The 72,089-nt window shown below is 38.0% G+C and overlaps 3 protein-coding genes across 4 annotated transcripts in view; 2 read left to right on the top strand and 1 right to left on the bottom strand.

Moving 5' to 3' along the window:
* The window catches only part of LOC140138230 (nose resistant to fluoxetine protein 6-like), a 22,549-nt gene extending 14,555 nt beyond the window's left edge, over nucleotides 1-7,994 (top strand). Inside the window, exons 7-8 of the mRNA XM_072160144.1 lie at nucleotides 876-975; nucleotides 7,835-7,994. Coding sequence (XP_072016245.1) covers nucleotides 876-975; nucleotides 7,835-7,994 — 260 coding nt within the window. The remainder of the gene's footprint in view (nucleotides 1-875; nucleotides 976-7,834) is intronic.
* Nucleotides 7,995-13,021: 5,027 nt separating this feature from the next.
* LOC140137537 (nose resistant to fluoxetine protein 6-like) lies at nucleotides 13,022-23,520 on the top strand. Its single transcript, XM_072159250.1, has 5 exons — nucleotides 13,022-13,094; nucleotides 14,191-14,326; nucleotides 16,914-17,100; nucleotides 19,559-19,701; nucleotides 23,219-23,520. Exons 1-5 carry the CDS (start codon nucleotides 13,036-13,038, stop codon nucleotides 23,432-23,434), a joined length of 741 nt encoding a protein of 246 aa, XP_072015351.1. The 5' UTR covers nucleotides 13,022-13,035; the 3' UTR covers nucleotides 23,435-23,520.
* An 8,824-nt stretch (nucleotides 23,521-32,344) lies between these two features.
* Nucleotides 32,345-69,896, bottom strand: LOC140137526 (sodium-coupled monocarboxylate transporter 1-like). 2 transcript variants are annotated; one of them, XM_072159242.1, is made up of 17 exons: nucleotides 69,772-69,865; nucleotides 69,229-69,365; nucleotides 67,198-67,412; nucleotides 55,150-55,284; nucleotides 51,191-51,256; nucleotides 50,471-50,522; nucleotides 49,357-49,424; nucleotides 41,451-41,605; nucleotides 40,413-40,553; nucleotides 40,001-40,130; nucleotides 39,336-39,424; nucleotides 37,740-37,852; nucleotides 36,952-37,019; nucleotides 36,578-36,664; nucleotides 35,642-35,841; nucleotides 35,223-35,323; nucleotides 32,345-34,533 (listed from the first exon to the last, which is right to left on the bottom strand). In XM_072159242.1, exons 3-17 carry the CDS (start codon nucleotides 67,402-67,404, stop codon nucleotides 34,262-34,264), a joined length of 1,884 nt encoding a protein of 627 aa, XP_072015343.1. In that variant the 5' UTR covers nucleotides 67,405-67,412; nucleotides 69,229-69,365; nucleotides 69,772-69,865; the 3' UTR covers nucleotides 32,345-34,261. The 2 variants fall into 2 exon arrangements, with proteins under 2 accessions (XP_072015343.1, XP_072015342.1); XM_072159241.1 differs by lacking the exon at nucleotides 69,229-69,365 and having other exon boundaries at nucleotides 69,772-69,896.
* Between the last annotated feature and the right edge of the window lie 2,193 nt (nucleotides 69,897-72,089).

Here is a 72,089-nt window from a genome sequence, read left to right as displayed (position 1 = left end):
GGCAGTAGCTTATCAAAAAATGTTTTTTAATGTTATGAAAACGTTTTACCCTTAATATACCCTTTATATAACCCGACATTTGAACGTTTTCTGACAACCTTTTATATTTTGCGAATGATATCGAAAATGTTTTGTGTTTGAAGGGATTGTAATGATGATGACGAGGACGACCCCCCGGGGGGGAGGGGCACTCCCACTTTGGAGGTGACGCGTATGTAGGGTCGCTGTTAACCCCCCCTTTTTAGCTTCGCTGTCACCCAAACACCCCATACTTTTTTTTACGAACACATGCTCTGTCACCCGAAGACCCTCTATTTTTCCATTTGATCTGTCACCCAAAGACCCTTACAAGTTCAATTTGAACAGCAACTTTCATTTATCACTGATTTTGTTACTTATTTTAAAAACAACAAAGAAATTTGAAGCAATTTAGAACTAGAAATTCGATGTTCGAGGTTTCTGTGGCGGTGTTTCGGCTCTCACCAAAAATTCAATTAAAAAGGTCATGTTCTCACCCAATGACCTCATATTTTTTACATTTTGCTCTCACCGAATGCCAACAATCATGCTCTCATCCAATGACCCCATATTTTTTTACATTTTGCTCTCACCGAATGCCCCTTCTGCGAAGTATCCATTTCATATTGGAGTCCCCCACCTCTCCGGGGGACGACCATGACGATGACGACGATATAAGTGGTAGTGGTGCTGGTGCAGGTGGTGGTAGGGTGAACAAAGGAGGAGTTGATGGTGTTTGATGAGGGACGATTTTGTTATTAGACATGTTAACTTACAATCCACGAAATAAATCAAATGAATGATAAAATAATAGTAAAACCATAACTCACTGACTATGTTGACTAATCTGTTCGCAGATAACCCACACGCACTGACATCAGTTTACGAACGATTCAGCGGTCAAGTTCTGGTTAGTGATAGTGCTACTCTCGCCGTCGATTCCTTCTTCGTTCTGAGGTTTGTTTGTTAAAGAGAATTACGGGGTTTTAAGAGGTTTTTTGTTTGTTACAAAGCACGTTATGGGGGTACTACACCCCTGTGGTAAATTTGTGACTATTTTTGCATTTTTCTCAAAAAATAATAACACGCTGGTAACAAAAGTTATGTATATTATTGGGGTAAGGAATCCAATTACTACACTGAAATGTCAGTGACTCAAAACAAGCGGTTCAGTATATATGATAGAAAATGAGCTACATCCTAGCGGTACCTCATTTCTTATCATAAATAACGAACCGCTTGTCTTCTTTGCCCTATAATATACATAACTTTTGTTACCACTGTGTTATTAGTTTTTGAGAAAAATGCAAAAATAGACACTAAATTTAACGAGGGTGTAGTACCCCTTATAAAGCAAGTTTACAATCAGACTTTTGATATAATTATGTTGGGTCAAGAGAACCTAGGATGTTGTGAATTCAACAAGCCCAATCGGCATTGGAACTTCCGGTTTTTTTTTTCAGTTTTTGGACCTCTGACATATCGCGGAAATTGCTGTAATTATTATTAATTTATTTATTATTGTAATAATTTTTTTCATTAAAATATTAAAGTAATTAATTTACAAAATAACCATGTTTTTTTTGGATTTGTTTTTATTTTAGTAAAACATTTTAAATTTATATTTTTTACGAATTTTCCCGATAGATGATGGTTGAAGTTCATGCAGTGGTCAAAATTCTAAACTGCTCAAATGCTGTTGGAAAGGTCACCACATTATTTCTCATGTCATAACGATCCAGAAAAAGTATACTTATACCTATCTGTGACATTCCCTTCTATAATTATAAGCAGAAAGGTCAAAGGTCACCATTTGACCTCCACAGGGGTAAATACCTGATAATTTTTTTATGACAGTCTATTCGTTTTTAAGAACAATTTGAAATACAAATTCCTTTAAAAAGGAATGGGGCGTCCAATGGGAGCTTTGATGTGATGTGCTAAAATCCGGGGGAGGGGGCACTCCCACTTTGAAGGTGACGCGTGTATGTAGGGCTGTTAAGACCCCCCTTTTTCACCATCGCTGTCACCCAAAGACCCCATTACCAGCACATGCTGTGTCACCCATATTTTTCCTTTAGATCTATCACCCGAAGACCTAGACCCATATATTTCCACCTGAACAGCAACGAGCCTCGTCTATCACTGATTTTGTTAATTCCTTTGAAATAACAAAGCCATTTGAAGTCATTTAGAACTAGAAATTCAATTTTCGAGGCTTCTTTAGGCTCTCACACAAAGACCCCATTAAAAAGTCATATTCTCACCCAATCCCCCCCCCCTCCATAATTTAGATCCAAACGGATCTACTCTCTCACCCAATGACCCCATATTTTGGTCTCACCGAATGCCAAAGATCATGCTCTCACCCTTGCAATGACCCTGCTCCCACCGGATGGCCCTTAGTGCACATTCCTACACCTGTATCCATTTCATATTTTTTGCATATTTAATTCTTAAGGATTGTTTTCCAAGTGGACATATGATAACTGTCGGTTGTAATACCTGACAATAATGCATATCTGGTTATTGATTCAACGGAACGTCGCCGCGGATATAAGGTTTTAAGACCATTTGAACTTGTTTATCATGTTTAAGCGACACACAAGTCACAGCGTATTTGGTGTTTTTTTAAGTTTAATTTTGTTTTTCAAACAAAGATGACAAGCCTACGCACGGGATTTTGTACAGGTAGGCCTAAATGTTTTAAATAACACAACAAATGTTAATTGCATCTACCGCGCTAGATTTTCCAGGGATAAGACACCATCATCCTTTTTTTTTTTTTTAATAAGACACCATGTTTATCGGTGGAATTCCTGGCTCCTTGATCGACAAAGCAGCTTTTTTGGATCAATGCCGCATCAAATCGTGCCGCTCATCACCTGGATCATACTCTGCGATCGTAATAGAGCCATCTCTTGAAGCGTTTTTAGAAAATCGAAAGGCATTTTTATTAATTTCGTATTTCAAGCGTTAATTCCCGCTGTATATAGAACTACTTTACTTGCATTCAATGCATATCAGTAAACGGTAATAAAATCAAAATCAAAACCAAGCAAGTTGTGTTTTTATTTCTAAGCTGGGCATACCTTTAAGCAAACAGTTGCGAAGTAAATCCAGCAAGACCGAAATTAGAATCCTTTTGCAAAGTCAAGCCAAATAAGGGGCCCCTCCGTAGCGGGTGCCCCAAAAAGAATAGTTTGCCGTAGCTAGGATGTTCCGGTAACATGGTGACAAAGGTTGGAGGTTAAATCGTGACCTTTGACCTTTTTGATTATAACTCCAGAAGAGTATGTCACAGATAAGTAAAAGTATAAATTTTCTGGACCGTTATGACAAGCAAACTTACGACAAACATATTTTTGAAATTAGTGGTCTTGAGAAGTAAAATCCATCAAAAAACAAATTATGGACACCAGAACAAGCTTCTGTGTAAAAATTACGTTTGGCAGCCGGACTATATGCAATAAACCAACCGAAACGGGATAACAATTGAATACATGAATACAAAACCCACCCAAGTCTATGGGAAGTGATTTTGAGAGAAAAACCTGTATCATTTTAATTCCTTCAGTTATATTTACCTGGTCAATATGGTAAGTTTTACTTGCAAATGAGTGGGTTAAACTGTATTAAGTATGACGATTAGCATTTCAGGGACTTCGTGGGGTTCATTTTAAATTCTGGACTTGGGTGGTTTTTTGAATCATATACAAAGACAACAATGTTGGAATGAGATTACCACTTGTAAGATAATACAAAATAAAGCACACAGGTATGTATAATGTTGATAAGCATTCTGCCATGTAATATAAACCACACACTTTCCTTTATTAAACCCAAAGTCACGCTCCAGCAATGAATGTGTTACAAGCGGACATTTATACATACTAGATTTTAATCAATGTGTTACAAGACTCAAATCATGGACTTGGGTGGTTCTTTCATACATGCTATTTTTCACATGCTCAATAGACACAGAGGATGAATTGTGAGTTGTTTTTCATACATATGACAGGCCTATGTTTAGCAACAATTTCCCATGCTTAACTCAATTTGGCCACAGTATGGACTTGGGTGGGTTTTATATTCATATTTTCAATTGAGATGGCAGCCATGTTGGAGGACAGTTCTAAGCTAGCTCTCTAGATCGATTCCACAACCATTCATATCTATCACCTGTTTTATTGTATTACCATGCCTTATTTGAATGAGGACGACTATTACCTATGCCATAGACTACGTACGTACTTGTAATTAAAATAGAATGAAATTATTATATAAAAAAATGAAAATCTTAAGCATTTTATAATCTTTAATAATCATGGTTTCAGTGGCATGTTAGTGACGTATTTAACTTTGAATAAACTCGAGAAGGAGCTGGACATTTGAACTGGGCAGTCTTCTACTTTCACAGATTTTGGAGGTTAGTGTGTTAGTTTGGGCAGTGTAATCTTGTGTAACCAAATGGACTGAGAGTGTTAACTGTAAAATATTAAGTTGTGCAATACCTGAAGCTATTTCACTTAAGAACAAAACAGTAAATGGTCGCATGTCTCTGGGATAATTGGTTAATGAGTTAAAGGTTAAAATAGACAAAAGGTCAATATGACCTTTTCTATCGAGGTCAAATATCAAAATTCTGGGATTCAAGCAAAGGACAAATTATTTAGCTCGATACAAGGAATGAAATTATAATGAAAGACAGAGATAAAAAGACTAAATCGCGTCTGACGTCAGGGCAAAGGCGCGTCGTGATTGGTTGCCGACTCGCGCAGTACGGCATTTTTTGTCTAGTTGTCAGAATTTCAGACGCGATCTAGTCTTTTTTTTATCTCTGTCCTTCATTATAGTACAATTTCTGCACTTATATGGTAATAGAATTGAGATCAGAGGTCAAACACCATGACCGTGTGGTATACAGTCTATGATTTAATATTGACCCTCCAGCATTAACATTGTGATTCCTTGGCGATTCAGAACTCTCTTTTCTTCCTCCTAGGATCGAGCTAAATACTGCGAGACTCTTTTCCGCTCCGATCAGAGAATTTTGAAATTCGACCACTGTGCTGATCTTTCCATATTTTACCATCTAACTCAGATCATAAACGTTCAAACAATTTCTTGCAGATTAATTCGCTTAGCAAATTTGTATCTCTTCTGGTACACCAGTCCAGAATGAAATTATAAGACTATGGAGCAGTGTAATACACATAAAAACGCATACATGAGGCAGAGGCTCCAAAGATTTTTAATAGAGGGAGCATCAATATGGGGGCTTCTCCGAGACGCGGATTTTGACAATCATTGATTTTACATTTTGTACGAATTATGAATTGCACCTTAAAATTATGAATTTTAGCTTAACATTTTGAATGTTACCCTAAAAGTATAGATTTGACCCTAAATAAATGAATTGTCCTTAAGGGGTACTACACCCCTGTCAAAGTAATTTTGTGAGTATTTTTGCATTTTTCTCAAATATAATAATACACTGGTAACAAAAGTTATGTATATTATTGGGGCAAGGAATCCAATTACTACACTGAAATTTCAGTGACTCAAGACAAGCGGTTCAGATTATGATAGGAAATGAGGTACATCCTAGCTGGTCTTGGGTCACTGAAATTCCAGTGTAGTAATTGGATTCCTTGCCCCTATAATATACATAACTTTTGTTACCACTGTGTTATTAGTTTTTGAGAAAAATGCAAAAATAGACACACATTTTTCGAGGGGTGTAGTACCCCTTAAATAAAATATATGAATTGGAGGGCCTAGGGTACTTTGGATCCCAACCAAAAATATTGTGTGTGTGGGGGGGCGGGTCCACTGTGAAATGGCCATTTAGCATTTTATATATGTTCATTATGATCCTGGGTTGGTTCACGGAGTCGTCAAAATTTCATATTATGACCCTTGCAAGGGTTCTGTTTGAGCACACTTATAACATGTATAGGCCTAAGTGCCAAGGCTCGAATTTGCCAGAAGAGACGGAGTTGCAAAGGTATTACCAGCAACTTTTAACTACAGCTCCACATGCTCAGTGTCAACTTGTAACTTTCAGCTTTGTTTATATTCATCTTACCAAAAGGCCAATTAGGCCGAAACAAAATTTGAATGATTTTGCATTTTGGGGCAAGTTGCGATTATACATTCAGGCAAGTTGTGAATCACAGAAGTTTGTGATGTGCAATCTGTGGGGTGACGGGCAAGTGGATTAACCCCAATGGTGCTATAGGCCAAATCATCGGCCTCTAAGAACTATTTTGAGTGGTTACCATGGTTACACAGATGCCTAGCTATAATCATTATATATTTGCGCCACTTGATATGGTAGGAATGTCCTTGTGGGCATTATTAAGTTATAAAAGCTCTATTTTGATTGGTTGACGAAGGCGATTGTAATGTAATTATCCAATTAGAGGCACTATAAGAAAGAAAGTAGTGCCCTGTGAAGCAAAGCTGTTCATATGGTCTGCTACTTTTCATTTTTACTATTACACATGCAGGCTGACCCCTGTCTATATGATGATAATCATGCTCTGGACTACAATGGGACAACACTTCACAAATGGACCATACTATTGGATGATGAACTTCGACTTGCTCAATTGCCGAAAATATTGGTGGACGAATCTTCTTTACATTAATAATCTATATCCATATTATCTGTACGAGGAAGTAAGTGTTGTGATTTACTTATATCAATAATTATACCAATGAATATGAGAAAAAAAGGAATCGGATATTTTTTCAGGTATATCAAATATGTTGCGGAGGGAGCGTAGCGCATTGTGTTCACTCAAAGTAAAATTATCAACATGTCTGTTCATTTTGAGATCCTTCTTGCTGCTGCTAAGATCAAACCGCTTGCATCATCCTGGAAACCGCTTGCATCAAACCGCTTGCATCATCCTGGAAACGGTATATTGACGATATACATTTCGAAGAGTTCAAAACCCACATGAATTCCTTCCACAACACCATCAAATTTACTTTTGAATCATCCACAGAGGTGCCATTCTCAGATACTCTCTTATCACTGAAGAACAATCACATTCATACCACCTTAACTCTTCCCACGCTGTAGATAGTCCCGGATGTACCAAATGTCCCTCACAGAAGTGCTCTGTATGCCCCTTCATCACAGAATCCAATATTCCAAGTAGTTTGACCTTATCAACAACCACAAGATTCTGACTAGAAATAGAGACTTCCACGTTAGGAGCAGGTTTTGTAGCAAAATAGACTTGCATGACCTGACATTCTTTAGGATTGAGCATCATTTAGGGGTTCATTCATATATTGTCATGACTAAACGGTTGTTATGCCCGAGGGCATAAACAACCGTTTAGTCATGAAAATATATGAATGAACCCCGTTCATACATATCAGAACATTTTGTGATTCTTATTTCATCAAAATAATGACAAAAGATAACAAGGAACATCATAAAAACGATGAATTTCCTTCGTTTTCTTTACCCCGAGAACGCACATCGACCAATCACGCGCGCCGTTATATATATAGCGCGTATGTATGAACTGATTATCAACAGTCCATTGGTGCAACGAGTCCAGGCTTTTCTGGATCTTACTAGGTTTCCCATGGCCCCTGCTTTCACCCATGGTCAGGTCGTCAACATATTTCCGCACGTGGATGTCTGATTTCTTGTCGTTCTCTTGGGCACTATTTAATGATACTCAGAAAAATTATTGGGGCCAAGATTGTACCTTGTGGAACCCCTCCCAATAAAGTTTCTCATTCAGACAGACTATTTTTTTATACTTGACTCTTTATTGCCTACCAGAAATAAGTCAGCCACCCACTGCACAATAGATGGTGACACATCCATGCTCAGGAGATTTGAAATGCTGTGGTCGATGACATCAAAGGCTTTTGAGAAATCTGTTAGTACCAATGCACTGATTGTACCAGATTTCTCAGTCTCCGAGACCAACTGGTCGTAAACATCTATCAAGCAGTGGGTAGTCGACATACCTTTCTTGTTGCCATATTGTAATTGAGGGGGAGGGTCTTTACCCGGAAGGTATGCAGGCCATTCATCACATTTGAGAGGTTGTTGAACTTGGGAAAAACTTGTCAGCTGTTTGCTGATAGCATTAGAACAACAACATGATCAACAGGGTCTACACCCGGCACATGGATGGTGGGGTTTGATTTGGTCATGTTAGCAAATGATCTTATTTCTTTGTGCCATTTACCAGGTTCAATCTTTTGCAGATATTTGACTTTATTTACATTATGAGTGCGTTTAGCTTTCTTGGTTTCATATATGACTTGGTTCCGCAGTTGATTAAAAATCTGTTTGTCCCGCGGCCCCCGAGGCAAATGCCTTCTGCCTTCTCTGAATAAGATTCTTGACTCTGTCCGTCATCCAGGGCTTATCAGTGGAGTGCAGTCGGACAGTCTTTGTTGGAAAAGACGAGTCAATACCCTCATTCAGAGTATGATAGAAGGCATCAGCCTTGGATTGGACATCAGGAGCATTATCCTAACCAGGATTGTTTTTGAATCCATCTACGAAACTGACACATTTTAGAATCAGTACTGTTATTGGTTGAACAGTCTTGTATTTCAATGTGTTCAATGGTTTGGAATGATTTGGTACTAAGCTGATGCATTGATGGTCACTACGGCCAATGGGAGCAAAGTGAATTGGCTCGCAATAAAGACTCTCCACATTGGTCATGATAAGATCAAGGATGGCATTACCTCTGGAGGGTTTAGTGGCAATCTGCTTCAGCTGATTACCCGAGCATAGGGACTTCGAGCATAGGGACTTGATGTTAGATCGATTAAAGTCACCTAGAATCATGATGGCAGCTTGCGATATTGCACAGTATTCAATTGTTTGCACAGTATTTTTGTGGAAGCTGAGAGTACATCAGACCTATCGAATATGCATTCTGAATACGAGGAATGTCCTTCTGATATCAAATAATTTGATTTTTTCTAAATTCGCGATATAATACAAATTTTATGCAAAATTATCAAAATTTGATATTTTTAAAACTTTATAAATCTAATTATATGTACTTAAAGTGCATGTAGCTGCGATGAAAAGCCTTCACATTGAAGATATACACTTTTCCCAAAGTGATGGTAATACCATGGTGCTGGTGATGATGATTTTAATATGAAGATGGTGATGATGCTAATTAGAAACTAATCAATATGTGTTCACCGTATCTTTACTTCATCTTTCAGTGTATGCTCTGGACGTGGTACTTGGCAAATGATATGCAGTTCTATATCATAAGTCCATTGATTATCTATTTCTTATACAGGTTGGTAACAGAATGGTCGACTGCAGATCCGTCGAGAAAAAGCTATTTCAATGGGAAATGAACTTTGCTGCTTGGATGATGTCACGATGAGGTTAGCATTTATTCCGTATTGAAAAGCGTGTTCCGACGGATCTGCACTCGACAGCCCTGCAAACATCTATGATAATATACAAATAAAAAACAAACCAAGCTTCTTTGGGAAGAGGGGAGGGGGTCATTTCAGAGTTTGTTTATATTGTTCTTGTATAAAAATGAATATTTGAAAGATAAGTATAATTATTTGAAATTACTTGGTACTCTAGATCGGTAAACATGAATATGTTTTAATTTTTCATATATTTTCTTTAGTTGCTTTGAAGATGGCACTCGCTAGCGTTCTGAAAGCTCAACCCTCTCAAAAGAACTTCTCTATCAAGGTTTTCCAGGGAAAGACTCATAAATATAATTGTTCGTTATTATCTATTATAATTAATATATTGGGCCTACCGTAAAACCCCGTCTACAAGCATTATAGTGTTATGAAAGCTAAATTAATGCGATATGCGATACGTGCGTAAATATGCCAATATAATAGATTGGTCTTACAGTAATACTTGTTTATGCTTGGATCTGTAATTTACGAGGGTCATTCAAAAAGTTCTACCTCCATTGCCATGTCTCTGTTATCTTAAGTGCCAGGAAGTAGAAATTACTCATGATTATACTCGTAAATCTTGGCTACAAAATGACAAAAATGCATACACTTTATAAATCATACTAATAATTGCTACTTATTTGGCAATATTCTTGTTGATTACAAAGTTCTGTTGCACTCAACATAGTCAATGTCGGAATACTGATATATCCTGAATCAAACTTGTCCTGTGAAGAAGGCTACTCTTCAGCGAGATCCACTATACACGGAAGGATGAACACTTTTGTGTATTCCAAATCTTCTTCGTTACTGCTGGATTAATAGCACATTATTGTCTACATGCAAAATGACTGGTTTACATGTACCTTGCTTCGAAGGCACATTGACTACCAACACATTAGAAAGCCTACAACTTTCTTGATCCAAATAGTAAAACTGAAAAATCCCAGCTATCGATAACTCAAAACAATACATTGAGTCATATAGGAGTTCCCAAGAATAGATATCTGTTATTGAATAACAGTTTTGTGTGATTACTTGAAAGGGGGTTCCCATCTCTCATATCCCATATGAAATATGCCTAGCTTTAAATTGTAAACAAAGTTAAATGATCAAATTAAAATTACTCGGGACACATCACAATAGTTTGATTGACAGATGTCGTCAGACGCAAACCAATCTTTTTAATTTTATTTTCGGTTATAGTGTGTATTAGATTGATAATTATCTAAAAGTGAAACAAAAGAAAAAAAACATGCCAGGGTAATAGTGTAGTTTGGAATTGATTTTTCACCATTGCCAATATAAAAAAAAGGGACGTATAATTATACAAAGAAGGACACTAATCTCAGTGGGCACAGGTTAGGGTTTCGACGTTGATACAACGTCAGGTGTGCCCACTGACTTGGTATAGCGCTGAGTGTGCCCACTTGGGTAATCGCAAAGAGTTATAAGCACACGTTGACTAATCAAGCCGGGGTCTATTACAGTATTATGGCTTTCGGAGGCGCCGGACGATGTCTCGTTTGTTGTTCCGCAGGAACTGTTGGTTCACTTACACCCTACCCTCCTGAACAGTACCTTTAAATATTTCTAGCATTTGAAAAGTTAGGAATCATAACACCCTAGGTCAGTGAAGAGACTATCTAAAATATTACTCAGTTTCTTGCACAGAGATGTATATGTTATTAGCTATTTGAAAAAGTGTACTGTGTGTGTGCAGTGTTAGTTGTGAAGAGTTGCTGACCTTGCATCCAAGAAATGAAACTATTGGAGCCAGTGATTGGCTCAGTTTTCTAACTAGTTTAAAACTGCTGGTTTCTTTGAAATATTGTTGAAGAAATGTATTAATGTATTGAAAAGCACTACATAAGTACACAATGAATCATTTCTGCTTGTGTGAAACGATTAACATGGGTATAATTTGGCTGATTTTATCGAACTACTTCAGGTGTTGTAACATAATACTGCAGGAGTGAACCGTCTTTGCCGGCGATGCACTGGGCGTAATAATTGTAACTTACTAGTATAACAAACAAGTGTGTTAAATCTATATGTCAGCTAGTGAACCTAGCCCAATTCATTGAACTTGATGACCTTACAGGCAAAACTCACTTACGCCTTAGTGTGTCAAGTTATTTTGAAGTGAAGACAGCAATACATTGAAAATACTCCAGTTAAAAAAAACCCATAAAGCTCTCCAGTAGTTCTCATGACCTAGACCAAGGTACCAAGTGAAATAATTTTGTTGTTTATTAATTTTAATGTATTATTTACAAAATGCAATACTGACTGAAGATCTAATAATATGTTGTACAAAATAATGATATCATATTTATAACATAACTTGCATAAGGACAATGTGATAGTTGCAAATAAAATGTGAACATTTTGCACATGATTAGATAGATGCCTTTCTATCACTATGGCTATAGATATTGCACTCATAGAGCATTTGTTGGGCTATTGTTTACATAGATAGCATACATTTAAATACATTTGCAAACCTGAAAGGTGAGAATCTGTTCACCTGTCTTTTGTCAATTTAATAGGAGAGCAAGTTGAAAACTGGGCTCAATTGGGAGTGCAAACTGCGTGTTATACCATGTGTGCATAGTTTTACATGAGTAAATGTAAAAAGAAACCAACAATTTTGTAACTACTTAGAAAACTGAGCCAATCACTGGTTCCAATAGTTTCATTTCTCGGAATAATAATCAGTGACTCTCCACAACTAATGCTGCACACACACAGCAGCAAATGAAACAAAATATTTATTTCATGTGATTTTAAAAATACTCATCATCATCATCAGTCGACTACAAGCTTTCTCCAATTATTGCGATCTATTAGAAATACTACTACCTGTAAATATAATATATATAGTTAGTTAGCGCCCTCCACTGACGCTTTGCATGAAAGTGTTCTTGTATAGTACTGGGTGGACTGGAGTAATGTATATTATATTACAAAATGATTGAACTTCACTGCCATGAGTCAAGAAAGAGAAGATTTATTTATTTTCAATACCAGTAGGCCATTAGCGGAACGTTGTCCTTTTTAAGGACTCTTCTTGTTTTTGTCTTATTGATGTTAAATGCCTTTGAAATTTCAGCTCAAAGCTCCACTCCACGGCACCCCGTCACTACGCCACTCAATGATCTATAATAGTTTGGCGAATTTGTAAGGCTATTAAATTTTTCAGTTTACATTATTTTGGAAAACGGTTTTTTGCTTTTGCGATGCGAAAAATAAGGTTGTTCGCACCCAAATAAAACATCAAATTTTGTTTTTGTTTACTTCAAGGGTGTCAAATTAAGTTAATTAGTTTCAAAAGCACTGAAAGCTCCCTGCGAGCTCAATATTTTCACACCAACACAACACACTAATGTTGACATAAGACTTCTGTTCTTTACCTTTGACATAAGACTTCTGTTCTATAATCTGTCTGAAGATCATACGCCTGTACTCTTGAATCTGGAGAATTAATTATTAATTTTACAAAATAAAAAAATCCGACTTACTTTCAGATATTCCAAGATTGGATATGCTATTATAGGTGCTCTTATGACTGCATGTTTTACCAGTCTTGCTGTTGCGTACATGAAATATTATGATCTTGAAAAGTAAGTGAAGAAGGGTGGCCTTAACCATGGTATTATGGAAAATGTTGGGCCTCATAACTGCTAAATTGTTGGTCTAAAGTATATAAAAGTATACATAATTAGAATGGCAAGGATTTGGTGAATCCATCTGTGAGGTCAAATTTGGGCCAAAAAAATGTTTATATTATTATTTTTTTAATTTAGTGGTATTTTAATAAATTTAATTAAATTAAAATTAACCATAACTGAACCAGATCTCACTAAATCTTACTTTTAAATTCACTGCTGGTGCATTGCACGTGATGCGATTGACGCAATCAGCCTAAGTCATATATACCCAGGGAATCGCTGGCCAGGCCAGCGTCACCCGTGTGGCTACAGGTCGGTGATCTTCTGCGTTGGCATGCGAGGTGTCCGAGGTTCGAATCCCAGGGGTACCAAGTGACTTCTTTGTTCATCTTCTCTCCTTTTCGTTTCTTCTTTCCTTCCAATAGCAAAAAACACCTTGTGCACAGTTAGGGTTAAACCCTTACAATTCCCGGCGATTACGAGCTGATCAAACTGGAAACCCTTCGTGGATCCTCTAAGTCATGCTATAATTAAAGACAGAGCTAAAAACAATTTATCGCGTCTGATGTCACTGTCAATTACGATCCTTCCTTGATTGGTTTACACAGGTTAATCGGCGCGTAAAAGGAAGACCGATCTATCTGGTGCTGATCGGAGAAAAGGAATAGCAGCAAATGGCGAATATTACGTACTTTTACAAGGCAAAAAGCAGCTTTTCTAGGCATTGTTGACATGGTGCCTTCGCCAAAGAAAGTTTCCTACTATAAAGACCTAACCTTTGAGATGGTTTGCATGTCGAAAGGTGCAAAATTAACAATAAGACGCCCGGTTATAAATCCGCGTTCAGCAAGTCATCATCACGACACTTGTAAACAAACCGTGCTCGAGTTTGATTGACAAATGACGTCAGACGCGATAAATTGTCTTTATCTTTGTCTTTCATTATAGTGCAGTTTTGTGTATGTTCAACTGGTTGGGGGGCACATTATTTCTCCCGCTTAGTCTAGCCACAACATAACAATAACAATGTAACATTTTTGCTAAACAGGAATCCAAAAAAACTTAACGAACTTAAAGCATTGACATACATCAAACCCTGGTCTCGAATCAACAGTTACCTTGTCGGCATGATTGTAGGTTATGTCTTATATGAGATGCCAAGGAAACGATGGAAAATATCAAAGGTGAGGATGAGGGCCAATGACTCAACGAGCTGAGCCCCCCCCTCCGTGGGGAAAGGGGTCAGGTATCCTGGATCTTGGTTGGGCTGAGAACGTGAGCTTAAACATATTACCTCAACCTTCTGAGAACTACTAACACTGTGTACTTTCATTCTGGACAAACTTAAGTCCACGATTTTTGCAAACTTCAAAGAAAATTAACATTGTGTGGCAAATATGATTTTGAATGTCCAAATCAATATCCATTTAAAAGGAGCACCTCCTTATGGTTATGATCTCTATGACTAGGGTTTGGAGGGTAGGATAGGAATTGATTTAGGATTAGGGTTTGCATGTTAAGGGTATGTTATGGTTGGGGTTGGGATTAGGGTTAGGTTAGGGTTAGGATTAGTGCTAGGATTAGGGTTAGTATTATGGCCCAGGTGTAGGGTTTAGGGTTGGGGTACCGTATGAGAGGACTGGAGTCTGCAATTATCTCGGACAAAATAGTTGTTTTTCAACAAACAAAATTGTCATTGGTGTGTTGGTGTGTGGGGTGTGTGTGTACATGTTAATATGGCTATGTGAATTATAAGCTTGTGAAGAATGTCATTTCTTTATAGTACAAGAACAAATAGATCATGCCCCAGGCTTAAGCATACCAATGCAATGTGTTATAGATCTACATGTTCTGACTTAATTTGACTTTTCATTGCAAAATTGCAGCCATTTTAGATTATCGCAGTATTTTTTTTTAAATTGCAACTTCCTACGTACAAAATGACGTTCAATTGACTCGCGCCATTACGTGTCGGGTAAAGCCGTTTAGAAGATAAACTCATTATGCAACTATAATTTAGGCTATCACTACTACTAATGATATGGCTATAATTTGTAGCTGTCCATTTCCACCACCCCCTCGGCCAGGATACCGGGGGTGGGGTGGGGGCTGGGACTTATGCCAGGGCTAAAATGTTAAAACTCCGCGGCTAACTCTCGGCCAATTCCATTGAATAGGTCATAATTACTCACATCACCAGTATCATAATACATTCAAAGTCCATCATGAAATCTAACCGGCTTTCAGAGTACCCGGATACATGTAATTTCCAAGTTCAAGCTAGTCCCCGGCAGTCATGCATGTATTAATTAGCAATTAGCATAAGGGCGCAGTGAAAAGGATGCCAGTCTTTCTCTATAGACTATCATTAAAATCTTTAAAAAATTCTCGATCTCTCCCATCTGTGGCGCACTTGCAGGATTTAATATTACTAATCATGACCAATCCAAATTTAGCCAAAATTATGCAAATTTCTGCTCGTTTTAATGCTTACATTAGCTTTCTATGATTTTTTCTGAGAATTGAAATTAAGGGCGCATAATCATGTAATATTATTTGGTGGTGTGAAATAAAAAACGTTAGTTTTTAAGTTCAGGTCCATTTAATTGATTAACATGTTGCATTCTTTCGTTGTAATTAGAACATGCCAACCTCATAGAAAACTATAAAGTCCCAAAGGACACCAAATTACCTCAAGTTGTCGTATAGTTTTCACCGGAACTCATCACCATTGCACTTTTGTCGCATTAATTTGGGTGTCATACGCCCGTATGCTAAGTAAAGATTTGTTCCAAGTCTACCATGTTATAATAATGTTAACTTTTTAGACTGCAGCAATTCTGTCCTAAAACATTGTACCTGTATGGATTAAATGATTGGGAAATTCAAAATCATATTTGCCACACAATGTGAATTTTCTTTGAAGTTTACCAAAATAGCGGATTTAATTTTGTCCAGAAATGAAAGTATACAGTGTTTACCGTCTTCCATTTCTAAGCGATCTTTAAGCAAAGTCATTGCTCATTGTTCATTTACAACCGAATGACAAAAAAGGTGAAAATATTAACTTTTTGCACAAGATTTGCAATTTAGAGAGAATTTGACATTGCTCATTGAAATGAAACTAGTACAGTGGAAACTCATTAATACAAGCTCTGATAATACAAAAAACCTGATAAGACAAGCTTGATTTTCAGGTCCCTGGCACTGAATCCATATGTAATATGTGATGGACAAGACAAAATCCTGATAAGACAAACTAACTTTTGTGCCCCCACAAATTTCGTATTAAAGAGTTTCCACTGTATATGGACAATATAAGTGTGCTCTCTCATTTAATGGCATAACATTTGGAAATATTGTAAGGATCAATCGGGATTTTGACTTATAAAACCTACATCTTGGTCATAAATTGTGCGTGAATAGGTCGTTTTCAACAGATTTACCACATTTGCCTTGCAATAAACATTGAATTGTGTCATCTGTTGACTTAATGAAAAAATGTATTTTTAGCAGCAAGTATTAGCTTTCATTCGACATTAAAACATTTCTGATTGACATGATGAAGGAAACTATCGGGGTTTTGATAAAACCAATCGCAGATTATTTTGTAGCCAAACCTTTCGATATGATTGGTTAATTACGCAATATACTCACCTGAGTGACCTATGACAGCCTCTAAATATTAAGCCCAATCCTGTTCAGTCCTACACCCATTCTTACCATGCTGCTGACTAATATTAACCAATTGTTTTCATCTTGTAAATTCAGTTGGGTGCTCTGCTAGGATGGTGTTATGCTATAGCAACAGGCCTTGGAACAGTATATGGTCTGTACAGAACACCTCAGGGGCATTCCCAAACCAAACCTGAAGCAGTATTTTACGGAACTGTGTCTAGAACATTATGGGCCTCGGCTGTGTCATGGGTTGTGTTCGCTTGTGTAATTGGAAAAGGAGGTAGGTAAAACAGATGAGAATAAGGCCCGGAGAATAAGGTAGGAATATGAAAGTGACGTACCTGTGCATGTGCTTGCCGCAGTACGACTTTTGGTTCTGGGAGGGGGGGGGTTCGGACAGGGTTATGCCGCTGAGAATTTGAAAGTGGACTCATCAATAAGCTGCAGCTCAATCAGAATAAAGCGGATTTTTTCATCAGTGCGACCAGTAGAGCTCTCAGTAAGCTTCCCGTCATTGAGCTGAACTTGGGCAACCACTCTATCAAACCACCTGCCAATGTTAAAGAACTTACGTGTTGTTTTTGATGGAGCTCTAAATATTAGCAATCTTTGTAAAACTCTCATATATACGCTCCAATAAAAGAGCCGGGGATTGCTGTTTTCGGGCCCCAGCTCTGGAACAAGCTCATTGTTTATGTTAGAGAAGCGGCATCTGCGGCTACTGAAGACATACCTTTTTCCTAACGTGTAATTTATTGTTGTTGATTTTATTTTGTCTTCCATATATATGTGACGTGTCATGTCAAAAGGAGACACTTTTGGGCAGGTTATGAATTTTGAGGTTTTTACATATCTTAAATATAGAGATATTTTGCTCCACAACGCCGTTTTCCCAAATGAATTTGGACATTCCAAAGCAAAGATATTGAGTTTGGAAGTTATGGTATTATAAAATTGGATATTGAGATATCGGCCTTTAAAAATATTATTGACAATGTTGAGAGTGGGAATTAACTTGAAAAATGTCTCAAAAATACAAGATGCCAGTTACATTCCGGTCTGAAACTATCAGACAATATTTTTAACATTAATAACATCACAAATTAGCAACAAACCCAAATTGTGAAAAAATCACCCACCAGCAGATTTTTGGCTATTTCTCCATTTACGATCCTGCCCAAAAGTGTCTCCTTTTGACATGACACGTCACATATTTTGTTTTGGAGCAAAAGCAATGTGTTATTTGTAGAGCGCTATGGAAATGTAAAATTTATTCCAAGATTATAATTTGGGCATTTCCTGGGCCAGTACGCGCAAAGCGCACAAAATTGTGCAATGTTACCATATATTGGCCCAAAAAAGGAGGATAAAAGGGGGGTCATTTGGTGTAGCTTCCATCCATTATGATAACATGGGTGCAAGTTTTTTGAAAATGGGGTCATTATGCGGCAGATTTGAAAAAAGGGGACAGGCACCATTAGTGAAATTGCACAAAGTAGGTAAACTGATTTTGCAATTTGCAAATGTTCCCCCGTACAAATCCAAGAACACCTCGGCACAAAAGATCCCCTACACACCCCAATGACGTTCCGCACCACACCGTAGCACCATATCAAATTGACTGATCAACTCTCACACTCCTCATCCGATTCCGGCTGGAACTTGATGCTGGTGGCGTCAATTTGAGAAAGTACCACGGTGCAGCACGAAACGCCACTGAGGCATGCGCCTAAGACCTCCATACCGAAGTATTCCTGGACATGCACAGAAGAAACATTTCCAAATTGTGAGTTATGAACAATCCCGATGAAGTTATTTATGAATACTGACAGGTTAATTTAAGATGTAGTGATTAAGGAGCTCGGATTTGAAATATTTGAAAATTTGAACGTTCCTAACGTCAGCAGGGAGGTTGTTCCAGGAGTTGTATACACGGTTAAAAATGTCTGCTTAAAAATATTGGTATTGCACTTATTTGGGATAATTGTAGGCGAGTCAGAAGATCTTAAAGAAATGGATCCAGTGCCACGGAAATTCACTCTATCTTGTAATGAGATAAAAGACATGCCATGTAAACCCTTGAAGAGCAGGATGTTATCTTTAAACTTGCGTCGGTCCTCAAGACTAGAAAGGTTGAGTTCTGTAAGACGCTCTTCATAGGGGGCAGAACTTTGAAGGATGAATCTGGCAGCACGCCTTTGAACTCTTTCAATGGCAGTAATGAGACCCTTAGTAGATGGATTCCAAATTTCTGACCCGTATTCCAAAATAGGTCTGACATGGGCCAAATAAAGAATTTTTACGAGTAAGGGGGTCTTTCACTTGCAAGTGTGACGGATCAAGCCCAAAATACGGTTAGCTTTGCAAATCATATGATTAATATGCATTTTCTAATTCAAATTATTAGTGACCATGATACCAAGATCGTTTTGACTAGCAACAGAAAGTAAATTGTGTCATTTATTTTCCTTTTTTTTTTTTTTAAGCATGCTCCTTTCCATACTGTGTTGAATTGAGCCACTCCTACTTCTGCTCCATGAGTCATTGCCCAAATATGCTATATATCACCTAAAGACTTATTTTTTTATTGCTAAATATGTATTTTTTTTTCTTTAAAGTCTCTGCCTTACATCTATATCATACTCAATTACTCATGAGCTTACCCCGTACGCCAAATAGATGAATGGGGTACTAAATATTATGCTCTTACATGTGTCATTTATATTTTCATTGTTTAGGTCCAGTAAACAGTATACTTAGTTGGTCAGCATTTGCACCATTAGCTAAGCTCACATACTGTGCCTATCTACTACATCCAATCTTAATATATGTCTACTACAGGAGTGTTGTCACGCCGTTTCATTACAGCGACTACAATATGGTAAGTTACGCAGCGGCGTGACGTCAAATGGCGACATATTGGGTTTAACCGCAAGGAAGTGTGGGATTTACCTAAACGGTCAATGGCGCGTGCGATAAATAAACGTATTGTAAAATGACGCAAATGGTCAAAATAACAAATAAGCACCATTAAAACCAAAATCAACAAAATAAAATGCAACCAACTCAACCCAAGAAAAAACAAAACAAAACAAAACAAAACAAAAACTCTGCGCACCCAGTATTCCTATATGGTGCAATACAGGTTTATCCTGTTATATACGTCTAGGCCTCTTCTTTTGTTCCATTATCTATTGTATTTCTTTTGTTCAGAGTCTGGTCAACTGTCGATTATATGAAGTAATGTGGTCAGGTCAAGATAATGTGGACAGGTCAAGATAATGTGGACAGGTCAAGATAATCTGGCCAGGTCAAGATAATCTTGGTCAGGTCAATAAATTTTGAACAAGAGAAGTACATGTTCATATTTAGAAACACTGGCCACATTATTTGACTTTTTGGACATTTCAACAAACTTAAAATGCATGAAAGTTTAATATATTTTACACGATCAGCATAAATTAGTATGCAAGTTTATGCATATTAGATTTAAATGAAGATGGTAAACAATACTTGTGTGTATTGAATGACACCAAGAACACCTTTATTGAATAATGCAAATTAGTTTGTATTATGTCTCTTAAAGCCTGTATAATTAGGACGAGGATGTCAATCTACCTTTGTCCCCCCTCTCCCAACTAACGCAGATTCCGACAAAGTAGGTAACAAAACAGAGGATGATTTAAGCACTTCCCAGCAAGTCTTGCGGTTAGCACAGCTGTGTGAGTGAACATGACACCACTGCCCGCCCACTGCATACACACGTGCATGGTTAAATTTGAATTTGGACAGATATATTTACAATAAAAACACCTTCAAAAAGTTGGTCGATTTCACATTTTATGTTATGTACAGAAGGTGTGAATTATCCTTCATGCATACATCACTTTAGATCTGAAATCGACCAAGTAATGACGACACACGGGCAATTCTAAAACAACATCTTTTGCACAGAGTTCAATGGGATTTGAAAAGTAAAGTGGCAGTTGAAGCTCTAGTGATACCACTTTTACAGTGCATGATGGGGCTTCCTTAAATCATCCTCTGGTAACAAAACAAGAGCCATGAGGTCTTACAAATTAAGTTCAACCAAGGATATTTTGCACCTAAAATGCAGTACATTACAGGCCACAAGACTAGATGTAGAAAAACTACAACAATCTGCGGCCTAACCCCAACCAAAATAGGTCGAGGAGGGTACCCAGGAATATGCGTTGATTTGGTTCAGGACATTTGTTCTATAAGTATATTAAAGATAAATATAAATTCTATGGTGTTAAATGAGTTACCGTCATGTGTAAGTAAAACACACCCACTTTGGTAATTTGACCTTTGAACTATTTACATATTCATTATTAATATTAATAATATGTATAAAGAATTAATAAGGCTATCGAGTGGGACCACAAGTGAATTGAATAGAATCTCTCGTTAAAATCAATGTTGTATTGATTTGATCAAATCATTGCAATTGACACTAGATAAGACTCATAGACTCGAACGCAGGACACATGGGAATAATATTACACTGTCTCGGTGTGTTTTTATTTTTGGAAAACCCTAAAACTTACACAAGATAATCATATCAGCTTTTCCAGTTTGTCTTTCGGAAAATGAATAAACCATAACATCAAATTCGTTTATTTTGGCTCACCGTATATGTTCGCATGTTGGTCGCTCGGAAGGCTCGACCCCTTCGGGGTCTCGCCTTCCGAGCGACTAACATGCTCACCTTACCTCAACAAGACACCGATTATATATGGTAATGGTCTGTTTTGAACCCTTTATCTACTACTTAGTGTTGGGGTCAGGGTTATACTTGTGCGCAGGGTATACCAGAATTATTCCCGCCAGAACAACATTGTGGCTGGACGCGGCGAATGAGCCGTAAACTCGGCAAACTTCATTTCGAGCTACAGGTGAAAATATATGCAAATCTCGTATTTTGGCGAAGTTGAGATTGTTGCAGATTTGAAATGTTTAAGCTTTCTTCTAAACACATACAAAGTTTTATTTTAAAGAAATAAGTGGAAATATGAAATAATCTACATTTTGCTGAGGCCCATCTGATGAATGGTCATTATGCTTCCCTAACTTTGAACGCGTTTTTCTCGGTTTCGCGTTTTGATTCATGACAACTTATAACAAGCCATAACTTCGCTTCTGATTGTCATATGAAGTTCATTGAGGTGTCATTTTAATCCCTGAAACATGCTCTTTGCAAATATGTAAAAAAGTAAAAATGACCAAAGGGGGGCTTTACGGCTTATTCGAGGTGTCCAGGCACATTTGGCATGTTTACACGGTGTAATGATGACCCCATACCCCATAGAGATGTGACCCAAAGGACCGACTCTGACAGGTTTGCGATACTCTCTGTGACGATTATTGATATACATTTCTTGTCAAATAAATACATTTTCGCTAAAAAAAGAATAGCGTCAAAATGGGTATTTTTGGTAAAAAATTATAAAAATCACGAAAAAAACATGTTTTAACTCAAATTTCGCCTGAAATTGATATGATGGAATATTTTTGTTCACAGATATAAAATATTCATATGCCCTCTATTACTCAGAGCAAAAATTAAGGTTGCAGTCAATTTCTGTTTGAAGTTATGGCTACTTTTAGATTTGACATTTTTTTAATGGGTAAAAATTGGAAAAAAGTCGCAAAAAACACATTATTTAACCAAAATATCTCAGTTCACGTCACTTTTCAGAAATGCCAGCCGGTTTAATCAGAAAGATGAGACTCTTATGGCCCGTCTTATGGTTAATTTTAACCCGGCTGGCACCTTTGTCCAAAAATGTTGCACGGGACCCTATGTAGCCAGAAAGTGGGCTCTCTACTATTACGTCTTGTTTGTACTATGTGCAATGTACATGCAATGTACATCCCATTTGCTGCGTGAACATGGTGAAGCTCCCGATAATCATGATAATAATACGATCGGCGAGATGAATCATGCAATGTAGGCGCTGGAATGAAGTAGCAATTTTCTTCGTTTTACCTCATTTGTTTGGCTCGAAATTAAAAGGGACAATGTGATCAGTAGCTATCAGTGAAAACTAACATTTAAATAGGAATCTATCTTTTATGCAAATCACACATTATTGCTTTAAGGTATAATCTTTGGTTTATCCACAAAAAGCATGAGTAATATCAGTCAGGGTTCGCAGGGTTTTGCCGCAGATGGAAAAAAAACCGCTTAGCAAAAACTGTTTTTGTGAGGTTTTGTCATTTTTTGCCATTTTTGCCGGTTTAAACCGGGCAAAAACCTAACCCTGACATCAGTGCAAAACCCATGAAAAGTGAGAGTAAGTTTGTCTTCTCCTTCTTTCACCTGGGAATTAACTTTACTGTCACATTGTATACTTTTATTCCTTTTCTTTTAGGTCTATCTCTTCCTGGGTACCATAGTGTTATCATATGCAGCAGCATACATCATGTCTGTGTGTGCTGAAGCACCATTTATGGCATTGGAAAAACTGATTCTACCTACGAAAGGCTCATCAACACGAGATAAGAAACAGAGCTCCGAAACATCCAAACTTCTACAAGACTCGGATCCTACACTCTTAAAAATACGGGGTCACATATGCACCGACTAAAAAAATTGACCCCGTTTCATTGCAAACAACCACTTTTGAAGTCAAATTTAACCCCGCCCCGCACGGGGCCAAAAAGAACCCCAAGAGGGTCATTTTTGACCCTGCAAGCGACTGTCAATTATGTACCGACTAAAAAGGGTCAAATTTGACCCCATATTTTTAAGTGTGTAGCATCATGTCTGTGTGCACTGAAGCATTTAGACGTAATGAGATTAGACATAATTGATTACTAATTGTATTGAGCATGCGTGGTCCTTGTTCATTTGTCACACTAATTGTATTGAGCATGCGTGGTCCTTGTTTATTTGTCACACTAATTGTATTGCACACGCGTGGTCCTTGTTTATTTGTCACACTAATTGTATTGAAAACGCGTGGTCCTTGTTTATTTGTCACACTAATTGTATTGAAAACGCGTGGTCCTTGTTTATTTGTCACACTAATTGTATTGAGCATGCGTGGTCCTTGTTTATTTGTCACACTAATTGTACTGAGCATGCGTGATCCTTGTTTATTTGTCACACTAATTGTATTGAACACGCGTGGTCCTTGTTTATTTGTCACACTAATTGTATTGAGCATGCGTGGTCCTTGTTTATTTGTCACACTAATTGTATTGAGCATGCGTGATCCTTGTTTATTTGTCACACTAATTGTATTGAACACGCGTGGTCCTTGTTTATTTGTCACACTAATTGTATTGATCATGCGTGGTCCTTGTTTATTTGTCACACTAATTGTATTGAGCATGCGTGGTCCTTGTTTATTTGTCACACTAATTGTATTGAGCATGCGTGATCCTTGTTTATTTGTCACACTAATTGTATTGAACACGAGTGGTCCTTGTTTATTTGTCACACTTATTGTATTGAGCATGCGTGGTCCTTGTTTATTTGTCACACTAATTGTATTGAGCATGCGTGATCCTTGTTTACTTGTCACACTAATTGTATTGAACACGCGTGGTCCTTGTTTATTTGTCACACTAATTGTATTGAACACGCGTGGTCCTTGTTTATTTGTCACACTAATTGTATTGAGCATGCGTGGTCATAGGGCCTGCACTTAGTCTCGACATTTGAAAGGGCGTGAATTTATTTTTGGATACGCCCCTATTATAATTAGGTAATACTCACACACATTCCCTATATGTATACGTGTACCACATGTAGTAAATATGTCTGCTTTAGGCTGCGTTCACATAGAAGTATACGGTATTCGGTATTCGCTATACGAAATACGCTCATTCGTTCAGGCTGAGTTCATATAGGAGTATACTATGTGAACTCAGCCTGATCGAATGAGCGTATTTCGTATAGCGAATATCGAGTATGTCAGTTTACCCATTTTCTTCGTCTTATCAAATGATTGTAACTTTACTTCTTGAGGTCACATTGCATTCAATGAGGTGTCATAATGTGCAGAATTAGATAGTGCATCAATTAAAAAATGAATTTGCCCACATATGGTTTAGGTTTTTAAAATTTGGACGGTATACGCTGCACTAAAAATCGAACATGCGCGATTCCCACTATACTATACTATACGCAGGTATACGGCCTTTTCGAATAGCTCTTATGTGACCCGGTACTATGAAATTACCTTGCTCGATTTAATCTATACGCGTGCACCTTCAAAACGTGCATCGTATACCCGAATAGTATACTTCTATGCGATCGTAGCCTTATGTGACCCGGTACTATGAAATTGCCTTGCTCGATTGAACTATATACGCGTGCACCTGTAAAACGTGCTCCGTATGCCCGAATAGTATACTTCTATGTGAACGCAGCCTTAGGCTGAGTTCACATAGAATATACTGATATACTGATATTCGCTATACGAAATACGCTCATTCGATCAGGCTGAGTTCATATAGGAGTATACTATGTGAACTCAGCCTGATCGAATGAGCGTATTTCGTATAGCGAATAGCGAGTATGTCAGTTTACCCATTTTCTTCGTCTTATCAAATGCTTGTAACTTTACTTCTTGAGGTCACATTGCATTCAATGAGGTGTCATAATGTGCAGAATTAGATAGTGCATCTATTAAAAAATGAATTTACCCACATATGGTTTAGGTTTTTAAAATTAGGACAGTATACTCTGCACTAAAATCAAACACGCACGATTCCCACTATACTATACTATACGCAGGTATACGGCCTTTTCGAATAGCTCTTATGTGACCCGGTACTATGAAATTACCTTGCTCGATTTAAGCTATACGTGTACACCTGTAAAACGTGCACCGTATACCCGAATAGTATACTTCTATGTGATCGTAGCCTTATGTGACCCGGTACTATGAAATTGCCTTGCTCGCTTTAAGCTATACGCGTGCATCTGCAAAACGTGCACCGTATACCCGAATAGTATACTTCTATGTGAACGCAGCCTTATCTGTATTTTACCGTTCTTAAGGGATCTAAAATGAGCGTTTATTGCGTTTCGACAGTATTTTTTGTGCGACATGAGAGCACCTCAGACCTATCGAATTGCATTCTGAATACGAAGCATGTCTTTCTGATATCAAATAATTTTCATTTTTGAAAATCGCAATATAATACAAATTTTATGACAAATTATAAAAATTTGATATTTTTCAAATTTTTGATATATAACAGTCCTCGAAGTAAATTATATAAATCTAATGATATATTCTTAAAGTGTATGTAGCAGGGAGGAAAAGCCGACGGTCAATTGAAAATTTTGACCTTTCATATTGAAGATATTGATTTTTTCCCCAAAAAGACCTTATTTTTTTTTGGTGTTTTGGGAAAAAAATCCATATCTTCAATACGAAAGGTCAAAATTTTCAATTGATCGTCGGCTTTTCATCCCACCTACATACACTTTAAGTATAAATCATCAGATTTTTAAAGTTCACTTCAAGTACTGTTAAATATCAAAAATATCAATTTTAATGATTTGCCATAAAATGTGTATTAAATTGCGAATTTCAAAAATCAAAATTATTTGATATCAGAATGACATTCTTCGTATTCAGAATGCAATTCGATATGTCTGATGTGCTCTAATGTCTCAAAATAAATACCGTCCAAACGTTCATACCCCAGCCCTTAAGCAAATAGTTAAACACGATTTCATCAAACATAACAATTAGCTCTTTTACAGTGTGCAATCATCCCGGGCAATAATTGGGCAATAATAGAGCATGTGCGTGAAATTATTGATTAGCTCCATACAAAAGATTTGAACCGGTGTCTTGCGCCGTCATGGCGCAGTGCAGTCCATTCAATGAAATGTTGTCATCAACCTATTTGATCGATGTGCATTTGTTATGTGCGTGACACGAACAGTCACGGTAGATTGCAGTCATGCTTTTGTTGAATGCATTTGAGTAGTCCGCCTATTTACGGTATGATACGTCATATGCACAACCTCTATAGAAGTGTGTATAGTTATAAGCTTCATTCACATGCGGCCTTCAGATAATAGATCAGTGACCGGGTTGTTTACTACATCAAATTATTGCTGAACCATGAAATGGTATCAGCCTGTATGTAATAGGTTACTACCAGTGGCGGCGCCAGGTATTTTGTCGGGGGGTGGCAAAGTTAATTTTAGGGCGGAAAATCAACAAATGTTGCGCAAAATTACTGCAAAAGTGGAAATCTGCGCAACTTTTGGGTTTTACTGGGGGACAACAGGGGGCAAGAGTTCTGACTGTGGGGCATTTTCCCCATGCCACCCGTGGCGCCGCCACTGGCGACTACATTTATAACTAACCTTTTGGTCTGAAATGGACGAAGGTATGACCCCCCCCCCCAAGTGGTGCCAAATGAAAGAGGAAGAAGTAAAATATTTCCCCACCCGGGGGTGCCACCCGTCATAAGACCCAGGACAATATTCATATGGGTCCTTTTCATATCTCGAAATGCCAAGAAGGTATGACCCCCAGTGGTGTCAAATGAAAGAGAACAAAGTAAAGAATATGTTCAAGAGACGATACGTTGGCGAAGTTACGTAATTAATCGGATTAATTACCATAGCAATAGGTTAAAAAAATTTTGAACATATCACGCTGCACTACAAGCAGGTTACACTCATCACCTGTGTATGTCTGCAATCATAGATTGAATACAATGCCGGTCTTTTCAAAGATACTAATCTTACAGGTGTAAGTGATCAGCATGATATGGTTCAATGCAGAGGTACCGCGTGAACGTATCAGTGCAGCGCGGTAAATTTGTTCACCTATTGCTATGGTAGTTAATCCGATTATTACGTAACTTCTCCAGCGTATATCATGTGGGCTACCATGATGTCATCATGAATACTCGGATAAACTCATACTGCTAACGGGGAATTCTTGTGATGAGTTTATAAGAATCACTCTAGGAACTTTAGAGTTCAACTGATACCATGTAATATTTACATTCCAAGCTATTATTCGGTACTTTAAAGGGAGTCTCCGGCAATAACAACATGCCTTATATGTTAGAAAAATAATTATCAAACACGAATCACATGTTTTTATTTAAAACAATCTCATTGACCATAAAAAACGAATAAAAACAGTCGGCTCTCAAAATTCCCGCGCCGAAATTGTCTAAGTGCAATGACGTAATGGTTATCCGTGCTCAATTGTCGTCGTCAGCCTTCAATCATATTACTAATACTGGGACGTTATTGCACTCGACAATTTCGACGCCCGGGAATTTTGAATATCGCGTGTTGAGAGACGGATGTTTTTATTCGTTTTTATGGTCACTACGAGTGTGTTTTAAATAAAACAAATTAAATCGTGCTTTATAATTATTTTTCTTACAGGCATAATGTTGTGGTTGGCGGAGACTCCCTTAACTGCTAAATGAAACTCGCTTTAATTAACCTCTACCTGATTATATACGTCTAGCCCTCTTCTTTTGTTCCATTATCTATTGTATTTCTTTTGTTCAGAGTCTGGTCAACTGTCGATTATATCAAGTAATGTGGACAGGTCAAGATAATCTGGACAGGTCAAGATAATCTGGCCAGGTCAAGATAATCTTGGTCCGGTCAATAAATTTTGAACAAGAGAAGTACATGTTCATATTTAGAAACACTGGCCACATTATTTGACTTTTTGGACATTTCAACAAACTTAAAATGCATCAAAGTTTAATATATTTTACACGATCAGCATAAATTAGTATGCAAGTTTATGCATATTAGATTTAAATGAAGATGGTAAACAATACTTGTGTGTATTGAATGACACCAAGAACACCTTTATTGAATAATGCAAATTAGAATCTCCCGTTAAAATCAATGTTGTATTGATTTGATTAAATCATTGCAATTGACACTAGATAAGACTCATAGACTCGAACGCAGGACACATGGGAAGAATATACACTGTCTCGGTGTGTTTTTATTTTGGAAAACCCTAAACTTACACAAGATAATCATATCAGCTTTTCCAGTTTGTCTTTTGGAAAATGAATAAACCATAACAACAAATTCGTTTATTTTGGCTCACCGTATATGTAAGATAAACGGTTCAAAACAGACCATTACCATAGATAATCGGTGTCTTGTTGAGGTATGGTTCGCATGTTAGTCGCTCGGAAGGCTAGACCCCTTCGGCAGTCCTGTATTCACTATTTATAAATAGCAATATATAAATTCTTGATAGAGAGAAATGGAGGTTGCCATTTTGGCTGGGCGCCAGTATGTCTGGAGAGTTGACCTCTAGCACAGTGGGGGTCTTCCTGTACTTTTCAATGGCAAATCGGTTGACTTCAGCAACTAGTCGCTCAAAATTCGGGGTGTTTTACCGAATAAAAACCATTATAAAATGAATGGCGCTCGGTAACTTTTCTCTAAAATCAGTTTCTCATAACATATGTAAGTTACAGAATCCCCCAATCTTCAGATTTTTGGCCCATATCATTTTTGTAAAAATTCATGAATACCGACATCTTGTTTTCCTATTCATTTGTATGGAGTGAATGCTTATCTAGATACTCTTTGGTGATACGATGTTGTGTAATGGCTGCGCCCATGTATCCCATGGTGATATATAAATAGCTATTTATAAATAGTGAATACAGGACTGTTCGGGGTCTCGCCTTCCGAGCGACTAACATGCTCACCATACCTCAACAAGACGCCGATTATATATGGTAATGGTCTGTTCCTCACCCTTTATCTACTACAAAATATGTATGTGTACTTTAATACATCCGATCGCATGTCGAGGCGTTGAATATATAGTAAAACGCAGGTCCGATAAAAGTCGAAGATAATGACCTTTTTTGTTGTTGTTTCTTATTTGCCTTAGTTTGTTTCTTTCTGGTTTTTTCATACTCGGGTAATAGGTTATTTATTCAACACATACCTATAAAACGAACAATTAAACCCGCAAATCTATGTCTTAACGCTATTAGCTCAGTTGGGAAAGCGCCGGACTTTGGTACATCATCGTCGAGTCTCAGAAGTTCGAGACTCGATGAAGTTCAAATCTGTTCAGTATTTCACAATTTTTTTTCCTCTGCCATGTTTGTCTTACAGGTCTTTTTAAAACTACGAATCTACATTTGAAATTTCATTAAGGTGGTTTTTGGGCTTTTTTTTGTTGTATTTTTCGTATCTTTTTTATTAATTCTGTTTTAATTGTCGCGTTTAATATTCAAAACTTGCAACATAATATTAGAGAAAAATTACTCTAAACGATATATAATCCGTCGGTTCGAAAGACAGGACTAAACAGCCTCCCTGTCCTCATCTCTGCAGTAAAAACCCACATTACACCTCTGAACCATTCCAACTCTTGGGGAATGATACGTAAGATCAGACACAGATTTTACGCATCATATTCCGAGGCGCGGAAAGACACCAAATTGGTGTCGTATGACCTTTGACATTCTTTTGTGGCGAGTGAGTCTGAGTGACATGGTCTCTCAATTCACGCCGGCTGTCCTTGACAGGCTTGACTATGCTTCAGTGGTCATGAAAGAATTCAAAAGATAACCTCTGCCCCAATAATCCCAAGCTATTGTCTGAAACTGCACCTCGGAAGATGTATGGTAACAACTCAGTCCTCAAATGATAGTCATACAGGGTGTCCCAAAAAAAAGAGGCCCCACATTGCACCCTCTTTTTTTCTCCTATTTCTGAAAAGTTGATCAAATATATTTTGGTATGTAAAGAAACCTTAAATCGTTAGCTTTAATAAACCAAAACAATTATTTCAATCGGCTCATAACTTTTGAAGATATGTCCTTTTAAAGAAATGTATCCGTTTTTCACTCTGTCCACGGAGGAGGTTTGGCTACTTCAAAGATTGAAAAGTGCATATACCATGCATGAATATAAAACATTCCTCGATGATAACTTTATAAAATAACAACTTTATTTTAGGGAATGGGCTTTACAGGTGGGCTTATGGGTTATGGATTTTGTTAAGTGTCATTAATTTGGGCGAAATTGATGTGGGATGGGACTTCTTTTGCTATACTTGCAATTACTTATGTTTTTCTCGTTTCTTGCTTTCTTTTTATTGACAACATAAGTCATTTCTCTTTTTGGAATAAAAGGTAGCCCTGAAAAGGGCTGTTTAGTTTGTCTTTGGTTCTTTTGAAGTGAGTTTACTGTGCTGCTCTGCCCTCTACCTGATTGCCTCCATGACGAATACAGGTTTCAGCCCTAGTTCTCATTGCATTAATTGCGTTACGTACCATCCTTGTGCGCCGGATACTTGCGAATGCAGCAGAAATACGGGGTTGCGAAGATGTTTGAAGCTAGCTGGTGATCCTCGCTTATAGTGAATGCTTTCCCAAGCCTAATACTATTATCTATCCATGTCATTAACCGTGTGTTTCGTTTAAATCTTTGATGTAGCCAAACCTCATCCGTGGACAGAGTGAAAAACGGGTACATTTCTTTAAGAGGGCATATCTTCAAAAATTGTGAGCTGATTGAAAGAATTGTTTTGGTTTATTAAAGCTAACGATTTAAGGTTTCTTTACATACCAAAATATATTTGATCAACTTTCCAGAAATAGGAGAAAAAGAGGGTGCATGTATTAATGTAAAAGAATACAACAGAAGATAATATAGACAAGTGTGTACAATTTGTATAGTATTATTTGATAACACAGTCGGATAATATTTGAAGAAAGCGCAAAATAGTGTTTATACATCCAGAGTTTTCAGACACCCAGACACACAGACAGACAGGTGCAGTGTCGTAGCGTCAAGCACAGGGGGGGGGAGGGGGTAGGGAGGGCACGTGTCCCCCATCGATCCTTAATTTTTTTTTAATTCCATAGGAAAATGGCCGAAAAACGGCTTGTGCCCCCCCATCAGACTCGGTTCCCCCCAATCGGATGACCCACGCTACGCCACTGGACAGGTGTAGAGTAACAGGAGACCAAAAGACTACGTTCCTGGGGGTCCAATTTTCTAGAAACTTTGATTTCGCAATGCAAATTGAACAAGCATTCAACCGTAAGACTTGACACGGGCCCCCCCCCCCATTATTATTATGTTTTCATAATCTTGCATCCTTTGCACATAACCTAGCGGTGCAAGTATTTCTTCTCGTTTACATACCCATGGAGACTGGGCTATTCTGAAAATTACAAAATTGGATTGATTTTTTTGGACAATACACACATTTTTGGTCTCTTGTATGAATAAAAAAAAATGATAATGTGCTTGAAGTTATCGCGCCAAACATTTTAAAAACCTCAAAGCACGACCAATTAATTTGATATTGTGGTCAATCCATTCACTCAGTGGCGTGCGCAGCACATTGAAAGTTGGGATGGGGTGGGGTGGGTTGGGGGCAAGTTGTTCGGTTCCCCCGAATGGAGTCTAATTAGGAGTGTAATGTGCGGGCGAAATCAGTCATTTCGGGGAAATGACTGATTTCCCCCTGCCCCCCCCCCCCCCTTTGCGCACGCCACTGCATTCACTTTTATATCGAACTTGCGGTCCCAGAACTTTTCTGGGGTAACATTCAAGGAAGTGACCTTTTGCTCAAACCCTGTAAAACAAGAATGCTCAAAACTAAATACATTTTACATTACAAATATAGGTGCTATAATATGACTGTTGACATGGCGGCGGATTTGGTGAAAGTGAGGGGGAAGAATGATTAAAATATTCGTGAAATATGCGAGAAATCCATTTGAAATCCATAGATTTCCACACAGGGAGTGTGATATTTAAGTGGATAAGCTGAATGGGTAACTCCAATCGAAATCCACACCTGTCAAGGCTGAAGATAGAACACTGACAGCACCAACATGGAACATCACTTGCACGCAAAAATCATGCGGAGCACACTAAAATTTGCAAAATGATACATAATCCGTCACTTTGTTGTCCACGTGGCCTTATCCGGTGGACTTCTAAGCAATATTCTAAAATTTTCTACGGAGGACACCCTTGATGGTTTTTTTCTTCAAAATTTTGATTTTTACATGATTGTAATGTAGTATAATAAACTAATATGAAACAAGATTTTGTCTTTAAAAAAGACAAGTTCACGGATCAGGTGTATAGTACATGTACTTTGAGCTACTTTGATCTAACATTTAATATTCATATCAAACCTACTCTGCACTTAGTTGACAATAAATAAGTGATATGAGGCTTAATAATGATACCTGCGTTTTGACTCTGGAAAACAATATTTTTTAAAAACCTCATTTTGCATTTAGTTTTTTAAGCCACCTCGGGAGCCACCTACAGGATCTCATTTTGCATTTAGGTTTTTATTGCGTTGCAAAGTAGCAACAGTTTCTTTATATGGCCCAATTCGTGCCTGGAAAAGGCTATCCCCTCTTACAACCTATCGACAGGTCTAAAATCTATAATGAGGTGTCACCGGGTTTGCAAGAGATAATAATACCAAATCTAAACACCATGAAATTCACCACATCACGACCAAGCTCACATTGGGCGCCCCATTCCTTTTTTAAAGGAATTTTTATTTACTCTTGCTAGCTTTTGTCAGGGTCAGTGATATTTGTCTTTGTCAATATTATACAGGTTTATACACATGGGTTATTACAAGAGTTAATAAACATTCAATTAACTATAGATAATGGACTTAGTTTTGTGCAATGTAGTTAAATTGAACTTTATCTGAAGTAAATCACCTGCTACACAGTTTTCTATACAGAATGATATGTTTACTTTGTGATGAGGCCTGACCTAACCCCTGCTAGTTTTGATTAACCAATCAGTTATGTGTATTGTCAGCATGTGATGGTCATAAGCCAATTGCAAACATGTTTCTAAAAAAGGCTAACAAATTCCTACGCTGGACAGACTCTTGGACAGGTTAAGTGTTAAATAGTAAGTTGTCAGTGAGGCAAGGTTAGATAAAGGCATACAAACTAGGGTATGAGATATTAGGAATCATTTCCTAGCCTCTTAACCATTGGGTGGTGTGCTATGTAGCTATTCAAGACACAGGATATGTAAGGGATAAACTGTGCATATGAGATATGGGTGCAAGTGGCATCATTTCACTGCCGTGAAAAAATCAAGGCGTTAGGTGCTGCTGTATTTGTGACACAAACTCTGAGATTTTAAATAAAACAACGGAGTACGTCGCTAATTCATATACGACCTAAATATTAGTCAAACGAATACTCGAGACGACCGACCTCAGTCATGGCCGACGGTGACACATGTTGGCGACATTAGCGCTGGAATTAAATAGCGATTTGTTGGTACCTCATAATTATGTTAGTGCTCAAAATTAAACGGGGATATATCTGACGGTGAAAAATAACATTTTGTAGAAATGCACATTTTTTATGAAAATGTTACAATATTGCTTTAGAATATTAAACAACTATAAAGTGGTGTCTTCGTACTCGACCTCAGTTAAGGGTTTTTGTTTGTGCATTGCAACAGCTTCTTGTGCATCCACATCGATATCATGGTTCCTGTTTGGTTTATACAATGCTAGCTGATAATCCACTGCAGACCATGTTGTACTCTTCTTCACTTTCGCATTGTCCTTTTGGAAGAATCTCATGCGCTTGAGTGAAAAACAACAACAGCAGAATGCTTCTGAGAAACGGTAGACCAAACGCTCATCTACATCTTCGTCTTTTGTACCACCTGTAATAAACGACGGAGAAGGGTTATTGTGTTAAACGAACGTTGCCAACGAAGTTTCACCTTCTTCCTCCATCCCATCCTAGCCATCGTGCTCCTCCCCTACTACCATCTACCCGGGCATCTACCACCATCCCTTTATTTGTGTAGTGGTTTTCGTCATCCTTCCTCCTCATCACCATCATAAATCATCATCATCATAGTCATCATCATCATCGTCATCATCATCATTATCATCATCATCATCATGATCGGTATTATCATCATGCTCGCCATCACCAATATACCACCACCGTCATCATCATCATCATCATCATCATCATCATCATCATCATCATCATCACCATCATCATCATTATCATCATCATCAGCAGCAGCATCATCGTCATCGTCATCATCATCATCATCATCTTCGGTATCATCATCATCTTTGGTATCACCAATATACCACCACCGTCATCATCATCGTCGTCATTATCATCATGATCGGCATCATCATCATGCTCGTCATCACCAATATACTACCACTGTCATCATCATCACCATCATCATCGTCATCATCTTCGGTATCATCATCATGCTCACCATCACCAATATACCGCTACCGTCATCATCATCACCATCATCATCGCAGTCATCATCATCATCATCATCATCATCATCATCGTCGTCGTTTCGTATCATCATTTTACCTGTTATAATACTAGCAACGTATCCCACAACAATGGTCACAAGACACGTAAACATAGCATACCAAACTACTGAAATAGCGTAAAATGTAGCCATAGCTGGCCTGAAAGAATAAATGTAGCACCGACAAAAGTCAAATTTAGAAGAAAAATAATAATCCAAAAAACTCATAAGCTTACAATATGAGGTACTATTGTTGTAGTTATTATTATTGTTGTAGTTTTATGTTTAAAAACGATCGTTTAAGCAATATTCATAAGGGACGGCTTCAAAACTCAACTGCCGGTTTCACCCGGTTCCGTCCAATTGGAGCCGGTTTCTATTGTTCTAAATAATGGAACGCGGTTCAACCGCCATCAATTTTCGGTCAACTGGAGGACGAGTTTTAAAGCCGCCCCTGAACATTTAAATCACATCTGACCTGTTAGAGGCTTCTGAAAGCAACAATGTTGTTGTATTCACTTCCGGCACTGTAGTGGTAAGAAGTAACGTATCGTTGATGCTGTCAAAACAATCCTCAGTAGAGACTGGCAATGTTATTTGCTCTGGCGGGTAGGCTGTTGAACCGAATACCAACCAGAAACCTAAACCAAGTCCGGTAAAAAATCCTATGACAGTGCCCTACGTAAATTAATCAGTATTCAATAACAAGTTGATAAATTTAGCAATGATGAATATGAAATTTTTACAAGAAATAAGACCATAATATTGTTTGCAATACAATTTTCCTTGCTAATCTGAGTAAGATATCAGAACAAGTTTCTCCAAGATCAATATTTTTATGCATGTCATATATACTGTCGTGGCAATACGGTTAATTATACACAGAACATCCAACCAATCAGGACACCCTACTCTTTTCGAAATTAACAGCATGTTGATATCTGTACACGTACACGGGCATGACGGGTATGATGGTCCTAATCAAAGACAAATATGTCATAATTGAAACCGGCAACCAATACCTGTGCCCTTTACCTCTGTTAAGACCTCGTTTGTTGAAATCGGTTGAGATCTAAAGAAACGGTGATCGAAAACCAAATGAAGGAACGAAATCAAAATGTGTACTTTAATATTCTCTTCAATGAAAAACATGGCACTATCCTGTTCAAGAACGATATGTTTACAAATCAAAAGGCATTCAATGGAGCAATCTGCAACTTTTGCATTTGGGATTTTGGATCACCGTGTCTTTATTTCTTGATCTATTTCAACAAATGAGGTCTTAAATCCGAAATAAAAGATGCAACTATTGTCTGCTTGTTCCAATTATTAAAGACATATCTGTCTTTGTTTAGGATAAATAGGGGTGAAAATAACTGGTACCGTAATTCTTATGTTTTCTGCATTTGCTTACCTTCCACGTCACTCTTGGGAAAAACACTCCTAACAGAAACATTCCTGCGGCAGGAGCTTGCGTCGTACCAACTATTCCAAACATCACCTACATTTAATTAGATGGTTGAACAAAATATTAATTTGAGTCGTATACTTGTGACAATACAAATTCTTATACACTTGTGCAGGGGCGTAGCAAGCGAGTGAACAGGGTGGACGAAGTCCGTGGGCCCCGAGGGTTTAGGGGCCCCGATCAAAGCTAGGCGAAAATTACATAAGTACTGATGAAGGAGTCGTGAAAGGGCCCCGCACTGGTCGTTGTCCATGGGCCCCGAGGCTCTTGCTACGCCCTTGCATTTGTGGTAACTGTAATATGGAAAGCGTCACACTTACTGGTACAATATCTCCCATTTTGGGGATAAGGAAAGCTACTGCGAGAGCCAAGAATGAGAAGAAGACCACTGAAATGTGAAAATATATAATTGTCAGTAATAGTAATCTGTCGTTTAACGTTGTCATCATTATCATGCCCCGGTCACCAGTGCTACCGCCTCCGCCTCTCCACCACCACCAAACACCAACAAACACAGTAACAACGTCGTCGCTACAACCAACAACAACAAGTAGTGGCAGCAGCAACAAGAGCAATATCAACATCACTACCAATATTGCCACCATCACCATCATCATCACCACCACCACCACCACCGGCACCACCACTTCCATCACTACCACCGCCACCTCCACCATCACCACCACCACTATTGGCAACACCACCGCCATGACCCCTACCACCTCCATAAATCCTACCATGCCGTTACAGCAACATAATCTGGTATGCTAATGTCTCTTAAAGCAATATTGGACGATTTGCTAAGAGGACGTCCGGCCCGGAGGACGCCCTACGATTTTTTGTCTTCAAAATTCTTACTTTTACACAACTGTATAATGTAGTTTATAAACTGAAATACCCGCAAAAACTAGGCCTAAAGTGCTATATTTGTAACAAAATATGAGATTTTTTAAAACCAATCAAATTCGGTGATACACGCATTCACGACTTGGCGCGCTACAATGACACAATAGTTCAAAATGGTTTATAATCTGAAGGTGAAAATTAACAATATTGCTTTGAGTACACTGCATGAAATTTTAATCTTGACATCGTATCATCTACATACCTAGACCTTTTATGATAAGTATATACTTGGCATCTGAGATGTTACTCCAAATTCCTTTGATGATATGTTGTCCAGCAACCGCTGCATTGGAATTCAGCACAGACGAAAGCGTACTGTAAGCATATTGGAATTGTTAATCATTAAGGTCAAAATCTAACGTTAGACCTGGTCTAACTGGGGAGGTTAATAGAATTAGGAGGAATCGTTTTAGGGATCAAATCAAAACTTGATCGCCGGTTGTTACTCCATAGGACTAATAGACTACTAATCTCCATATTTAGACCAGGTCTAAAGTAACTCGTCTTACTTGTTTTGTGCATACGGTCCTAATGTATGATTGTTAGACAGCAATGCCATCCCACTCCCACCAACAACCCCCATCGCACCCAACCCCCAGGTGGGTGAGAGTTCATTGGGATGGGAACATGTCGTGAGCCAGGTCACTATACTTGAGCGGATCTAAGGTGACGTATGACAGCCATTGCATGTTCTGGCTAAACAAGAAACATGTTAATGTCACACATTGTTGAATTTTCGAGTTGGCCCCTTCCTGCCGTTGATGGCGTTTGGCCCGAATTATCGGAGCGGAAAACTGAAAGCGAAGCAAAATATTTTATTACATTTTCAAAGTTGATTTGCTAGGTAACTGTAAAGACTATCTAACTGGTACATATGTAGTACAGGTACAATAGACAGGTGATAGAAGCGAATTACGTTGCTTCAGATAGGCGACAGCACGTGCTGAATGACGTCATGGAAAACGTGCTAGCCAATCAAAAAGAACTCGTTCGTTATCATTGGCATACCAAACTGGCTGCCGTGGAGACTACTGGCGAGAACCCGTGGAATGACGGTCGCTGATTGGTTAATAAATTTCCAAATAAAACTGTTTTCAATTGGCTATAGGACGTGACTTGTGTAGGTGACACTAAACATCACTAGTCTGTGTTACAGTCCGTGTACCTTAGATATTATCCATAAGGAGAGAAACTACTGGAAACTCGCCGCTTCGCGGCTCAAAGAAGAAGCTAATTTCAATCTGCATTATCAAGCTCTATAGTTGAAGAATGGGAATTACGATAAAAACATCAGGTGATGACCATTGCACTAGGATCCACAACATGCGCATCTGTCAGAGCACAGTTCTGTAACCCCTAATACATTTGTACATTCATTGAATGACCTTTGAAATTTGGGCACAAAAACTCACACTCTGCAACTTGAGGTCAAATTTTACACTGTGATTGTTTAATTGAGATTATTGAACTATGCCATTGGGATGAGGCCATTGTGGTTCATAGTGTATAAGATATCCCTAATAAATAATATAACTAAATAAACTGATACAAAGGCATCGCTTACATTGACTCGCAACATTGACATTGATTCGCAACATTCAATTTAATCATAGTTGGTGTCAACTTTCTACACTAGAACTGCAGTGCAATTCCAATTTGTGAAAATCATAACTAAAAGTAATACTATTCGCTCCAGGACAAACCGGTTGTTATATCGTTTTATCCATATTCTCCACCAGTGCAGTTTCATGTTAATCCAAAACATTTGAGTCTGTAATATTGAAAATTACGTACTTGCCTTAGAGCAGCGCCAAAAATTCCCGACAATAGCAACCCTGGTATTCCTGGTAAACTATGGTACATTGCTACAATAGTGTAAGGTAAAAGCTACAAAGAAAATATATAATAAAAACGTCAAATACTATAATAGCTATGTTATAGCTCTATAGGTCGATCTTTTTCTTTACAACTACTTATGGAACTATTTGTTCCAATTTACTACGCGACTTCTTTCCCCGAAATTATTGTGCGTGATACAAATTGCAGTCGCCTCAACTCTGGCATTGTTGTCCGGCAAGTTCCGCAGAGCTGACATATTTGTTCGCGGGCAACCCAAACCTCCACGCGGGTGCTGGATGGGTAACGCAACTTAGGCAATCGGAAACAGGCTTGGATGCGAGGAAATCAGCTAGCCACTTTCTAGGCCTTCCTCGGCTGACTCAACCTGGTGTGGCTCTGCGGTCAAAATCATTGAATTTACAACCGTATGACAAAACAGGGTAACTGTAGTAAAATAGTAACTTTTTGCACAAGATTTGCAATTTAAAGAGAATTGGCCATTGCTCATTCTAGTGACGCTAGTATGGACAATATAAATGTGCCTTTTCATTTAATGACATAAAATTATTATCATAATTATTAACCCAGAGAACTAAGTATAATAACTTTCAAACTAAACCTTACTTCGTCATTTCGTTGAATCTTGCCCGATGTGACAGGATCACAACCAGCGTATAATGCGTAGAGAACTATTCCCGTGAAGCAACATAGTGAGTGCACGGTCATCATTCCAACTACATAGATGCTTAAAGCTCTGAAAGAGAACCAATACATCTTTCAAAATTCAAACAATAATTCGATTAGAATCATTGTTGGTAACAATACACAATGATCTAGCAAGATTTTAAATATCCAAACAGCACTAGACGGATTGAGACATGAGTTTAGCACCATTTTTTACTTCGAAACCTATACTGCTATAATGAAAAGATATAGCTCTCTGAATATGGGAACGCTGGCTTTACGTCCCCTCCGAAGGACGGGTACCTAACTATATAGAATATAGAATAAGTAGTTTTTCCGATGAATAACTTACATTTGTGCGTCCTTGATGCTTTTACAGCTGAGATAACGTTGTACTTGATACTGATTGGACACTTGAACTAGAAGAAATTGGAAGATACCGCCAAATACAAGACCCCAGATTGTATATAATTCTGTTGGATCTGGATTGATACTGAAAGAAAAGAGATAAAGTGTGGATTTGGTTTGACTGATTCAAATTTCATAGATTAAATTTTAATCATTACATAAAATTGCGTTTCAGTTTTGATGAATTTCGGATATGCTGAAATTCAGAATTACAGCTGATATTTTATCATGATGTAGAGAACATTGAAACTTGTTTGTATGGTGGGCGGGTGCGTGAGGTGGGGTGGGGTGTGTGTGTGTGTGTTTGATGTGTGTGGGTGAGAGAAGAGAGGAGTAAGTGGGTGAGTGATTTTATGAGTAAGAGGGAAGGACAGAGAATAGGGAACAGATCTTGCTATTACAGTTTGTTCGGCTTATAATTGGCGAATATTATTCTGTTTTTGTTATACTGCTCGCGTCAATAAAGAAATCCCGACTTACGCGCGCGTAAATCGATATAAGCGCGGGTCAGTCAATTAGTGCAAGCACTGCGCCCAACTGCGTACACGCCATCTCATATCAATACACAATGTTTTGAGTGTCATTTTCCCGCCAATTATAAAGCCGAACAAACTAAATACTTTACAATTTGTTTTGCTTTTACCTTCCCAGATTCAGTGACGTCGGTCCGAAATTTAATTGTCGTAGCATGTGATTGCGCATTGAAGCAAAGCGCTGGCATCCAGACAAGCGCGTTCCAAGGTGTTGTCCATGCAGATACGCACGCGAAATAACGACCTGCACGCGTTGACGTCACTGACTCAAGGCAAATAGGCTACAGTTCGAAAGAGACAGAGGGACACTAATGGGACACTAATGATAAATTCTAATTATTTCACGTTGTTATGTCACGTTGTTAATTATACGTCTCAGTTTCTTCGCGGTAAAAAAAGAGTTTAATTTATGATTAATATTAAAAATCGATATAAAGCAATGGATTTACTTCAAGAAATCCGCTCTCATGCCGTCACCCGCTATTTTCCACACTGTGCCCACACCGCCAACAGATACACAACCACTGATGATAACAGCTATGAGAGGTGCAAATGTGAGAATCATGAGAAGGCAGTCAGACCAGAGGACAGCTTTCATACCACCCTGCAACAATAGCACATAAAACAATAATGAATTTGAACATGTTGACAAAAGGTGTTTCAATGTACTTAAGGTTACACAAAGAGACGTATAAAAAACGTATAAAAGACGTATAAAGTTGTTCTCTAAAACAGAGTTTTCTCAGTAATCAAATATCGCAGCGAGTGAAATGTTGGTGCATTGGATGTAGCTTAACATTTTTGTGTGTGTTATATACAAATTATTAGAATAAATTTGAAAATCCTTCGTTTAAAGCATTTTTACCCACCATGTTCACAAGATCAAAAACACGTTCCATGAGATTTTTTTCAAATGTGCGCTCCGTATAAATCCACACCGAGCGATTGTTTTCTTCTTTCGTATTGTATTACAAATCGATCAAAGAAATAATGTTGCCATGGGGGAAGAACCAAATACAGTACCGATTAAATTTTAAAAGCCCGTTTTGGGGGAAAATTTTGGAGAATCTGCGTGAGAAAAAGCTGGTTTGTGAAATTATCGATATCTTGATTACGAGACGTTAATTTAGACATCTGAATACCTACATTATTTCTCAACATTCTGCCAATTGCTATTCCATTTGATTTTCACTCCAAATTGAAGCTAGTTTTGCAAAAACGAGGTTTTCCTCCATCAGTTCGTTCAAAATTTCAGCGCCGACATGCGTGTTTATTCTAAGAGCCATAATGCGGACGCGATTGTAATCATGTATGACCCAGGAGATTAAGCGTGCCCATAAGAGAAAGCAAAGAGCATACAACCGCTTTAGAAAGACCAGAGACCCTGTTGATGAAGAGAACTTCAAGAAACTTCGCCAGGACATAAACAAAATGACAAGGAAAACCAGGAGGCGTTATGTGAGACGTACTTGTGAAGCGTCATCAAAAGATTTTTGGGGCTTCATAAAAAGTTTGAAGCAGGAATCCTTTGGCATTTGTACTTTGAAAGACAAAGGGGAACTGATCTCTGATAACATTCAGAAGGCAGAAGTATTGAACGAGCAGTTCCAAAAGGTCTTCACTCGTGAGGATAACAGCAGCATGCCCAGAATTGATGGAGACCCATTTCCACCCATGCCTGAGATCACAATTTCCACAGCAGGAGTGGCAAAATTATTGAGTGAACTAAAACCTAAAAAAGCCTCTGGCCCTGACAATCTCCCAGCTAGAGTACTCAAGGAGTATGCACATGAGATCGCTCCAGCATTAACTGGTATCTTCCAAAGATCGCTTGATTCTGGTGTGCTTCCAGTAGACTGGCTCCGAGCCAACATAAGTCCTGTCTTCAAAAAGGGTGATAAAACCAAGGCTGCTAACTACCGCCCAGTTTCGCTAACGTCCATATGTTGCAAAACATTCGAGCACATCCTCCACGCCAACATGATGGATCACCTGGATCAACACCACATCCTCTGTGAAGAGCAACATGGTTTTCGTAGGAAGCACAGTTGTGAATCCCAGCTCATCCAAACAATCCACGACCTGTCGGAGGCCTTGGACAACAAACAAGAGACAGATGTCATCATCATGGACTTCTCCAAGGCCCTCGACAAAGTTGCGCACAATAGACTTTTGCAAAAAATTCATCATTATGGCATACGTGGGAATGTTCATAGGTGGATTTCATCATTCCTCACCCAGCGTAAGCAACGTGTTTTAGTTGGTGGTGATAGCTCACAATGGGTTGATGTAGTTTCAGGCGTACCGCAGGGGACAGTCTTGGGCCCCCTGCTATTCTTACTCTTTATCAATGACTTGCCAAAAAACATCAAATCGTCTGTTCGCCTTTTCGCAGATGACTGCGTTTTGTATAATTCCATCAAAGGACCTTCAGATGCTGATCAACTTCAGCAAGACTTAGACAAGCTCGGCCAGTGGGAGTCAGCATGGCAGATGGAATTTAATTCTGCAAAATGTTTTGTAATGAAAGTGACACATGCTAAGAATATACTGCCCTACACATACCACCTTGGTGATTCCATCCTTCAAGAAACCAACAGTCACACTTATTTGGGTGTTGAGATCAAAAATGATCTCAAGTGGAACCTCCATGTAAACAAAGTCAAATCTGCAGCCAGCAGAAGTCTAGGCTTCTTGAGAAGGAACATTTCATCATGCTCACGAAGAACAAAAGCCAATGCCTTCAACTCGCTCGTCAGACCCCACCTTGAATATAGCTCTACCGTGTGGGATCCGTACACCCAGGAACAAATTTCTCAACTTGACAAAATACAACGCAGGGGAGCTAGATTCGTCTTCAACGACTACTCATACACAAGCAGCCCATCAGAAATGATCTCCAAGCTAAACTGGGAGCCGCTGGCAATGAGAAGAAAAGAGAGACGACTGCTAGTATTACATCAAGCTTTGCATGGTCACCTGTCCATCCCGGTAAACAAAATCCTGCGCTCGACGACACGTCCGTCCCGCTACACCAACGAGTTTACATTCACGAGAATACAAGCCAGAAAAGATTGCTTCAAGTACTCTTTCTTCCGCGGACAGTGGTGGACTGGAACAGTCTTCCATATAACATAATCTCAACAGACAAGAAAGCAACCTTCAAATCCAAACTTCACAAGCACCTAAGAGAGTAATTAAATAGCATTGCGCACTCACAACCCTGTCCGGCTTACTTCTACCATTGCCAAGCAACCAAGGAGTGTTGGACAGTATCAAATCAGATTCAGATTCAGATGTATTATTGCATCCAATTATAGTTATATCATCCGCTTTGAGAACAGTCAATTGCGTAAGCTGATCTATGGCCGAGTGGATAGAGCGTTGGACTGGGAATCTAATATGAACTATTTTTTGTGGGTTCGAGTCTCCGTGTGGCTGAATTTTCTTTTTGTTTCTCTTTTCTCATTTTTACTTCCTTTCTTTCCTCTTTTCTTTCTCCCTTTCTTTTTTCTTTTCTTTTTTTTCATTTCTTTCTTTCTTTCTTTCTTTTTCGTTCATTTTCTTTCTCTCTCTTTCTTTCTCTTTTTCACTATTTCTTTATTCTTTCTTGCTCCTTTCTTTTTAGTTTTATTTGATTGATTCGCTGAGTGCAGTGAATCGTGATTGATTGTTTTTCACTTTATATAATTCAGAAATTTGTAGGCCTGCTAAGTCTGTCTTGTTGATTTTCATCCCAAATTCGATTTACAAATAATTGCTTTTTGATATTGTTGTTGTTGCCTACCCCCTATAAATCAGGGGAATAGCAGCATTGATTTCATCAAAGATATCAAGGCTATAAATTCAAAATCAACACATTTTCCAGGGCGTAGCTTGACGAAGTGCCCCCAATCAATTTTAAAATTTATAAAATCCTTGTGAAAATTGCCGAAAACGGCTTGTGTCCCCCCCCGGCACCCAAGCTCCGGGCACGAGCTAAGCCAAGTTTCATAGCCTTTTCGGGCGAGTTTCCCGACAGAAGTCTTATTAAGCCGTAGTCTTAAGGTGGCCTTGAGGCTACTAGCTAAGCCTAGCCCGCTCTCGAAGCCCGAGTCTTAACTCTAGCCGGATTTCTTCAACGCAAATTCAACCTAGTCTTAGTGGCCTTGTAGGCTTAACGCTTGACAACCTCGTCCCTTTCAACCAGCGACTTAATTGTATAGGCTGTTGGAGGTAGATGTACATAAGCTGTGGTCCTCACGGTTTACCGTACTAACAAGGTTGCCGTCTCATTATCGCAATGTTCCCGGCGCAAAGACCAGCCTGGACCCGCGGTCTTGTGCTTGGGCTTATACCGTACACAACTTGATGCAAGAATATTGTGTCTGTTTTTGTGTCTTTTATGTATTATTTTATTTCCACTTGACTTTTTATGAGTCCAACTTGTATGAATGATATACGTCTATGCTTTATACTCGTGATTCTTTCTTTGCATCCCAAAAAGGGTAAAACTGTAAGCCTAATGGAAAGGAATCTGTGATTCCCCTAAAAAGGAATTAAGCAACCAACGTGCTATCTACTGCTGATATCAGTAGTCTTCTCAGATCTCACATGAAGTTATCTGTTGGTACAATATTTTATATTTATTTAAGTAGAAGATATAGCAATATTATATGCATCTTATCCGTAAATTCAGTTTTAATACTGCATGCATTATTGTTTCGTGTCAAATATTTACTATATCTTTACCAATTTTGCCCTTCTTCTATTGTATTAAATTGATGTCCAACCTGGTATATAATACAGGCACTCCAAAATAATATTGTAATAGGCCTACTTATGAAAAGTACGAGTATCAAACTATTAAGGCTTGGATAGGGACAGGTGGTATCATATAGGTCTTCATGATGATGATGATGATGATGATGATGATGATGATGATGATGATGATGATGATGATGATGATGATCATTCAAAATGAGTAGGTCTTATGATAGCAACAGCTACTTAAAAATATTCAACTAACTCAAATGAACACTAAAATAAAATGCTGAAATGTTCAACTAAATCGAACAATTAATTACGCACAGTGGCGTAACGAGACATTTTCATTTGGGTGTGGGGTGGGGGAAAGCGGGGGAAAACATAATAAATGAGGGGCAGGCATCGTTCATGCTGTTTGGGTTTGTAAGGGGTGGAGTGGGTCTGAGGAGTTATGGGATCTGCTTGGAATCTGCGTAGATTTCTTTTTGACATGGGGGGGGGGGGGGTGGGATTGAAAAAAAATAATGGTACAAATGCCATATTTAAGGTATTAAAGCTGGTGACATATAGGCCAATGGTACAAAAGTGGGATAAATGCAATTTATTTATCCTTCAAAATTGAGTTTTTAAGGTTAAAATGACCAAATAATGAGGTTAATTAATAACTCTCAGAAGTAGGCCTAATTTACCTTTTTCCCCCGCTTCCCCCCCCCTAGTTACGCGACTGCTTACTCATGTTAATTGAAAGACCGTCAAAAATATGTAAGATAAACTTTGCGTTACAATTTAAATAATTTGTAAATTGAAATAGACCAAGGCTTACGACCTAAGACCTGCTCTGAGGCAGGGCCAAGAAAAGCCGCTGTAAGCCTGGTCTAACAGGCTTGCGTAGACTACGGCTACAGAAGACTGATTTCGAGAAATGCAAATTTTACTAAAGCCTGGGGCTAATCCTACAAGCCTGGCCCACGGGCTAACGAAGCCTCGAGGCTATGGTAGCCGTGCTTCGGGAAATACGTTTTCAGTTAAGCCTGGTCTTACGGCCTCTTAAGCCTTGAGGCTAGACAAGCCAATTGCTAAGCCACCCGTCGAGAAATTCGCCCGAATCTTGACCGTGGATCGATATTCTATTGTAAGTAGGCCTACGTCCCGGTGCGCTTGTTCATTTTCTGCATGGCTGTTTCTGTTATGAACTTACGCCCCTCTGAAATCAAGCGCATGAAAAACTCTCGGCTAACCTTAAAGTATGTTTTTACAACATTGACTTATCAATGTTGTTACGAGAAGTACTTGACTCACGGGCCAAAATCACCTTTTACCCGAACTCACACGAATGCACAACACAAATACACTGTTTATTTAAGCTAACAAAATCTAAGTCTTTAATTGAAAGCAAGTTTTGTTTGGTACAATAAATGACAACAAATGCACATATACAATAATCAAATATAATCACTCTTTAACTATTTAGTACTAAGCCAGCATTCTTCTTCTTGGTGATCACAAAGTTCTTGCAAGGTTCTGGACGACTGATGTAATATATCCTTATTCACTTGTCCTGCGAAAATCAGCGAAGTCTAGTGAACACTTGAGTTTATGAATATCCTTGCGTACGAAATCCTCACACAAAAATGGCGTTGCTTTCACCTTGCGTTGCTTTCTCCTCCAAACTTAACTCTTTGCGCTGCTTGCTCCAAACTCAACTACTCGCGCTGCTTGCTCCAAACTCAACTCCTTGCGCTGCTTTCTCCAAACTTGGTGCTATTTCCACCTTTTACACAATATCTTCAGGAAGCAGGACTGCGATGCAGTTGTCCTCACTTATTTTGACAGTTGCGTTGAATCAAAATACCAGACTTCAGCAAGTCGACAGAAGAATATATATTCCTTTCTTGGAAGAAGTACGTTCCTTGACATATTCTAGATCTTCTCCGACAACACTGGCAAATAGTAGTACTTTGACTACATAAAATATTTCTGGTTTGCAATTTCCTTTCTTTGAAGGAATTGGTCTGTAAGCATATTAGCTAGCTAGCCCAGATCAACACTATAAACTGTGAAGAAATATGTTTACCTTTTCTTATACAGTAAGCCAAATAATTAAGGTACCAGTTGCGTTCACCCCCTGTATATCCTAAATAAAGGCAGACCTGTTACAATTGGAACCAGCATCCAATAGCTGCATCTTTTAGCTCGAATTTAAGACCTCATTTGTTGAAATTGTTCAAGAAATAAAGACACGACGATCCAAAAACCCAAGGAAGATGCAAATGAAAAAGTTGCAGTTTGCCACATTAAATGCCCTATTGATTTGTACACAAAGCGTTCGCGAACAAGAGAAGTAGCGCCGTGCTTTCATTGATTAGCACGAAAAACTAGCGTCGTGCTTCCAATGATTAAAACACAAAAGTGCAATTTTTTATTTCGTATCTTCATTAGATTTTGGATCACCGTTTGTTTAATTCTCAACCAATTTTAACAAATAAGGTCTTAAATCAGAGCTAAAGAGTACGTTGCTTGTTTTAATTTTGACACATTTGTCATTATTTAGGATATACAGTAGTGAACACAACTGGTACCTTAATTCTTTTGCTTACTGTATATCAGGCCCTGGGAAATCCCAAGTATTAATACACATGATGAGAACTTGGAAATTCCCAATCCTTAATTATAACATTAACCTTTCTCATTACATCACTTCCTGAGGGGAAATCCCATTACATCACTTCCTGAGGGGAATCCCATATATGATGTTATCTTTACTTTACAATCTCTAGGGGTATTCCAATATGATCCAAAATTAGAAATGATTCAATTTGTTTTTGATCAAGTTGATGCAAGAAAGGGGAATCCCTAAAATGTCTCATAAAATAGATTTTGATTGTAAACAAAGATAATCAAATTAAATTACTCAGGGCACATCACAATGTTTTCAAATGGTAAACGTTGACACATTGATGATTGATACACTTTTCATTATCTAAATCAATACATTATTGAAAAATAACACTTTGATGTTCATTCCACAAATCATATAGGCCTACTTTGAAAACTTGCTTGATTTATTGTTGTTAACGAGTTATATACGTTTTACAAAAGTGTTGCTGATTCAGCCCTCTTTACAACATAACTCAAGAATCACGGAGACTACAAAAGTATAAATGTGATAAGTCTTCTACACACTCGCTATGAAATGGTCAATGCAAAGTTTGCCAAAGCTCACTACCAATCGCAAGATGTTGTGAACTACCAAATCGCAAGTAGTTGCTAACCTTAAATTGTCAAATTGTCAATTCTTTTGACTTTCTTGGTATACAATAAACAACCAAATCATGCTACATTGATTTGTATGATTTTAACATTTTGAAATAAATATTTCGAATATGCTATATCTCAAAAAAGTTCTTTTGTCAACTTTGTGCTCATAAACATGATAAATGTCACAGCGGGTAATATTCAATGTATTTGATGTTTACAATGTTTACAATGTTTTTAAAATCCCAACGCCTTCGTTCAATTTGTATTTATACATTATACCTCACCATTGAAATTCTTAGAAAATGTACTACAAGAATCTCTGGCTAAAGCTTTTCTTTATGCCATACTTACAATAGTAGTATAAAACGAGCACACCGCTGTGAGTCCTAACACCGCCGCCGTAAAACTAATACCGCTTACTGCAAGTGCAAATGTAGGGAAAATTGAATTTTGCATAAAGATAAAAAAAACAGTTTACTATCACACGTCCCTTACGCGATTCCGAGCGTGAGGAATAGCAACGATGATAAGCTGACATTGCACCGTCAAAAAACAAAACAAAAACAAAACAACAACAAAAAAAAAAAGAAAAAAATAACAAAGGTAACGCCGCCCTCTATAGTCACATTATACAATAAGGTGTGGTTGCGGACGGATTATAGTTGGATGTTATTCGTCGATATGCGGTATTTTTGGCCTACATCATATTTTTTGTATCAGTTTTTAAACAAAATGTTGCTTTATTCTGTGTTAAAAACAAACGATATACGAAAACAAAATCTCACGGGGGGGGGGTCATCAATTTGTTGGTGTTCCCCCGGAATTGGATATGGTGGCTCTTTGGAAGCTGACGACGTACCGGTAAAAGGGGGTCTTTAGAAGCTGCGAACGGTAAAAAAATGAGGGTTTCTTTAGGTTTTCTGGGTGATAATCCCAGGAAACAAACAGAAATGTGAGGAATGAGCAATGTATGTTTCTTCATGAGTTAAAATGATCAAAACCATGGGTTCTTTCACCGTTCTGTTTTGGTAACTTTAAAAGGTTGTCAAGCTTGGATATATGCCTAATACCCTTTATGGTCATTTGTGTTAAGTGCTACAATCCTCCCCCCATGCTAGCAATAAGGGGCTGTGTAATGATTATGAGCCCTGGGGAGGGTAAAATTGGGGGGCGGCAAGAATTTTTTGGCGTGCCAAAACGGGGGGAAGCGATTTTGGCACACATTCATGGGGCGCCTTTTAAATAAAACGCTCAAAAAAGGGTCAGGAAAACAGTACGGAAACGCTTTTATATGCAAATTTTCCTGCTCGCTGCGCTAGGTTTGCAAATTGGGATCCCACAAATTTGGCATGTGTAAGGGGGAGGGCAGTCGATTTTTGGCAGGCCGAGAGGGGGCAAGCGATTTTTGGCGGAACATACTTATTGCACAGCCCCTAATCATTTAAGACATTATCGTGAACCTTACCAGCAGTAATAGCAAGACTAGCAGCGTACGTCACAAGCCCAGAATAAAGAATCTATTGATATAAAAGAAATAAAATATAACATACGGTATGGTATGTAGGCATATAACGAACTAAAACAAACATTATGTGCACAGACCAACTATTTTTTTTATAATGTTTTTGGCATAGCCTATTAATGTTAACTATATGGTATAATCATAGTTGACATAGGCATATGTTAACTTTGGCAATCTGCTAATTGTAACAGACTCAAACAGGAAATAATTCATCTTATGAATTTCCATTAAAATATTAAACAATTTTGCCACAAAACATCGAAAATGTTATTTACAGATGTAATTGAAAACCAAACTTAATTTGCTTTATTAAATTTTATGTGTATTCATTGAGCATGATGAGGGATTAATTTAGTTGTGTACCTCCGAAAAGAGTAAAGTTAAACTGGCTTGTTGCCCTGAGTGTATCAGTCACTGTGAACCACAATGGCCTCAACCCAATGGCATAGTCCAATAACCTCAATTAAACAATCATAATGCAAAATTTGACCTCAAGTTGCAGAGTATGAGTTTTTGTACTCAAATGTTCAAAGGTCATTTTGACTCATTCAATGAATATGCAAATGTATTGGTGTTACAGAACTATGCCCTGATTGTTGAGCATGTTGGGGATCCTAGTTAGTATGAACATGAACTCTGTGATTAGATTTATGACGGACTTACCGCAAACAACAGAAAAGCACTGATCCCACAAATCTGAACGATGTTATTGAATCGCAGCTCCAGATACTAGAAATAAATAAGGCAGTTATTAAACATGATTCTGATTCACATTAGAAGTACGATATGATAATCATAGGCTTACAATCGGTAAGTCTGCTATAAAATGTGTATTTGCAACGTGAATATTCAATGATAAAAGCATTTTCAAATAAATAATTTTAAATGAATAAATAAATGCTCGACATTATTTAAATGTACTTCTTATGCTCATTTCATGGATTAAAACTAAACTTGAACTTGAAGTTGAAAATCCTTTCTGCAATATGTTATATGAATAAGTTTTGTTTGCATTCACGGTCGGTCGGGTTTTGCTCTGTTTTGATTTTTTTTTGGGGGGTGGGGTATTATTTTGCCATGCAATGTAAAAAAAACTCCATCTATGTGGTAGACTGTAAACTACGATGACAAACAATGATTTATTTATTTATTTATTTTTATTTTTTATATCAGAGTTATGTGTGGTAGGAATTACAAACATTCAAAACATTCTGCGAATTTTATACCAATGAAAATTCAAATGTGATAAACAGCAGCCCCATTTTCCCCCAGATTTTTGGATCGGTCGAAAAGGAAAGCAATACAAACCATTTTTAGGCCTTAAAACAAAATTGGGTAATTCAAATGAAATGTACCAGGCAAAAAGGTAAAGACAAAATAGTGATCATTTGCATGGTGACATTTGTCAAAGGTTTATAAAATGTGGCATTTCTTTGACAAATTCTCTTGCAGCATTCCTGTATTAATAGGCCTACAGGGATGAATATAATATAGCATGCAATGGTTGAGAATTATGTCTTCCATCATTTTCTGGTGTTGCAAAGAAAAAAACAACCTCATTATAGAATAATTTCTTGGGTCACTCCGGTCAAAGTCAAGTTGATTAAATCCCGATGGATGCAGTTTATACTTATTCTAAATTTTTTCACACTGACCCCCGGTACTGACCCATGCTTCATGATATACATTTGAGCAGGCCCTGATTTGAGATATTTCACGCTTTTCACGATCTGCATTTTTGTTGGTTGAACAAAAATATCACAAATGATCAACATGTTTTTTATATAAAATTATTAACATATTTTCTATGCCAGAGTCACAAATAAAGGGAATAGATTGTGGACTCCAACTCGAACTTTTCTCATTCATCATATATGTCATTAACCTATAAAAAAAACTGCCCAACTTCTTTATTTATTTTTTACTATATAGCTACATGCAGGTAAAAGAGGCAGTTACCTTATCGTGGGGAAACATAAAGGAAGAGGATTTACTTAGAGGCTGAGCAATAATTAATTTTCAAATGGCTCGCCAAAATTGCCCCCCCATCGGCCCGCCAAAAATTGCTTGCCCCCCCCCCCCTCTAAGCTTGCCAAAAAATCTTTGCAAACTTTACATGGCCTTGATTATAATGCGAGCGTAGCAAGCAAGGAAATTTTCCTGGGAAAATTTGCATATTTGAACGTACATAGTGTTTTCCTATTTAGAGCGTATTATTTAAAAGGTGCCCGCCTCGTAAAAGTGTGCCAAAAATTGCTTAACCCCCCCCTTCGGCCTGCCAAAAATCTTTGCCCACCCCCTCCAATTTTATCCTCCTTAGGGGTGGTGCAATAATTATGTGTACCCCGGGGTGAATTCTCAAATGGTCTGCCAAAATTCGCTTGCCCCCCCTTTGGCCGTGCCAAAAACCTTTGCCCCCCCTTTCGACGTGCCAAAAACCTTTGCCCCCCTTTGACGTGCCAAAAATCTTTGCCCCCCTTACACATGCAAGATTTTGGGGAACCCGAATTTAAAACCTTAAATTGTCTTAACATATAATGCGAGCGCAGCGAGCAGGAAATTTTGCATATTTGAACGTGTTTGTAACGTTTTCCTCCGCCTTTTTAGGGCGTAATAGAGAAAACGGTGCCAAAAAAAATAAAGCAAAAAATTGCTTGCCCCCCCCCTTTCGACCTGCCAAAAATCGCTTGACCCCCCTTTCGACCTGCCAAAAATGCTTGCCCCCCCTTTGGCCTGCCAAAAATCTTTGCCCCCCTATAATTCACCTTCTGGGGGTACACATAATTATTGCACCACCCCTTATGGCTCATAATTATTGCACAGCCCCTTAACCATCTTTATTCAAACAATTTATAAATAGGTAAATTCAAAAGGAACTAGATATGCTGTGATCACAGACCACGAACACTACCGGTTATGCGATCTTTGGTCCATATGAACATGAAATGATTCAAATGAACACCCATAGACACTGAATAATGTCAATGTCGTGCTATATTATTGTGAGAGAAAAGATTTTTCAAAGATATTTAGTCTCAGACCGGAAATGATTGACAATTGACCTCAAATCTGTGAACACCCCATATACACTGCTAATATCAAGGTGCATATAGAAGTGTATGGCGTCGCTGCCCTACGTAATTTGTGGAAAAGGATACATTTTGAGCTGAAAATCACATGTTCATAAATGTTTGCTGAATATTATCTACATCTATATAAGTACTCAACAAAGTTGCATAAAAGCAATATCTAGTTGAGGTGATCAAATGCGCCAGTTGAATACAAGATGGCTATACAAAACTGAAGAAAAAAAAAAGACATGAAATTACATATTATTAATACACCTCTTGAAGCAGTCAACTGATTTGGCAATATACACGGAAGGAGGTAGGGCGGTCCATTCTATGATTATTATTATTATTTGTCTATTTTTAAAACTATAAATGACAAAAAGTTTTTCTATGTTTGATTTACACTCACCTAACCATAAACTTAATCCCCATGATCCCCAACACTAACCATAACCTTAATGTTAATGCAAACCCTAAACCCTATAACCTTAACCATAATCCTAACTAAATGCCCTATACCCTAACTTTCACCCTTGTCGGCCTAATGACCCTTCGGACAAGCAGTCTGTTCCCACACCACTCCACGCCATACATAAATTCTCCCAGTCACATTTCCCCAATATGAAATTTAAAAAAGTTAAATTTTAATATTACTTCTATTAAAGTTTGGCAGAGGCGGGGTTCGAACTCACGGCGGACCACGCCGCTTTGGATATGCTCTCTGAGCCTAGCGCCTTAGACCAGTCGGCCACTTGTCTTGATGGAATCCATTTGAAACTTATTTGAAGATATAATCGCAACTTCAATATAGGCCTACCACGTGACAAGCAAAAGCAGAAAACGTACCATATTTTGGAATTTTATTTGCCTAAAAACATTAATGTGTATTAATAGCGCTCAATTGTTGTTAATCCGACAATAATAAATGATAAATGCGCGTCTATATGGACAATACATTATATCGATTTTGACATGTGCTCGCACGGTGTCAGTACATTAGCATGGTCAGTTAAATACTATAGAGGAACCTACCATTTTTCTTGTATACACGTTCGATGTTTTTATCAATTACAGAAAAATCCATTTTAGACCCCAAATGTTTCTTCGGGAAATAAAAGATTAGAATACCATAAAAACGAAACAGTAATCTTTTTGCCGGGTCTAATGTTATTTATACATAGAATTTTTAACGTTTTTCTATCCTTATTCTTGCTCAATTAAAAAATATTTTGGCGTATATAAAATTGAAATAAAATTCTCTGCCTCATAAACGACCTCAAATATGCCACAATTGGGTATCACGAATAGTTATATATGATGTGCAGTTAATATTCATATTTTCTTTTATACAGAGGATGCTTCAGTTTTGACAGGAAAAATATTTTCTTGAAAACCCTCTCACTCGGTTATTTCAAAACAGTAACCACGCTTCCCTAGAATGTGCAATAATTTAGCATTAAAATTTTTCTTATTCTAACAGCAAGCGTTTCTAGAATGAATTTTGGCGAAATGTGGTGTAGTCTGTTCCCGACGATTCTAAAGAATATTTACCTCAAAGACGCTAGTCAGCTCCAATCTATAGAAAATAGGAATAAAGTATCGGCCCGCAATAACCGATGCGATGATTTGTGGGACGAGATTCCACCAAATCATTGGTCCTCTGTAGTATACGTCTGCTGGCACACCCTAAATAAAGAAAGTACAATGGTTAAGTACCCAGCAAACACACGACGTTTTTAGAACGTTTTATACAGGTTATATTTGTAAATTTGTAAAAATGTTATTGTAAATTTTTTTGCAAACATTTCTTGCCGAATATTTTGTCAACACTTAAATAACGTTATCGTCACCCTCATAACCAAAGTGCGTAAGTCATTAGTACATGTTTTTCATTTGCAATTTTGATTTTCTGAGTAATAAACCCATAACTAATCAAATTTCCAGCTGCATTCGTCATTAACTGATGGAATCCATCTCTTTTGATGTATTCCACAAGTTATGAAGAATGCAGCTGGAAACTTGATTAATTATGGGTTTATTACTCAGAAAATTAAAATTGCAAATGAGAAACATGTACTAATGACTTAGGCACTTTGGTTATGAGGATGACGTTATGTTAGAGTATTTGCAGTGTATATAGTTTTCGACTGTTATGAAAACGTTTTGCAACCTTAATATACCCTTTATATAACCTGACATTTAAACGTTTTCTGGCAACCTTTTCTAACCTTTTGCGAATGATGTCGAAAAAGTTTTGTGTCTGCTGGCATGGCTGGGTAAGCTTGCTTAGAGATGTGTTTACTCCCTATTCCAGAAAAGGACAGCGCTAATTTTCTTTTCTTTTTTTTTTTTTTTTGAATAAGAAAATATCACCCTGTTTTGCCAAATGAAATATAGCTAAATCCTTATCCTTTATTTATTTCTAACTGGCAGTGAAAGTCATATCAATTTGTAAGCGCTCTTTAGCATGGTCATAGTTCATTGAATTTACAACCGTATGATAAAACCGTGCTCATTCTAGTGACGCTAGTTAATGGAAGTGTGCTTTTTCATTTAAAGGAGTATTTCGTGATCCTAGCATCCTCTATTTATGTCATTTTTCATTAGATATCCACGAAAAAACCTATTCCCAAAATTTCAGTTGATTCCGATTTTGCGTTCGCGAGTTATGCATGATTATGTGTATTACACTGCTCCATAGACAATCTGTTGTAATTTCGTTCTGGTGCAGCAGAACGAAATTCAAATTTCACGATATCTTTGCTAAACGAATTAATCTGCAAGAAATATTTACATAAACATTATGTAGCCAGAGGTTTCCAGTGATATAAAAATCTAAACTTTTTTTTGGAGAAAAGTGGGGGGATGAGGCTGTGGATCACGAAATGCCCTTTTAAGGCTACATGTTCTTTTTGGTTGGAAATTTTGGCGGGAAATAATCCCGCCAAAACATTAAAGTAATCTTTTCCCACAACTAAATATCATAGTCAGGAAATTAATGATGCATCTGGTAGCTTAGATCATAACTTTCATTATCCTTAGTTGCAATTATCCCAGGAAATTCTTGATTTGTTTTTACAGTGTCTTGAATTGTCGATGTTTTTGATCAAAAAACATCACTCGGTGTATTTTAAAACTCGAGGCATCAACTCTTCTCAAATTAGCCCCAAATCATAATTTATTATATGCACGTGTAGCAAACACCAATGGGAATAATATTAACGTTGTTTGCGGAGCCAAAATTTGGTTTGATTTTATTTCACAATAATTCTAAGGTGAACATTTTGACCTGACATTTCCTTTTTGGATTTCCAATTTAAATTCATTGATATGTGATATTTTGAATAAATAAAGAGTACGCTTACCTTTCTACAACACTTCCCGGTATCATCAAGCATCTGCTGATAAACAACATCTTAGCTGAAAACAGTCCCTTCCTATCATTTTTGAACAAAATATGGTTCAAAAGTGCGTACGCTACGCGTATATACTGGAACAGCGAGGTAATGAAGAGAGCTATTTACGGTGGGGTATCTATTGTAAGCTATTAGGGTAGGCCTATAGTATATCTTCCCGCAAGTGACATAAGGGCGGTATAGGCCAGTAAAAATCAGCCCCAAAATCTCCAAAGGTCAAAATAATTGCAACATGAATTCTATTTTCGGAAAATGTTGCTCTTAAGTCTCTATTTTAACATACTCAAAGTCTACCAAAATCAACCTCTGCGAAAGATGTGTAAAGTTCACTTTTTCAAAATGGCAGCCAAAATGTCGTAAAAAATAGACAGTTGTGATTTCAATATTATATGAGTGTCCATGAGGGAATTGGGTGACATTTTGTCCTACCTCTGACCTTATGCCCTCACTGTTTCATAAATATTTATTTGTCTGCGTAGTTTTTGTTCAAAATTTCAAAATGGCCGCCAAATACGTTCATTATGGGTTGTGAATACAGACAGGGCAATCAACTTTTCACCATAGAAGCTGAATCAGTATTAAAATAGTACATGTTAGTTATGAAAATGTTGCGCTTAAGTCTCTATTTTAACATACTCAAAGTCTTCCAAAATCAACCTCTGCGAAAGATGTGTAAAGTTGACTTTTTCAAAATGGCAGCCAAAATGTCGTAAAAATAGACAGTTGTGATATCAATATTATATGAGTGTCCATGTGGGAATTGGGTGACATTTTGACCCACAAATGCTCTTATGCCCTTACCGTTTCATAAATATTTATTTGTCTGCGTAGTTTTTGTTCAAAATTTCAAAATGGCCGCCAAATACGTTCATTATGAGTTGTGAATACAGACAGGGCAATCAACTTTTCACCATAGAAGCTGAATCAGTATTAAAATAGTACATGTAAGTTATGATCCACATATTATGTGTATCGGATACTTTAGAGTAAATATTTGAATGGTAATTGGATGGACGGTCCTAATATAACATTCAATACAGCGTCGTCAAACATTTCTCCCACAAAGAGCTACAGGGTCGATTCTAAAGACCTATAAATCAGGGGTGATTCAAAAAGGTGATTTAACTGTCAGCATGACTGCAATATGACTGTAACTTATTTTTACTGTTCCACTTGAATAATTCGGGGGGCGACGATATACTTCGCCAGGGTCCGGGTCTCTCCCTTAGGCTTGAGGATCGCTGATGTTTGATTATGCGCTCTGATTATCAGGCAGACGGCATCGGTTCAGGCTCGGGTGTGGCTTCGCCTATTAGGGCTGGTGGCCAGCGTTCGGAGCTGCCACTTGCGTACGAGGGAGATACAGCTATACTTCATCGGGCAGTTGCAAGCGTGGTGGCATCCTCAGAGCCTCATAATTCCGGTCCCTCGGCAGCCCCACTCCTGCCTCTCCTGGTGGATAAATCAACTCAGTATGACAACATGACCGTTGCGTTTTACATCAACAGGGAGGGGGCACCAAAAGTCCCAGCTATCAGCATTTGCAGGGAGACAGTCCCTTCTTCTGTAGTGTCAGTGGAGATGGTACGGAGCTTCGGACGGGGTTGACTCGCCGATTGCTTGTCGGGGTGGGTCAGTCCTCATCTCTCTTGTCTAATTGAGTGGCACCTCACTCAGTAGTATGCATGTATCGGTCCATCTTTCAGAGGTTAGATCGTCCCATCATAACCATTAGCTTCCGCCTTACTTCACCCGGGATTAAGGGCGGTAGGCCGGGACACCATGTAGGAGAGTTGGGAGGGCATATTCGGTATAATGCCTTCCCTCCCATTGCCATGATCCTTCTGGTTCTGCTGAAGGTAGTCAATTCTTGGAACTGATTACTCCTTTTAGCCGCTTTCTCTGGCCCAAGCAGTGGATTGTTCTCCCGCCTCCTGGATCTTCTCGTGGGAGAACCAGTCAGTCGTCTATGCCGCGTAGATCTTCTCACAGTTCCGCCACGCCAACGGCACTAGGTACAGATGGAGGTGATTAATAACCTCCACCTGACTGTTTGGCGTACTTCCGCCAGTCCGTCCAGACAGCGGGCCATTAATATTCTATTGCTGCCCTTGCTGAAAGGCAAGGCAACAGTCAACTAGACAGAATTACGATTCGCGACTTCTACAAGTCACAGATTTCCTTACCACGGGGACCGTATGCCTCGTACCGCTTAAGCATACAATACTGTCATTTTAGCGATTCATCATGACTTGGGGGAGGGGGTATATGACGGTCTTATCGAGTCCAGCACTTGCGGACCTCATTAAGAGCATGGTGACAGAAAGACCTCCAGTTCGCTCCCTGGTTCCGGAATGGGATTTCATGTTGGTGTTGCAGTATCTACCCAAGGCCTTCGAACCCACGGAGGACCTCTCTCGTTGCAAGACTTGACACTCAAGACTGTGTTCTTGATGGCAGTGGCCTGTGGTCGACATTGTTCAGTTATGTACATGTTCTGTCTATAGACGAGCACCACCTACGCTTCACCACTGGGGTAGTCTCTATCCTTCCCCGGGCTGGGTTCCTGGACAAGAACCAGACCATGCTCTGTCCTTTACTCGTTACCCGCTGTGCCTCCCTGATCTGATTCTCATTGCGGGGTATATGCGATGAAACCGTCACGCCCAGTCAGGGCTCTGAGAGGGTACATTGCGCGTATCAAAGAGATCGTGGGAGGTAAGTAGAGTTGCTCAGTGTTTACCCCACTCAGAAGTGAGAGGAAGATACGCAAGCGTATAATACTTACCTCTCACGAACTGAGACTGACCCGCGTTTTAGGCGTTCCACCTCTCAAGATTGTCATACGTTCATACGTAGAGGGTCACAAGAAACGTGCGTTGGTGGGGCGATATGTCGTTAGGGTTTGGTGATACCGAGCATCCCCGTTCCTCTGGGGTGTCAAAACCTTTTCTGTGGTACAGAGGGTTTCTTGTGGTCCCAAACTATCAGTTTGTGTTTACAAGTGCTAATTATTTAATTCCATATTTAGTGATGGAATAATGACCGTTCCAGCTATTTTGGCGGCCATTTTGAAAACTTACAAGTGAGAAAAAGTGATTAATGTTATTTCAGACCCTCGAAGCATGGTTTGAAACATACGAATCGTGTTACTATTACTAATAAGTGACATAGTGAGTCTGTTTTCTATATTTTGTCCACCATTTTAATCATTTTGGAGGCCATTTTGAAAAAAAATCGATTTATCCATATTTCGCAGAGGTTGATTTTGGTAGACTTTTAGTATATTGATAAGGGCACCTAATAGAAATGTTTTCCGCAAAAAAATTCCATGTTGCAATTTGTTTGACCTTTTCAGCTGATTTTACTGGCCTAGTATATTCAAACGCTATTGTCTGGATCATTGAGTATCGATTGCGCACGTATACATGCAACACGGATGTGTGTGGTCCTCCCAAGGTTTTGACATGAATTACAAATGACGTCGTGATTGACCCAGCGTTTTCATTTTATTATTAGAGAGATTGCGATTTTCCAAACGTAGACGTAGGACGTACGTTTTTACGTACGTTAACACGTACGTTTTTACGTAGCTATGTATTGCAGTGAGGCCACATACTTTACCAACGCTCGTGTGGTGGCGCTATGTCCTATAGTCAGTCATCTGGTGATTTGTTTTGCATGAAATCAGCCCGGGGTAGTCGGTGGGGTCAGGGATCAATAAAGGGATCTTAATCCTCTCTACGTCATACATAAATTCGCCCAGTCTCATTTCCCTAATATTAAATTTAAACAAAATAACCCACGCCGCTGCTACATACAGAATACTCAAGACCAGCGCACTAATCCACTGGACCACATGACAGTTCGGTAGCCATATTGAATTTTAAACATATAGGCCTAGGCTATATCGGCAACTCCAACATTGATCGGGTATAGACCACTTGACATGTGACGTCATTGCCCGGCAGTATGCGCGCGAATTATGACAATTTCCATTTTTCTTTGCCCTGCAGTGTGCGTACGCATCGTAGTTTGCTCAGGGCATGTGCATTTCAAATCGCCCACCGTATTTCATATAGTACAAGAAAGCCATTGAACAGTGTAGCGGTTTTTTCATTCATTCATTCATTCATTCAATTTATTCACACATGATTTCACATATATATAGATAACAATATTTCCAAAATCATATATATATATATATAATATGTATTATATACAAAATTTAAGCATCAATAACAAAAACAAATTTAATTAAGTTGGTAACATAATGAAATGTATCTGAAGGATAATACAGAATTAAATGGTTATATTACAAATCACAATCGCAATTTCCGAAATTATATAGGACAAATTTATATAAAAATATTTACACAGCAAGATTATGATTAAATAGCAATTCAATTAATGATACAAATTTAATTTGTACAAAAGTTAATTAAAGTACCAGTAACTCAGTAGATTTTGAAAACGAAAGAGAATAATATGAAAGGGTGAAAAAAAAACATGTGAAGGAGAGGCCAAATAAGCCCAAAGGGCTTTAAGGCTGGTCCCACCTTAGCAAATTTGAAAGTGAAATATTAGAATAGGGAAGGGGTGAACATGACAAGACAGAACAGTACAAGACAGGACAAGACGAGACAGGGCAGGGCGGGAAAGGATCAATCAGGACAGGGATAATACAATGCAGTACCAGTAAAAAAAAAAAAAAGTTGACAATGTAGTGGATCGATTTCAAATAGGCCTATTTAAAATAAGCGCACGTGCACGGTACCGAGGCCTATAGCCAAAACCAACATCGGGATTTGACGGCAGTATTTTGTTAAAACATATTGAACTATTTATAAGATGAAAGAAAATGATATATGATACTTGAAAATTATATAATAGGTTTATTTTATTTAGATAAGTACTTTTTAATCAGGCGGTCCTTCAAGCTAGTTTTGAAACTTAATATATTCTTTGAGTTTATTATATCTTTGTTTAATCCATTCCAGGTTTTAGGTCCAGATACTTTAATCGAGTATTTGATTAAATTAGATGTGTGTTTAACTGTAGTAAAATGCTCAGCATGTCTAGTGTTGTAGTTGTGAATGTCACTGTGTTTTAAAAGAAAGTTGGAGAATGATTTTGGAAGGGTTTTGTTCTCATAGCGGTACATAAAGAGACCTGTTTGTAATTTATTTATGTCAAAGATATTTAGTGTTTTTAACTTATGGAAAATTTGCTTTGTGTGGGATAGGTAACCAGAGTTGTTAATGATACGGATTGCTCTTATTTGGAGTTTAAATAGTTTGTCCAATTTTGTAGAATTAGGAGAAGTCCATGGACAGTGGTTAAGGTCAAGGGTGTTGTCAGATATCGCCCATGCTATGTTGCTGTAGGATATGTAAGGCAGGATTAAGGTGTTGTAGAGTGAGAATAGTATATGTGTGGGTAAAATTGTTTGAGCATATCGACAGACGAGTCCCTCGCCTTTGTTGATAAACAATGTTTTCATATTAGCATAATGACAGTGCTCATCAGTTAATAGCCAGTTGGTGAATAGATGGGCATTATCAGCTATCAAAGAGATGTCTTATGCAGCTGCCATTCACGATAGAGGCTTAAAAACATTTCGTTATAAACCCAAAAGTGAAATAAGGACATAACTGTGCATGTTGGTACTTGATTGTTTGTATTCTTATATGTTGAAAATCCCTTGTAGTAGTATTTTTTATGTGTAGTGTATATTGTTTATAAATTATACAGCTTTTCAATTTTGGGCATTAATGCTCTGTTGCCCTGTTTTCATCAACCTATTTTATCGTAGTGCATTTCTTATGTGTGTGAGCCGAAATGTCGTGGTAGATTGCAATCATGCTTTTGTTGAAATTTATGTAAATAAATAAATAAATAAATAAATAAATAAATAAATAAATAAATAAATAAATAAATAAATAAATAAATAAATAAATAAATAAATAAATAAATAAATAAATAAATAAATAAATAAATAAATAAATAAATAAATAAATAAATAAATGACATAACTGTGCATGTTGGTACTTAAATAAATAAATAAATAAATAAATAAATAAATAAATAATTTAAATAAATAAATACATAAATAACCAATCAGAAAAAATACTTCACCACCTCAGGCATGTCGGGGATACGCAAAGTTATTGCACCACCCCTCAGCTGTACAAAAAACACATGATATTTTGACTATAACATTCGTAGAGAAACACTCGTTCTCTACGTTTCCTTTACCTAGACTCGAGGTAAAATCAGCCTATTTCCACGTGGAACCATGGTGGAACGTACGTTTTAATGCTACGTTGAGTCCAAAATGTCAAATCGCAAGGTCATTTTTATACGCAAAGTATCACACACATTTCAATAGACAATCTCTGCGTATCAATATTGCGTTTAAATTTAGTCCATTTTAAACACATCGCTGTACCTTTATTATAATGATTTGTTACAAACAAAAAGGATCATAATAATAATTCGACTTTCCTTCGTATGTTCATTATCTTTCACTGTCTTTAACATATTGTGAAATGGACAAATTTTGTGCATTTTCAACGATGTATCTACGTCGATTTCGCACGTGGAATATCTTCAAAAACAGCTAAATACGTGACCTCGCTACGATACAGGAGAGTGGTTTTGAATAGATCAACGTACGTCCGATGTCTACGTTTGGAAATCGCAATCTCTCTATTACTAAATTAATCGTCGTTATCACTAGTCCTAAGAGTCGTACCAGTTCAATTCATCAAAATTAATTTATATCAAGGGATGTGGCTATAGGAATAAAGACCAAACAAACATATTCTTGTTTATGCCGTAATATTGTAGTCTTTCAACCCTTTCACAACTTCAGCTGTGCAACTTACAAAATTCCCGCTGAAAAGTGGTTCTTTTAATTTTAGAAAATAAATGAAAAATCGCTCTGGACTTTTAGTACTGATTATACTGTAGACGATCACAGACTATTTTGTACTGATCATACTATAGACTATTGTGACGTCATTGCCAGACAGTTTGTCTGTATTATGGCAATTGTTCCTTGTCTGAAAATATGTTCGGGCTTTACGTTATGTTCAGGGGCCGTGTTTTTAAAAGCCCCGCCTCATCACAATAAGGGATAGGACAGTGTACTGATCGCATTGAGTTCAGTCAAGCATATTTCAGACCAAACCCTTTTCGCCTCATTAAATATGTTTCACATTAGGTAAGGGACGCTATTTATGGTTTGAATCCTTTTATTTGAGGACAATAGATAAAAGAGAGGCATTGAATTGAATCAACACAGGTGTTGCTCTAGATATCATCAAATCTCCTATAGCAGATTTCACACTGGAGGCGGCTCTTACCCATTCATAGCGCTCAAAATTCCATATTATAATAATATTGGTGATGATGTTACAATCTAACAGCGGATAGGTGTGCGCCGTGTTCGGCTGCAACCGGCCTAGTTGATTCGTAGCGTTATATAAATCTAACATGAATTTAATTTTGTATATATATTTTCAGGGCCGGATTTACCTTTTTTGGGGCCCTGGGCCAGGCCAAAATTCGGAGGCCCCCAAACTCACCGTGGGGAAGGCATGTGCACTCAAGTGACCAAGTTTTGGTTTACAAATAAGGTGCCTACAATAAGATGGGTTTTACTAAGACATTTGCGCAAGAAGCGCGAGAACCATTTCGATTTCAGACAATTTTAGCCCAAAATGAAGGTGAATTTTGTTATAATTATAAAAGGCCAGTGGGCGCGAAGCGCGTAAAATTTGCAATGTTAGCATATTTTGGTGCAAAATATGGTGAATTCGGGCTAAAAAGAAACATGCACATGTCAAACTGGGGGCCTCCAGATTTCGGGGGCCCTGGGCCCTGGTCCATCTAACCCAATGGTAAATCCGGCCCTGCATATTTTATAGATATTTTTTGTTAACATAATCTAATGTGGTGCTTAGGACTACTACATGTGGAACCGATGCGGAAAATAATGATCAGTGCATGATGGCTGTAGAGATTTAGCTTCATCATGTCCATGTTCAGTGTAATCAAATGAAATACTAGGCCTATATAGCTGGATATCATAAAATCGTTTAAAATGGTATCGCCTATCGCAAACCACCAAATCTGTCGTAGGTTTGAATTGCTAATAGGAAACCCGTGAATTTAGTGTCACACATCTACGACTTGGTTTGAAATAAGGCGAGCCTGACGCCATTAACAGTTTTGGGAATATAGCACACCGTTCGGTGTGCAAACTATAACTAAAATCGGATTACTGGAATAATACCAAACAGCAACGGACATTGAGTAAGAGCTACGTGAGAAGTTTGGGGTAAGTAAAACATTTCCTTGTTTTAAAAAACAGCCAAAAAGCTGTCCAAAATTGCACTTTTTATTACAAGGCGATATATCTCGAAACTAAATTTTGAGAGGGCCTACGCTGATTCTTTTAATTCTAGTTTAAAATCTATTCGTCACCTGCAGTCTGATATGGTATCTATGGTTTCATCCAATTCTTGGGAACTAACGTGGAAGGTATCTTGGTTAAAAAACCCGATACTGTTAAAAATATCGGTATTTATGCAAGCGACATTTCTATCGTGTAAAATGCATTGAATTGAAAATTGTCGGCTAAAGAGTGCATAAATAAAAATCGCGAACAGTAATATCAACAATAACTATCTACATTCCAAGCGGAAATGCTTTTCAAAAACATACAACCTTTTTTCGGGCAATCGCTGAAACCGAAATATGCAATTCCAGGCCATCTGTAAAAAAGTGCGTGAGCGTTTGTGACTATGAGCTTGGGTCACCGAAACAAATGTTTATATTGGTGTCAGGCCTTTCAAATTGATACAATAATTAGCCCCCAATATGGGATTTTATTTTAACCGTTATTTGTTAAACTGCGATTTTTACTTTTTTAGAAATCAAAGAACGTATCAAAAAACTTTTTGTAGATCGCTTAAAAATGGCCCCATCCCTTAAATGAAAAACAAACGGACAAGTAGAGTCATATGTCTTTCTATGACCGTATTCCTACCAAAATCTGATTTTCAATACACTAGAAACGTGTTGATATGTATATCTTTTAAAATCGCCGAATGTTAACCACAGTCACCGTGGCACAGTAGGCATCTTTAGCATTCATAGTGCAATTGGCAGTGGTTCGAAACCCGGTGAAAATTTTAGTATTTTTTATTCTTTTTACTAATGCGCTGTGCCGTTTTTCAAACACGCCCCTGAATGAAATTGATGGGCAAGTACCCTTAATGACATAAAAATTGACAAATATTATAAGGAACACTTGAGGTTTTGACTTTTAAGACCTACATTTTGGTCAAAACATGTGCTTGGATAGGTAGTTTTCAACAGATTATCCACATTCGCCTTGCTATAACATTGAAAATGCGTTATCTGTTGACCTAGTGACGAAAAGTGTTTTATGGGGGAAGTGTTTGCTTTCGTTTGATAAAAAAATTCTGATTGGATGAAGGGAACACTTGAGGTTTCGACAAAAACCAATAAAGAGGCCCACTTTTCAGTTAGAAGCTACACAGCTCTTACATTGCTATGCACTCAACCGTGTAGTGTAATCAAAGAACGTATGCGCAGACAACTCACTGCTTGCTTGAGAGCTCTTGGACGAAAATATGTGCTTAGGTGTATCGAGGTGGAAATTGTGCGCATGATGTTTATAAGAAAATCGTTTTTGTATAGAAACCTTTCCATATGCACCTTTGCAAATTTTAGAGATAAGGGTGTTTTTTCGTATCCTGCGGCAATCAAGCTGAAAGACTTGTACAAAGACTAATTTCAAGTTTTGTATTCTAATTTTATCTTTTTCATAACCCATTACCAAAAATAACATTAAATATTTACATTTTGAGCTAAATCTTATCATATTCTCAAGAATTTGAATGCTTAGACTTGTGCCAAGTCTTAGAATTTTGTGATTACAATGGTAAGAAAACATGCAAGGATTTTGTTCGTAAAGATTTGGCATGTGCAAAGGGAGGGGGGGGCGCAAAGATTGTTTGGCAAGATCTTTTGAGCAGGCCGAGAGGGGCAAGCAATTTTTGCCACGCCGTTTGAAATATACCCCCCCACCCACCCATCGTGATTATTGATTATCACATGCAGGATCAGTGTGTTCTGCAAATCTTACCTGAATTGATACGCCCGAGTAGAAGCTTGCCATTAGTGACATTGCTACTGGAAACAAATGCATATTTCTATCCGCCATAAAATATTCACTGGATGTTTTCTGCCTACCACCGCTGAGGGCGTAAAATAAACCAATGGCGGCAGTGCCTAATAGTATTAGCCCGCACACTACATAGTCTGCCACAGCAAAGGTTAGGCGATCGTCCATTACGAAAGCTGAAAAAAAAACCATATAGGAAAAATCAAAAATTGTATGTATGATTTGATGATGGTTTATTAAAAAAAATGGAAGAAACTCTACAGGCCTAACTTGACAAATGTGGTGTTTTTCATAATGTTTTTTTTTGTAGGCCTATTTCTGTTTTTATTGCCCTGTACTTGGAACTGGTGGGTGGAGAAAGATACATCGAGATAACCACCAGTCCCCTTCTTTAAGTCAGCTACATGACTACAACATTAAAGTGCAACCATTAATTGCAAAGCATTTGAATAAATTGCAATGAGAAATATTAAAACAAAGGTAATTGATTCCCACCACACGTAAAAGATGCTGTGATATAGCGGTTCTTACATTATGCAGACTGGCAGACTGGCAGACTGTGGCAGACTGGCAGACTGTGGCAGACTGGCAGACTGGATTGTTGCATGTTCATGAAATACTTTCCATCATTATAAAACTGTTATTTTTTACAACAGTTGCTGTGTAAGCAGGTACATCCCAATGTCATACATATAATAATTGTATGTATTTAATTCAATTCAATTAACAAAATACCCCTATTGTATTGAGCAATATAATGTGGGTTGACCCTCATGCTAGGAATTCATCCTCTTGTGATCCTAGTATTATAATGGATAATAGTGTCACTAGGATCCACAACATGCTCATCTATCAGGGGCACAGTTCTTAAACCCCAATACATTTGTACATTCATTGAATGACCTTTCAAAATATGGGGATAAAAACTCATACTCTGCAACTTCAGGTCCAATTTTGCACTATGATTGTTTAATTCAGGTTATTGGGCTATGCCATTGGGATGCGGTCATTGTGGTCCATAGTGTGTGGTGGCCTAGATTTATGATAAATAGGATGGAAAGTGGTTGCACAGAGGGTCTGTGGTGGTTGTCAAATATTAAGTGTTAGTGACCCTAACAGACTTTTTATTCCATGCAAAATATTTGATGTATTCATATCTATGGTATTTTAATCTATTCTCATTCTATTAATATCTGGTAGAAATATATTATCGATTTTACGTCATCAAACATTCGTTAGAACTTAAGGGCTGTGCAATAATTATGAGCCCCCCCCCCAGTGTGTGTGTGGGGGGGTAAATTTCAAAAAAGAAAGAAAAAAATTGCTTGCCCCCCTCAGCCCGCCAAAAATTCTTTGCCCTACCCCCCCCCCTTGCACATGCAGAATTTTTGGGATCCCAATTTACAAACCTTAATGGTCTTGATAAATGTTGCGAGCGCAACAATCTGTGGCAATTTGAGCCTGTATGACCCTGACATGACCTTGATCATTTTTGTCCAGCATTAGGGGTAATTCTAAACCTGAAACTAGTATACCAAATGGTATATTTTGATACTAGTCTCATATTCTAACCCAGTCTGCCAGTCTGCCCCAGTCTGCCAGTCTGCCACAGTCTGCCAGTCTGCATAATGTAAGAACCGGTGATATAGGCCTATAGCTGCAAAAGCTGAAGCTTTTCATAATGTTGTTAATTGATATACATGTACATCTTTCTTTCATAACCATTAAGGCATAGATCATTTTTTGTTTTGACTATAACTCCCTCTTCAGTGCCTAAAATGAGTGCCTAAAATTGCCTAAAATGAGGCTATATCACCCTCTCTTGCCTTCTCTAATCCACAGACTCCATAGACTTCATGATGTAAAATAAAAAGGACCATTAAAAAAGAGCCCCATTAATTCAGATTTATAATAAAATGCACAAAATACTAATATTGAGCAACATATGAAAAGGTTTGACTACAAAAACGATTCTCTTATGCATTTACGCACAGTTTCCACTTCAATACACCCGAGTACACAAATATTTCCAGCACAGCGAGTCTCCACGCAGTCTAGTCTCCACGCAGTCTGTGTTATACTACACGGTTGAGTGCATAACATCATACCGGGTAAGAGCTGTGTGAGATCTAGTGGAAAATAGACATCTGTGATTGCTTTTTGCCAACACCTCACACAGAAAACTTTTCTGGGTCACAGATGGGTCACTTGACTCATTTGCACCCCCACATATAACAAGAGTTCAAGAATAAAGGCACACGATGTTTAATAAAAGTTAACTATTATTTGTTCAAGGCAATAATAACACCAATACCATTTAAATTTTAATATCAACACATGACATCGTCATCGCATGTGATATAGAGATGCTAGATGCCATATAATGTATGCAGGAAATGTATACACGTGGAGCAAAATAATTCAATTTGCAAACTTTTTAATGCTCTACAGTCTATCGAAATAATTATAGATTTGCAAATTTTATGTGTAACGTCGCTTTATATAACATTCGAAACCGATCCATTCCTATCTTACCTTGTTTTGTGCGTTTCCAAATGTGATTCGGACCAAATCACTGTGTGTAGAACCGAGTACTTTTGTAGTAGACCTGCTCCATTCACGATAAACCACTGATTAATAGTAAATTCAAAACAATGTAGACAGTCCTATTAATAGGTCATACTGTGCTTCCATAAAAATGTTGACTGGAGGCCAAGTTAAAGGGCAATCGAGATATCAATAAATATGACAGTACAAAGTTTCCAAGTTGCAATTTGGAGTTGAGCGAAAAAAATTATGATCTGAGCTGGGATCGCCGAATATATAGGCTATAAGAGGTGGTGCAATAATTATGTGTACCCCGGGGTGGTGAATTCTCAAAATGGTCTGCCAAACATTGCTTGCCCCCCCCTTTGGCCGTTCCAAAAAACCTTTGCCCCCCCTTTCGACGTGCCAAAAACCTTTGCCCCCCCCTTTTGGCGTGCCAAAAATCTTCCCCTTACACATGCAAGATTTTGGGGAACCTGAATTTAAAACCTTAAATTGTCTTATCATATATGCGACGCAACGAGCAGGAAATTTTGCATATTTCAACGTGTTCTTAATGTTTTCCTACGCCTTTTTATAGGGCGTAGGGCCTATATAGAAACGGTGCCCAAAATATCTATCTGTGCCACCAATTGCTTGCCCCCCCCTTTCGACCTGCCAAAAATCGCTTGACCCCCCTTTCGACCTGCCAAAAATGATTGCCCCCCTTTTGGCCTGCCAAAAATGTTTGCCCCCCCTATAATTCACCACCCCGGGGGTACACATAATTATTGCACCACCCCTAAATGGAAATAAAAGGTTAGTTTACAATCGCCCATCAATTTTGATATTGTTAAAATTCATTACTTTGAAAAACAAACGCGGAAACGTTTTTAAGTATAAACTATATCAAACCAGGGAAGTGATCATACTCAATAGTAAAATCTCTCTTATGATTTGAACAGTTTTTTAAAGTCAAAGGTTTCAAGTTAACAGGGGTATACCCCGGGAGCACTTCCATATATTGGTATGTTCATGTGCATGTCAATAAACCCCATTTTTGAGGTAAGTCTGCCACCCAATGACCCCTTTTTTCATCAGCTTACACCCAATGACCTTTTTCAAATCTGCCACCTAATGACCCCATTTTTTCATTAGCTTTATATCAAATCTTCAAAGTTTTGCGCGCATCGTTTTAAATGAATTTTACATTTTTGTAGCCATTTAGCTGCTATTTTTTTGCACATTTTTGCCCAGAAAGTTCCCTTTTCACGGTCATGCGTCAACGACGACCCCCACCCCCACCCCCAATATTTAACATATTCCGGAGCCTCTGAAATTGATTTATGGCACAAAAAATACAAATTAGCCCAAATTGCCACATCAAATGCATCAAAATTCAAAATAATAAACTGATTAAAGAACTTTCCAGATTATTTAGTCCAATGAATTGGCCGCCACACCAGCAAGTAGGGGGGGGGGGGGCACCTAGGTTTCATTATCATTGAGGTATAGGACTTTTTATTTTTTCGGAGGAGAGCAGGTAGGGCAACTACTTGATTATATTTCTACGTGTTCATACTACATACTCTGAAAATTTTAGAAAATTCGCACGAGTCCGGTTTTTTTAATCACATTTTTGTTCCTAAAATGGGGGTTATAGCGCCCTCAACGGGCACTCTCTCCATAGGGCTACACGTAAAGACCATAGACAAATGGCCCTAAAATAAAACGGACTCGTGCGAATTTCCTCAAATTTTGCATATGATGTAGATTTAACATCTGGAATGTGATGCAAGTGATGTCGTTGCTGCTCTTCTAAATTCATTTTTAAAATGTCCGCCCCACCCAGACCAAGGTGGGGGGCTGTGGCAAAAAGGCAGACTACCACCGGAGATCATTTTCTCGGCTTGTCCTTGGCCTCTTGGCTCAAAAACAAAAAATGGACGATATAAAGGAGAAAGGTCTTACCGTCTTATTATCAAAAGGTGCCTCTTGGCGCTCCAAACATTGCTACATTTTTGACATGCCAAATATTAATATTCCCATTCTGGCTAAATACATATTTTCCCCCAAAAGTAGGCTATTCCTTCATGTAATTTTACACGAAATTAGGGTTAGGGTTAGGGTTAAGGTTCGGGTTATTTTAGGGTTAGGATTAGGGTTAGGGTTAGGATTAGGGTTAGGGTTAGGATTAGGGTTAGGGTTAGGGTTAGGATTAGGGTTATGATTATGATTAGTCTTAGGCTTAGGCTTAGGGTTAGGGTTAGGGTTAGCTTTAGGGTTAGAGTTAGGTTTAGATTACACGAAATAATTACATGAAGGAT

Source organism: Amphiura filiformis, chromosome 17 (assembly GCF_039555335.1).
Source record: "Amphiura filiformis chromosome 17, Afil_fr2py, whole genome shotgun sequence".
NCBI lineage: Eukaryota > Metazoa > Echinodermata > Ophiuroidea > Amphilepidida > Amphiuridae > Amphiura > Amphiura filiformis.
Note: the sequence above shows the minus strand (reverse complement) of the source record. Positions and strands in the feature narration are given on the sequence as shown.

Bases quoted from the DNA above. Each gene is read 5' to 3' on its own strand.
- LOC140137526 (XM_072159241.1), bottom strand. From the start codon at position 67,404: ATGGACGATCGCCTAACCTTTGCTGTGGCAGACTATGTAGTGTGCGGG. The intron at 40,554-41,450 runs GTAAATCCATTG...CTTTTCTTTCAG, and splicing joins ATGAGAGCGGATTTCTTGAA to TATCAATCCAGATCCAACAG. The intron at 35,842-36,577 runs GTAAGCAAATGC...TAATTTACGTAG, and splicing joins TCCCAAGAGTGACGTGGAAG to GGCACTGTCATAGGATTTTT.
- LOC140137537 (XM_072159250.1), top strand. From the start codon at position 13,036: ATGACTGCATGTTTTACCAGTCTTGCTGTTGCGTACATGAAATATTAT. The intron at 14,327-16,913 runs GTGAGGATGAGG...TTGTAAATTCAG, and splicing joins AACGATGGAAAATATCAAAG to TTGGGTGCTCTGCTAGGATG. The intron at 17,101-19,558 runs GTAGGTAAAACA...TTCATTGTTTAG, and splicing joins TTGTGTAATTGGAAAAGGAG to GTCCAGTAAACAGTATACTT.